The sequence below is a fragment of the Ursus americanus genome, chromosome 26, assembly GCF_024610735.1.
Source record: "Ursus americanus isolate L20-20 chromosome 26, mUrsAme1.1.p, whole genome shotgun sequence".
Lineage (NCBI taxonomy): Eukaryota > Metazoa > Chordata > Mammalia > Carnivora > Ursidae > Ursus > Ursus americanus.
Genome location: NC_142152.1, coordinates 5,683,573 through 5,755,661, shown reverse-complemented (window position 1 = coordinate 5,755,661; position 72,089 = coordinate 5,683,573). Strand labels below are relative to the sequence as shown.

Here is a 72,089-nt window from a genome sequence, read left to right as displayed (position 1 = left end):
GAGCGCTGGCCTGGGAAAGGGGTCTGGGCAGCAGCCATGATCTATTCTGTTTGAGATTCAGCCTTGCTGTTTGTGTAGCTGCAATCCATACACTTTCATTGACAAATAGCATTCTATTGTGTGACTATATCATATGCTATCAGCGAACATTGGGTTGTTTCCAGATTTACCTATTACAAATCGTGCCGCTTTGACTATTATCATGTATTGTGTTGGGCATATTGTGTTGGCATATACCTAGGAGTGGAATGGCAGTGTTACAGGGAATGTGCATCTTTGATTTTACTATATTATAAAAATTGTTTTCCAGTTTACACCACACAGCAGCATCGTTTGGTAGCTCCCACTGCTCTACGTGTATTTTCAGACTTTATAGGTGTTAGCCATTCTGGTCAGTTTGAAATGGTATCTCATTAAGGATTTAATGTGTTTTCCTTCTTGATAATAATGATGTTACACACATTTCCATACCTTTATTGGCTCTTTGGAAGTTCTTTTTATAAAGTTTTTGTTTATAAAATTTTTTTATAGAATGTCTATCTTCTCATTGATTTGAAGATGTCTGACCTACTGATACTTTGTCAGTTCTATGTGTTACAAAAATCTTCTTCCATTCTGTAATCCCTCTTTTCAATACCGTTATGGTGACTTTTAATGAATAGAAGTTTTCATTTCATGCAAATCTAGTATAGATCTCACAACCCTGTGATCAGGACTTGAGCCAAAATCCAGTTTTGGACGCTTAACCATTGAGCTATGCAGGTGCCATTTTACTTTTAGGTTTTAATCCAACTGTAATTTATTTTGCGTATGGTATGATGTAGATAACTAATTTTGTAGGTTTACCATATAAATAACCAGTTGTCTCCAACTGAACTTTTTACTGGAAAGTTCTTTCTTTCCCCATTGATATTAAATGTCATATTTCAGTCTCATAGCAAGTTTCTAGATTTGTTTGTCCATTTCTAGTCTCTCTGTACTATTCCATTGACCTGTTGTCTTAGTTACTATAGTTTTATAATACCTGGCACATTCAGTCCTCCCATCTTGTTCTTTTTGAAGCAGGCCCTGCTTTGTGTTTCCATATAAATTTTTAAATAAGCTTGCCAAGTTCCACCAAAACCAACAAACCAAACAAACAAAAAAACAAAAACCTGTTTTTTTTTTTAATTTAGATTATACTGGATCTATTGATCAATTTGGTTTACCTCCCAATTTACTTTGGTCTTCTTCAGTGTCTCTTTTTAAGGTTTTAGCTTTTGTTAAAATATAATATACATATAGAAAAGTATGCAGATTATAAGTAGATGATGGAATGAATTTTCACAAAGTAAACACACCTGAGTAACCACTCAGACCAAGGAACAGAATACTATCAGAATCCCAGACCCTTGTTGTATGTAAGTGTTGGATCACTAAATTGTACACCTGAAACTAATATTACACTGTAGGTTAACTAACTGGAATTTAAATTAAAACCAAAAAAAAAAAAAAGAGAGAGAGAGAGAGCGAGAGAAAGAAAGAACTACAAATTTGGGAGTCCCCTCCCAGAATGACTGAATTGGAACTCATGGTGGTAGATTCCAGGAACCTGTATTATAACAATCTCTCCAGGAATTCTTTTGTTGTTGTTGTTGTTTTAATTTGAGTATACTTGACACACAATGTTACATTAGTCTCAGTGTGCGGCTGTGTTTTAACTTCCCTACCCCTTATGCTGTGCTCACCACAAGGGTAGCTGCCACCTGTCACCATACAGCGCTCTTACAATGCCATTGATTATATTTCCTATACTGTGCTTTTTATTCCTGTGACAGGAATGCATACTAAAGTTTGAGAAGCTTTGCTTTTATTCTTCACTTGGGAAGGCGGGATGTCCACGAAAGGTAGTCAGTGCTGTATCTGGAGTGGCACTTGTAGGAAGGCAGTGGCGCTTTCTGAGAGGATGCACTATAAGTTGGTTATATTTACAAAGGAGACCAGCATGAAGCATGGTTTCCTTAATGATTGGGTGTGGGCCTCAACCACACAGTGCTGGCCAAGGGAGCCTGGGGAGTCCCAATTTCCTACAGGGCCCTCCATCTTCAGAGCTGTTGTCGTAACATTTTATACCATGGGTAGAGAGTAATACTCTTCCTCTTATTCGAGTAATGAGCAGTTTGGATTCTTTGATTTCAATAGATCCATAAAGATGAAAGGAAACTTACTTAGGATACATAAAAGAGTATAGTGAAATGGTATAGTTAATACTTTAGATTCCGGGATGTGTTAAAGCCTGAGATGATGGGCCCAAAATATAAGGGTTTCCAAAAATCTCCTCAAATAAGGGATAACCAAACTGTATATCATTGTATTATTTATGCCCACAAGTTGTAGAAATAAGTAATAAAATTAACTCAGCATTTGCAGACAAAAAAAAAAAAAAAGCAAAAGAAAAGTTAGACCCTCAAAACTCCTTTTTTAGCTACTAACATCACCCATAAAAGTTAACCACTTTCTTGACTTCTGATATCATATATTAACTTTCTCTGCTTTTGAACTTCATATAAATAGGCTCACAGAGTATATACTTGGCATTTTTCACTCAACATTATGCTTATGAAATCCACCCATGCTGTTCAGATAGTTTTGTTCATCTCATCCCTGAAGTGTACAGTATGTCACAGTATGAATTTACTACAATAGATTAATTCATTCTGTTGTAGATGGACATTTGAGTTATTTCTAACTGGGCTGTTACAAATGGTAATAAACATTCTGGTACACATCTTTGAGGAGCACATGCATGCATTTCTACTAAGGATATAACTGTGAAGTAATGGCTAGGTCATAAGGTTTTGTCCTTATGGACAAAGGCCAAGCAGTCTTCCAAAATGGATTGTATCAATTTATACTTCTATTGCAGTATTTGAAAGTTCTAGTCCATTCACATGCTCGTCAGGACTTCATATTGTCTATTTCACTTTAGCCATTCTGTGACCATACACTAGTATCACGTTGCAGTTTTAATTTGCAAATTCCTGATAGGCATGCTTTCATATGTTTATTGGCCTTTGGCTATCCCTCCATAAAGGATCTGTGCAAGTCTTTTCCCATTTTGTAAGAGGTTATCCGCCTTTTGCTTATTGATTTATGAGAGTTTCATTATCTGAATCTACTAAGTTCTTGAGTTTTGCACTTTGGATGGAGTGTGGTGAAATTTTGTACAGTGTGGAAATTCTAGTAAATCCAAATGTGTTTGGTTCCTAGAATTCAAAATGAGAATTTCGATAATGAAGGATATCTGAAACCTTTGCAGGTGCGTTTCTGTTGATCCTAGCTTCTGGTTCCTCATTTCCTGGTGAGCTTGATAATTATGCCAACTGCTTATATTTCTGAGATTCTCTGATTCTCTGGCGTTTTCCTCCAGAGAAGAACTGCATTTGCCAAGTGCCTATGGTCAGTCCAGGACTACTTTAAACCAATTCGGGGCATAAGGTTTTTATGGACAATCAGATGAGGTGAATTGGGGTTACCAACTCACAATCACTGCCAGCATGTGGTTGTAACTTCCTGAGGATAGGGTTTTCTTTTCTTTACTCCCTCTGCACTGTTCAGCATCAAAGGATTTTATTTTTCTTACGGTCTCCTGGGGGTGGGGATTAGAGAGGGAAAGACAAGGTTTACTTCTGGTTCATTCTTTTTGTTTGTTTGTTTATTTTTTATGTAAAGTTTGGTGATTCATTAGTTGCATATAACACCCAGTGCACCATGCAATACGTGCCCTCCTTACTACCCATCACCAGCCTATCCCATTCCCCCACCCCCCTCCCTTCTGAAGTCCTCAGTTTGTTTCTCAGAGTCCATAGTCTCTCATGCTTCATTCCCCCTTCTGATTATCCCCCCTTTCTTTATCCCTTTCTTCTACTGATCTTCCTAGTTCTTATGTTCCATAGATGAGAGAAACCATATAATTATCTTTCTCTGCTTGACTTATTTCACTTAGCATTATCTCCCCCAGTGCCGTCCATGTTGCAGCAAATGTTGAGAAATTGTTCTTTTTGATAGCGGAGTAATATTCCATTATATATATGGACCACAACTTCTTAATCCAGTCATCTGTTGAAGGGCATCTCAGCTCCTTCCATGATTTAGCTATTGTGGACAATGCTGCTATGAACATTGGGGTGCATATGGCCCTTCTCTTCACTACGTCTGTATCTTTGGGGTAAATACCCAGTAGTGCAATGGCTGGATCATAGGGTAGCTCAATTTTTAACTTTTTAAGGAACCTCCACACTCTTTTCCAGAGTGGCTGTACCAACTCGCATTCCCACCAACAGTGTAGGAGGGATCCCCTTTCTCTACATCCTCTCCAACAATTGTTTCTTGCCTTGTCAATTTTTGCCATTCTAACTGGAGTAACGTGGGATCTTAGTGTGGTTTTGATTTTAATTTCTCTGATGGCTAATGATTTTGAATATTTTTTCATGTGTCTGTTAGCCATTTGTATGTCTTCATTGGAAAAGTGTCTGTTCATATCTTCTGCCCATTTTATGATTTGTTTATTTGTTTCTCGCGTATTGAGTTTGAGAAGTTCTTTGTAGATCTTGGATACCAGTCTTTTATCTGTAGTATCATTTACAAATATCTTCTCCCATTCTGTGGGCTGCCTCTTAGTTTTTTTGACTGTTTCCTTGGCTGCGCAGAAGCTTTTTATCTTGATGAAGTCCCACGAGTTCATTTTATCTTTTGTTTCTCTTGCCTTTGGAGATGTGTCATGAAAAAGGTTGCTGTGGCCGATGTCGTAGAGGTTGCTGCCTATGTTCTCCTCTAGGATTTTGATGGATTCCTGTCTCACATCGAGGTCTTTCATCCATTTACAGTTTATCTTTGTGTATGGTGTGAGAGAGTGGTCAAGTTTCATTCTTTTGCATGTAGCTGTCCAATTTTCCCAGCACCATTTATTGAAGAGACTCTTTTTTTCCACCGGATGTTTTTTCCTGCTTTATCAAAGATTAGTTGCCCAAAGAGCCGAGGGTCCATTTCTGGGTTCTCTATTCTGTTCCATTGGTCTATGTGTCTGTTTTTGTGCCAGTACCATGCTGTCTTTGTGATGAGGCCAATATTACCTTGATCCCCAAACCAGGAAAAGACCCCATCAAAAAGGAGAATTACAGACCAATTTCCCTAATGAAAATGGATGCCAAAATTCTTAACAAGATCCTTGCTAATAGAATCCAACAGTACATTAAAAGGATTTTCCATCATGACCAAGTGGGATTCATGCCTGGGATGCAAGAGTCGTTCAACATTCACAATCAGTGTCATAGATTTTATCAACAAGCATAAAGCCAAAAATCATAGGATTCTCTCAATAGATGCAGAAAAAGCATTTGACAAAATACAGCATCCTTTCCTGATTAAAACCCTTCAGAGTGTAGGGATAGAGGGTACATTCCTCAATCTCATAAAAACCATCTATGAAAAGCCTACAGCAAATATCACTCTCAATGGGGAAAAGCTGGGAGCCTTTCCCTTAAGATCAGGAACACGACAAGGATGCCCACTCTCGCCACTATTATTCAACATAGTACTAGAAGTCCTTGCAACAGCAATCAGGCAACAAAAAGGGATAAAAGGTATCCAAATTGGCAAAGAAGAAGTCAAACTGTCTCCCTTCGCAGATGACATGATACTCTATATGGAAAACCCAAAAGAATCCACTCCAAACCTATTAGAAGTTATAGAGCAATTCAGTAACGTGGCGGGATACAAAATCAATGCTCAGAAATCATTGCATTTCTATACACGAATAATGAGACTGAAGAAAGAGAAATTAGGGAATCCATCCCATTTACAATAGCACCAAAAACCATACGTTACCTTGGAATTAACTTAACCAGAGACGTAAAGGACCTATATTCTAGAAACTACAAATCACTCTTGAAAGACATTGAAGAAGACACAAAAAGATGGAAAAATATTCCATGCTCATGGATTGGAAGAATTAACATAGTTAAAATGTCCATGCTACCCAGAGCAATCTATACTTTCAATGCCATCCCGATCAAAATACCAATGACATTTTTCGAAGAACTGGAACAAACAGCCCTTAAATTTGTGTGGAATCAGAAAAGGCCCCAAATCACCAAGGAATTGTTGAAAAGGAAAAACAAAGCCGGGGGTTATCACAATGCCGGATTTCAAGCTGTACTACTTCTGGTTCATTCTTAATCTGAGGAGATAGCCCTTTGGGATCCTAGCCTTATGGGGAAAGGTTTCCTATTACACTCTCCATCTTTGCCAGAATTTAGACTTGAATTTCTGAACTTGTGGGCCCTGAGAGGACATAAAAAATAAAAACCAAGTTTTTTTAGTTGGCAGATGTTCTCAGAGGCCAAAGCAACATCCGTGTTCTGCTTTGCCCTCTAAATTTCCATTTTCATTTAGATTTTGGCCTGATAAATAAAGTCTTCCTATCTTACCGTCTTTTTCATGCTCTTCAGACTTTTGAAATCCTTGCACATTTTTTAGTTGTTTCCAACTGGAGGATTAGTCTGAATAGCCTAGCTTGCTACATTACCCAAAATAAGACTTCTTTTAAGTTTTCAGGCTATCAAACAACTATGGGAACAGGAAGGGAATCTCTTAAATGAGATCACTAAAAGAGTTAATAAATAATTAAAACAAGATCAGGTAATATAAAAACATGTGTAGGATGTAGTCAATTCTGCATGTTAGAGGTTAATCTGTAGCAATATATATATATATATATATTTTTTTAAAGATTTTATTTATTTAACAGAGAGAGACACAGCGAGAGAGGGAACACAGGCAGGGGGAGTGGGAGAGGGAGAAGCAGGCTTCCCGTTGAGTAGGGAGCCCGATGCGGGGCTCGATCCCAGGACTCTGGGATCATGACCTGAGCGGAAGGCAGATGCTTAATGACTGAGCCACCCAGGCACCCCAACAAATCTTTTTAATATTCAAAAAAAAGGGAAAGCAATTGTATTATTTACAATTTTAGAAAAAAACCGGATCTTAAGCAAAATGGGATTTAAAAATAATAAAGATGAATAAAAGATTAAAAAAATATATGTAAATAAACTAAAAGCTGATTCTTTGGCAGTGGGGAAAGAGGTAAGATAGAGGAAGTTAACTAACTGGGAGAACAACACAAAACAAAATTAAAGATAAAGGAGATAGGACACTGATACAAATTTGCAATTGTAGGCAGCTACTAGGCAGCTGTCATTTTCAAGGTCCCCTCCTATTCCCCCACTTTCCTGGCCCAGAGTCCCTGGGCAGTAGGCACTTGAGAGGAGTGGCAGGAGATGAAGGCAGGGGGGTCCAAACCTTTCTCCTCTGAAGGCAGGCAGAGCAGGTCTGTTTATATTGACAAAAGTTGACACAACCAGATGCGTGACGAACACACCGCACCGAAGAGGTAAGCATTACAAATTGTATCGGGGGGCCTCCAAGACCACCCTCAGTGTTGAGAATACTCTACAAGGCTCACAAGACTCAACACAGGTTGTGCTCATGGCTATGATTTATTACAGTGAAAAGATAAAGAGCAAAATCAACAATGGGAGAAAGCATATGGAGTGAAGTCCAGAGATGAGCAGGCACGAGCTTCCTGGAGTCCTCTCCAGTCCTAGATTACACAGACGTGCTTCAGGGCTCCAGACTATACTGGTGAAGTGTTGTCCTCCAGGGATGCCCATTATGGACTCAGTGTCCAAGCATTTTACTGGGGGTTGCTCACATAGGCAGCCTCTGCCTGGTACATACCAAAATTTCAGACTCCTAGAGGGAAAGCAGGTGTTCAGCATAAACCAATATTGCTTGTACAAACAGTATAGGCACAGTAAATGACCTTTATCACTCAGGGAACAGTGGGAACCCTCCTCAAATCCAAGTTCCCAGAAGCCAACCACAGGCCAACCTTGCAAGCAGGCCTTTCCAAAACAGCTATCTCAGACCTGTTATGTTAATTCTTTCCTACACAAAATTTTATAAGAAAGAAATGCATCATTCTTCACTAATATTATTTGTTTCTAGAAAATATAAAAGGGGGGCGCCTGGGTGACTTAGCCAGTTAGGTGTCTGCCTTTGGCTCAGGTCAGGATCCCAGGGTCTTGGAATCAACCCCACATCTGGCTCCCTACTCAGCAAGGAGTCTGCTTCTCCCTTCCCCTGCCTCTTCCCCGGCTTGTGTGCACGTGCTCTCTCTCTCTCTCTATCAAATAAATAAAATCTTAAAAAATATATATACAAGAATCATCTGACAAACTATTAAAATGAGTAAGAGTTTATAAATATGGCTTAATATAAAATATATAAAAATCAATAACATTTTTCTATACTAGCAGCAACCTGTATGAAAACAAACAAAATAGGTCCTGTTTGCCATGGCAATTAAAACACATATAATGCCTGGGAATAATATTAACAAGGTATGTAGTGATCTGTGAAGAAGAAAATACAAATTATATTAAAAATATAAAATAAAGGGGCACCTGGGTGGCTCAGTCAGTTCAATGTCTGCCTTCAGCTCAGGTCATGGTCTTGGTGTCCCAGGATCGAGCCTCACATAGGGCTCCCTACTCAGCAGGAAGTCTGCTTCTCCCTCTTCCTCTGTCCCTCCCCTCGCTCCTGTTCTCTCTTGTTCACTCTATCTCAAATAAATAAATAAAATCTTAAATATATAATATATGTATGTATATGTATATATATGTGTGTATATGTATACGTATATATAAAATAAGACTTGGAAAGTTGCCAGATATTTATTCCTGGTTAGGAAGACTGGATATGAAAATAACTATGTCTGAATTTGTGGGTTTAATGTAACCCAATCAAAATATCTATTGCTTTGTGTTCCTTCTTTAAAAGAAAAATATTTTTTTACCTACATTGACAAAATGATCCAAAAGTTTACTTGGAAAATAAAAAGGGAAAAAAAATTCTGGAAAAAAAAAGTTGTGGGAGGATTAGTTCTGTTCTGTTTTAATCGTCTTACAAAGATAAGGTAATTAAAACAACATGGTATTTGTACAAAAGATAACTAGATCAACAAAACAGGTCCAAATATAGATCTTACTCTCTGAATGACAATGCATCATAAACCAATGAGGAAAAGAAAGATCAGTCAATATATGGTAGGCAAATAACTGTTTAACAATTTGAAACTAGACCCTAATTTGTCTTTGGAGAAATACAAGCATGCCCTATCTTTTTTTCACTTTAAACGGCCATTCTGTACTACCTAATTAAAGCCCAGATAGGTTTGGCTTTGAAAAGGTTTTACGGTTTACAGTATTAGATGCTACTTCTGTATGTCCAAACAGTAATTAAAATAAAAGTGCTGACAAGCCTAGGGAAAGTATTGCAAAGGGTTAATATCTTCATTAGAAAATTAAGATCTATCTTTATATGAGGCAGAAGCCGTAGTAGACAATAACCTGTCCAAGGTCATGTGGCCTTGAGTAAGCTATTTAGCTCTTCTGAGACTCAATTTCCTTCTTCCTTGCATGGTGTGACAAGGATTAAAAATATATGTAAAGCTATGAGCACAATGTTTAACATATTACGGCTGCTCAACAAGTGAGAGCTAGTTAGTAGAGGCGCGAGTAATGGTCATTAACAGTAAGAGCTCGCGGAGTAAGAAAATGTTGTCTCCAAAAGACAAATGTTTAAGAATGTGAACAGACATTCTCAAAAGAGGAAATAAAACTCTTAATCTGGGAAAAATGCTCGACGTCACCAAAAGTCAAAGCAATGCAAATTGAAACAATAAGGTAACATTTGAAAACATCCTAATAACATTAAATAAATAAAACGTTTCATACCCGGGGCTGGGACAGTTCCTGGAATTGGTATTTTCATACATTACTGATAATATACGAATTGGTAGAACCCTCTTAGGAAGTGATGTGGAAGTATGTACTGTCATTTCGAAAAAGATCATATTCTTCGAGTCAGTGATTTCACTTCTAACATTCAATACTAGAACAGAATCCCAAACGTGGAAAGGCAACATGCAAAAAAGATGTTACATGTAGTTGCTTTCAAATAATGGAAACAACCAGCAATGGGAGGAGTGAATGGGATTCACGCAGAGGAATGATGATTACAGTGGTACTACATACAGAATACAGTAAGAGAAAAAAACAGGATGCAACATTTTCTGTGTATTATATAGTAGACAAAACTAGAAGGATATATTTCAAATTGGAAACAGGAATCACATTAAAGTGGTATGATTATGGAAAATCATTACCTTTATAATTTAAAAATTATAGTTAATTGAAACTAAGTTTTCCTATTTCCAAATGGGTTCTTTCTCTTTTCAATGACACCAGAGGGGTAGCTGGGTGGCTCAGTCAGTTAAGCCTCTACCTTTGGCTCAGGTCATAATCCCAGAGTCCAGAGACGTAGCCCTGAGTCAGGCTCCCTCATCAGCAGGGAGTCAGCTTCTCCCTCTGCCCCTCCCCCCTCCCTCTCTCTCAAATAAATAAATAAATAAATAAATAAATAAATAAATAAATAAAATCTTTAAAAAAATAATGGCACCAGAACTTACTGTCAAAACTCTTGACAAAAGCTGATAGACTGATTTTTCTATATTGTTCCTCTAGATGGAGCACAAGTACTTAAAATACATTATGACCATACTCGTGGTCCAGAATTTAGAGCTCACAGGACTGCAAAGATAATCTTGTGTGTTTTCTTTAATGTTAGGGATATACAGAAGGCACTCCCTAGCTACAAAACATTTGTTTTCTCTTATTAGTGTTGCTTTTACATGACCTAGATTTTCTCACATTGAGTATATAATCTTGTTGAGTGGAGATTTCCCAATGGAGAGGAAGATAGTAACGGGGAAAAAATCAAGGATGCAAACTTTTCTGAAAGCCCTAATATTACTGACACAGAATTATAACTATCCCCTGAAATTCAAAAGGAAAATTTTGTCAGCTCATTTAGTGGTCTTGCATTTTGTTTTTGTTTTTGTTATCCTAGTAAGGCTGGGCTCCACAGAAGAAAAGGAGAGAATTTGTGACTTTGATGTGTGGTTAATTTGACTAGGGGTCTATCTGGACAGGGCAAGTCTGATCAAGGGTCCACCTTGGGGCCTGAAATGCCTCTGGTGGTGCCAATTGCAACAGGAGCTGGCATTTGGCTTTGGACAGTCCTTGGGTTCCATCTGGCTCTCTAGCTCTGAGTTCACTCTAAACATTCTCAACTGTTTGTAGGATTTAAATTTTAAAACTCTAATTAAGATGCATAATCTCTTTCTTATAACCCAGTTTTGCCACAAAATGTCTCATGTCTCAGCTCGAGTCACCATAAACCACAAGCCGGGCTGGTTGATAATCGGTCTTCTCTTGGGCAGCCTGAAAAAATCTGGAACCTATGCCTGGACAGGCAAAAACTCGAAAAGTGGTAACAGGCCGGAAAGGGCTTTGGAGCAGTGCTCAGACATGATCCAGGAGATTTGGGTGCACACCCAAGCCCGTGGCTGCTCTCGGTTTTCGAAGCACAAAGGGCAGTGGCACTCCCGGGCCCCTGGTACTACCTCTGAGAGAGTTGCTGTGGGCCCGCAGCGGGGGAGGCTGTGATTTTTCAGTGGTGCATGCAGAAGTGGAGACTGTGCTGGAGGGTTTATTAAAGGTCAGACTGCGAATTTTCTGCTCTGAGCCAGAGGTTTGGCTATGGCCATTTTTGTTCTGATCCTCTGAAGAGGAGCGGAAAGCCCCCAGAGAAAAAAAGTCACACAAAAGACCAGTTTCCACTGAGCCCATCCCCCTGACAGGGGGTGGGGCAACTCCACACAGGCAGGGTTAGTGGAGAAACAGCCCAGCAGGACCCTCCCCAAGAAGACAGGCTGGAGAAGAGGTGGAAGAGAATCCTATGGATGCCATAAGACTAACATTCCAACGCCAGGGGAAAATTATAAATTGAGCTCCAGGTGTGGCCTCATGACTTTATCTTTCAGATAGATTTCTCCTTTTCTTTTTCTCTTTTCTTTTTCTTATGCTTTCTCTGTTTTTTTTTTTCTTTTTACCTTCTCATTTCAACTAGATGTTTATTATATCAACTTATATTTCATAGTAGCTTTTTAACTTATATTTTTTCACACCTTTTTTTTTTATAGATATATGCTATATTGTGGTCGTTTTTTCACTATTCAATTTCACCTTTTATATATACAATTTTTAATTTCCTTATAATTCTGGGATGTAGTGTCCTTTAACACACAGATCAAAATACACCCAGGAACAACTGAAACACCCTGTTTTGTCCACGCAGAGATTATAGTTCCACTACCCCAATCCCCACTTTTTAAAAATTAAAAAAAATTATAATTTAAAAATTTTATTCTTGTGTTTCATTTTGGCTTTGTTTTTTTTTGGTGGCGGCTTCATATCACTCTGGATTTTGCTAGGGTCCATCTTGCTTGGGTTGTGGTTGATATTTTGTACTCTGCTCATTCACTCAACATAATCATTCACCAGAATGATTAGGAGGATGAACTCTCAACAAAGAAAAGAAACAGAGACACTATTCTCTGCCACTAACAGATAAGGATATAAGAAAGATATAAGAGATAGAATTCAGGATAGCAATCATAAGGTCAATAGCTAGGCTTGAAAAAAGCATTAGTGACAATAGAGAATCACTAAGAGTGAAATGAGATCTAATCAGGTCGAACTAAAAAATGCTATGAATGATATGCAGTCTAAACTGGATACTCTAACAGGCAGGGTAAATGAGGCAGAAGAGAGAATTAGTGATCTAGATGATACACTGGTGGAAAGGAAGGAAGCTGAATAAAAGAGATAGGCTGCTCCTAGCACATGGGAAAAGGACTAGAGAGATTAATGATACCATGAAACATTCCAATATCAGAATTATTGGGATCTCCAAGGGGGTGGAGAGAGAGAGAGGGCTAGAAGGTATATTTCAGCAAATCGTAGTTGAGAACTTCCCTAATCTGGGAAAGGAAACAAGCATTCATGTCCAAGAGGCAGAGGGGACCCCTCCCAAAATCAATAAAAATAGATCAACACCCTGACATATAATAGTGAAACTTGCAAATTTTATAGCCAAGGAAACAATACTGAGAACAGTCAGACAGAGGAAGTTCCTTATGTATGAAGTGGGAAACATCAGAATAATAGCAGAACTATCCACAGAAACCTGGCAAGCCAGAAAGGGCTGGCAAGACATATTCAGGGTACTAAATGAAAAGAACATGCAGCCAATAATACTTATATCCAGCAAGGTTGTCATTCAGAATGGATGGAGAGATAAAGAGCTTTCAGGACAAGCAGAAACTGAAAGAATATGTGATCACCAAGCTAGCCCTGCAAGAAATATTAGGGGGGATTCTGTAAGTAAAGAGAGACCCCCAAGAGTCACATAGACCAGAAAGAAACAGAGAAGATCTATAGAAACAGGGACTTTACAGACAATACAATGGCACTAAATTCATATCTTTTAATAGTTACTCTGAATGTAAATGGGCTGAATGCTCCCATGAAAAGACATTCAGATTGGATAAAAAAGCAGGACCCATCCATATGCTGCCTACAAAAGACTCATTTTGAACCTAAAGACACTTCCATATTGAAAGTGAGGGGATGGAGAACCATTTATCATGCCAACAGACCTCGAAAGAGCTGGGGTAGCAATCCTTATATCAGACAAATTAGATTTTAAACCAAAGACCATAGTAAGAGATGTTGAGGGACACTATATCATACTTAAAGGGTCTATCCAACAAGGAGATCTAACATTGTAAATATGTATGCCCCCAACACGGGAACAACCAATTATATAAGCCAATTAATAACCATAATAAAGAAACATATTAATTGTAATACATTAATAGTAGGAGACCTCAACATTCCACTCACAGCAATGGACAGATCATCCAAGTGAAGATCAACAAAGAAACAAGAGCTTTGAATGATGCACTGGACCAGATGGACTTCGTAGACATACACAGAACATTCCACCCTAAAACAACAGAATACTCCTTCTTCTCGAGCGCACATGGAACTTTCTCCAGAATAGACCACATACTGGGTCACAAATCAGGACTCCACCAATACCAAAAGATTGAGATTATTTCCTGCATATTTTCAGAGCACAATGCTTTGAAACTGGAACTCAAACACAAGAAGAAATTTGGAAGGAATTCAAACACTTGAACGTTAACACCCTGCTAAAGAATGTTTGGGTCAACCAGCTAATTAAAGAACTTAAACAATTCATTGAAACTAATGAGAATGAAAACACATTGGTCCAAAACCTATGGGATACTGCAAAGGCAGTCCTTAAAGGGAAATACATAGCCATCCAAGCCTCTCTCAAAAAATTAGAAAAAATCCCAATGCACAAGCTAACTTTATACCTGAAGGATCTGGAGAAAGAATAGCAGATAAAGACTAAACCAAGCAGGTGAAGAGAAATAATAAAGATTAGAGCAGTAATCAATGAAATAGAAACTAGAAGAACTGTAGAAGAGATCAACAAAACTAGAAGCTGGTTCTTCGAAAGAATAAGACCGATAAACCTCTGGCCAGACTTATCCAACAGAAAAGAGAAAGGACCCACGGGGCGCCTGGGTAGCGCAGTCGTTAAAGCGTCTGCCTTCGGCTCAGGGCGTGATCCTGGCGTACCGGGATCGAGTCCCACATCAGGCTCCTCCGCTGGGAGCCTGCTTCTTCCTCTCCCACTCCCCCTGCTGTGTTCCCTCTCTCACTGGCTGTCTCTCTGTCACATAAATAAATAAAATCTTTAAAAAAAAAAAAAAAAAAAGAGAAAGGACCCAAATCAATAAAATCATGAATGAAAGGGGAGAAATCATGACAATTGCTAAGGAAATAGAGACGGTTATTAGAACTTATTACCAGCAGCTATATGCCAACAAACTAGGCAATCTGAAAGAAATGGATGCATTCCTGGACACTTATAAACTACCAAGACTGAAACAGGAAGAAATAGATAATCTGAACAGACCAATAGCCAGCAAGGAAATTGAAACAGTAATCAAAACCCTCTCCCCCCCAAAATGGTTCAGGGCCAAATGACTTCCCAAGGGAATTCTACCAAACATTTAAAGAAGAAATCATACCTATTCTACTGAAGTTTTTCCAAAAAAATAGAAATGGAAGGAAAACTTCCAAACTTGTTCTATGAGGCCAGCATTACCCTGATCCCCAAATCAGGCAAAGACCCTATCAAAAAGGAGAATTACAGAGCAATACCCCTGATGAACATGGATGCCAAAATACTCAACAGGATTCTGGCCAATAGAATCCAACAGTACATTAAAAGGATTATTCACCACGATCAGGAAGAGTTTATTCCTGGGATGCAAGGGTGGTTCAAAATTTGCAAATCAATCAGTGTGACAGATCACATTAACAAAAGAAGAGACAAGAACCACATGATCCTCTCAATTGACGCAGAAAAAGCATTTGACAAAATACAGCATATTTTCCTGATTAAAACTCATCAAAATATAGGGATAGAGGGAACATACCTCAGTATCATAAAAGCCATCTATGAAAAGTCCACAGCAAATATCATGCACTACAGGGATGCCCACTCTCACCACATTTTTTAATATAGTAGTAGAAGTCCTAGCCTCAGCAATCACACAACAAAAAGAAATAAATGGCATTTGAATTGGCAAAGAAGTCAAACTCTCTCTCCTCACAGATGACATGATACTTTATGTGGAAAACCCAAAAGTCTCCACCCCCAAGTTACTAGAACTCATTCAGCAATTCAGCAATGTGGGAGGATACAAAATCAAAGCACAGAAATCAGTTGCATTTATATACACTAACAATGTAACTGAAGAAAGAAAATTAAGGAATTGATTCCATTTCCGTTAGTACCAAAACCCATAAGATACCTAGGAATAAACCTAACCAAAGAGGTAAAGGATCTATACTCTAGAAAGTACAGAACACTTATGAAAGAATTTGAGGAAGACACAAAGAGATGAAAAAACATTCCATACTCATGTATTGAAAGAATAAACATTGTGAAAATGTCTATGCTGCCCAGTGCAATCCCTATAAAAAAACCATTGACATTTTTCACAGAGCGGAACAAACAATCTAAAATTTGTATGGTACCAGAAAAGACCCTGAATCGCCAGAGGACTGTTGGAAAAGAAAACCAAAGCTGGGGGCATCACGATGCTTCAAGCTATATTACAAAGCTGTGGTCAAGACAGCATGGTATTGGCACAAAAACAGACACATAGATCAATGGAACAGAATAGAGACCCCAGAAATGGACCCTCAACTCTATGTTCAACTAATCTTCAACAAATCAGGAAAGAATGTTCAATGGAAAAAAGACAACCTCTTCAACAAATGGCGCTGAGAAAACTGGATGGCTACATGCAGAAGAATGAAACTGGACCATTCTCTTACACCATACACAAAGATAAATTCAAAATGGGTGAAAGACCTCAATGTGAGAAAGGAATCCATCAAAATCCTAGAGGAGAACATAGGCAATAACCTCTCCGACACTAGCCACAGTGACTTCTTTCAAGACACGTCTCTAAAGGAAGGCAAGGGAAACAAAACCAAAAATGAACTTTTGGAACTTCATCAAGATAAAAAGATTCTGCACAGCAAAGGAAACAGTCAACAAAACTAAGAGCCAACTCACAGAATTGGAGAAGATATTTGCAAATGACATTACAGATAAAGGGCTGGTATCCAAGATCTATAAAGAACTTCTTAAACTCAACATCCAAAAAACAATAATCCAGTCAAGAAATGGGCAGAAGACATGAACAGACACTTTTCCATAGAAGACATACAAATGGCTAACAGACACGTGAAAAAAACGGTCAACATCATTAGCCATCAGAGAAATACAAATCAAACCCAGAATGAGATACCACCTTACACCAGTTAGAATGGCAAAAATTAACAAGACAGGAAACAACAAATGTTGAAGATGTGGAGAAAGGGGAACCCTCTTACGCTATTGGTGGGAATGCAAGCTGGTATAGCTACTCTTGAAAACAGTATGGAGGTTCCTCAAGACATTAAAAATTGAACTATCCTATGACCCAGCAATTGCACTACTAGGTATTTACCCCAAAGATACAGATGTAGTGAAAAGAAGGGGCACCTGCACCCCAATGTTCATAGCAGCAATGTCTACAATATCCAAACTGTGGAAGGAGTTGAGATGTCCTTGAATGGACAAAGATGTGGTTAATATATACAATGGAATATTACTCAGGTATCAGGAAGGAGTTGAGATGTCCTTGAATGGACAAAGATGTGGTTAATATATACAATGGAATATTACTCAGGTATCAGAAAGGATGAATACCTACCATTTGCATCAACATGCTAAGTTGCTAAGTTATGCTAAGTTATGCTAAGTGAAATAAGTCAAGCAGACAAAGACAATTATCATATGGTTTCACTCATATGTGGAATATAAGGAATAGCACAGAGGACCACAGGGGAAGGGAGAGAAATCCGAATGGGAAGAAATCAGAGAGGGAGACAACTGTGAGAGACTCTGGACTCTGGGAAACAAACTGAAGGTTACAGAAGGGAGAGGGGTGGGGAGGTGATGGGTATTAAGGAGGGCATGAGTTGTGATGAGCACTGGGTGTTATATACAACTAATGAATCGTTGAACACTACATCAAAAACTAATGATGTACTATAAGTTGGCTAACTGAATATAATAAAAAAATTTTAAAGAAAAGGGGGCATGTAATGTGATGAGCACTGGGTATAAGACTGACGAATCACTGAACTTTACCTCTGAAATTAATAATACACTATATGTTAATTAATGAATTTAAATTAAAAATAAAATAAAACGTAAAAAGCCAAGATCCTGGGCTTCCATCCCAGTTGTGGACCCTTTGCCAAAATGGAGTGCTGTGCCTCTCCACCCACCCAAACGCATTCCCTCACCCATCTTTGGCCTTTCTTCCTCCTCCTCCTTCTAAAAAAAAAAAAAATAATAATAATAATGTTATTATATAAAAAGATGTTTACATTATAGAAAGTTACCACCCCCAAAACTAGAAGCAAAACTAAAATAACACCATATTCCTACCACCAAGAAATTACCATTATTAACACCTTAGTGTATGTCCTTCCAAATATTTGTGTGTATGTGTCTGTTACCAAAATGAGACTGTTATCTGCTGTTTTGTTATCTGCTTATTTTACTTACAGTTTTCCAACTTGCCACATCAATACATTTTCATCTTGTCTCACATTTACCCCAGATTATTCTACGATTTGTTCCCAAAATGACCTTTATAGTTCAATTGTCCAAATGACAATCCAATCCAGGGCCGTGCTTTGCATCTGGTCATTATGTCCCTTAAGTGTCTGGATCTAGCGCAGTCCCTCTTTTTTCTTTTAATGACTTTTACTTGTTAAAGAGACCCAGTCAGTTGTCCCCTTTCTGAGTTTGCCTGCTTGCCACCTTGTCATGCCATTCAGCTTGTTCTTCAAGCCCTGAAATTGAAATCTGAGAGTTAAAACCAAAGAGTTGATGAATTTAAGTTTTTATTTTAGCTAGGATATATAACAGATGATATTGTACTTCATGTTGCATTTTCAACCTGTCAGAGAAATACATTATTAATATACATTATTACATACAAACATATTCCATATTTTACACACGATACATTATTATAATATATTAACTGAATGCTGCCCTAATCCCTGGGTTAGGATAAGAGTCTGAGTCTTTTATTGAACAATTAATACCCTTTGTACCCCTTGCAACAATAAAATGATCTCTGTGGTATTAGTTTTGTTCTTAATATGTTTAGTTCCTAGCAATCATATACTTAAATGTATTCAGAGCAGCTGAACATCCTTGTTCAAATCAATAACTTTAATAGAGGGGACAGACTGATGATTTTCTGATTTTATCATTCTTTCTACATTCTGAGACTAGCATTCTTCTGTGAAATAGAATTTTCCCTCATATTCCGTTACTCTAAGATATATTTATTACAAGAAAAGTTGGATAAATATTTAATTATCTTTAGTTACCCATTATCAAAGTAATAAGTCAATTCATAGGCCATCTCAAATGATGACTTATGAGTTCTCTTTTGACTTTCTCTTTTTTATCTTTATATATAGGCATGTGGATTTTATCAGGTTCACTAGATAATTTTTTTTTGGATGTTCTGATTGTTGTAACTTTGGGCAGTGGCTGGACTCCCCATTTTGACATATTTTTTAACTTAAATTTTACAGATAAAATTTCTTCCTCCAGGCTCTATCCTAGTCCTCAATGTATGCTTAATATTTTTTTGCCAATGTTCTTCTCTGTCATTAATTTAGGTAACACTGTTTCTTATATATCTGGGTTTTGTTGCATGTAAACAATTTTCTACCTTTTAATTGTCACCTCAACAATTCATGATCATATAAAGTATTTACCTCTGGCCTGCCACATCAGTAGTTTTTTGTCCATTATCTTTACAGTTTTAAAAATTGTATTGCTATTGTTTCTTCTATTATCTTTGTCTTCACAGGGAAGTAGGCAGGACCAGGGCAGGATGGATTCCATATACTAAGTTGAAGAATTAGCCTTTATCCTGAGGCAGTGAGAAGACACTGACCAGACATAGGCAGGGGAGTATAAGGCTCAGATCTCCTTTTTGGAATGACCACTCAGGCTGTAATACGGAGAATTGAACCAAGGTGAACAGGACTAGAGCCTGGAAAGCCAGTTAGGAAGACTCCTAACCTGCAGTCTAACCAGGTAACCAGATCTAAGAACGTGGAAGTGCAGAGAGAAAGAAAGTAGACAGATCAGAAAAGTGTCCAAACAGGTTTTGGTGATTATTTACACGTAGATGTCATGGGAGAGGCAAGAGCCAAGGATGACCCCAGGTTTTTGGCTTGAGCAACTGCATGAGCAATGATGCATATTCATTGAGATGGAGAAAAATGGGTGCAAATCCAGCTTGAGGGGGAGTATAGAAGGATGCCTTTACAAATGCCGACTTTCACCACAGCTCATTCTAATATAAGCAACCACCTTCCCAACAAATGCACTTTCCTACTCCAGGAGGTAATTACATATTCTTTCTACTTGAAATTGCTAACACTTCCTCAACCTTCTCTTTTTGGACAACTTCCTCATCCTCCCGGCTGATTCTACCAACCTACCTGTCCACACACACTGAATTCCATTCAGCTTCAGTGGAGGAAATGTGCCTGCTCCCCTTTATGACTTGCCTCTACTTGTGCCCTAAATCCTTCTTCTCCCCAAATTCTTTTTTTTTTTAAGATTTTTTATTTATTTATTTGACAGAGATAGAGATAGCCAGCAAGAGAGGGAACACAAGCAGCGGGAGTGGGAGAGGAAGAAGCAGACTCATAGCGGAAGAGCCTGATGTGGGGCTCGATCCCATAACGCCGGGATCACGCCCTGAGCCGAAGGCAGACGCTTAACCGCTGTGCCACCCAGGCGCCCCCTTCTCCCCAAATTCTTAAGCGGTTTGCACTGGCAAGTACTGATTTTCTCTTTTGTATCATATTTTTCTCCCTCTCTACATGTGATTTCCATCTACAAGCTACCACCCATTTTTAAAGAAAAACTCTTGACCCCACAACCCCTCCAGCCAACATTGAATTTCTCAGCGCCCCGCATAGCTCTCCAGACTCATTGTCTGCACTGCTCTTTCCTTTCTCATCTTCAGTTCTCTCCCCATTCTCTCCCCTAGTTCCTCTCATGTCAAGTTTTTTTCCCCCACCACTCCACCAAAAGTGTTCTTAGCAGGTCACCAGTGAAGTACTTCCTATAAAAGTCAGTGGCTGCTTCTCTACACTCATTGTTTTAGACTTCTCAGTAGCACCGGTCCAGCCTGCCAGGCCCTTTTTATTCATTCAACACATATTTATTGAGTGCTTACTATATGCCAGGCACAGTTCTAATCTTTGGGACACACCAATGAAGTAAAGAGACAAAGATCCCTACCCTCTAGGAATTGATATTCTACCAGAAGGAGGCACTTAACAAGCAAAAACCAGTGGATAACAAAGTTGTGTGATATATTATAGTCAATAAGGGCTATGGAAAAGAGAAAACAGAAATCAGCAGTGATCTTGCAAAATTTCCTTTAACGCACAATTATCACTAAAACACACCCTATGTGACAAAAGTATTTATTTTTTAAAGATTTTATTTACCTATTTATTTGTTTGTTTGTTTGTTTATTTATTAGAGAGAGAGAGAGAGCTAGTGAAAGAGAGAACACAAGCAGGGGGACGGGGTAGAGGAAGAAGCATACTCCCTGCTGAGCAGGGAGCCTGACGTGGGACTCAATCCTAGGTTCCTGGGATCATGACCTGAGCTGAAGGCAGATGCTTAACTGACTGAGCCACCTAGGCACCCCGTGACAACATTATTTAATGTCAAATCATAGGCTATGTCTATATGTCCCCACATAATAAAAATGAATCACATTTTCATCTGCTATCCTACTTGAGTCCATATTTTTCTCCCTCCTACTTCTCTTGGATTTGATGTGAGGACACTGCAGGAAAGAAAAGGTAGAAACTCAGGAGAAGGGATAGTGAAGAGTTGATATTTCATGGCTTGTGATACTACGTATTGGGTTTTGGGCACAGGTAACAGAAATAGAAGTGACCAGACCTCTAGGGCATAAGCTAACTCATTTTTTCACTTCTTTTTAAAACTATGTCAAGTAACACTATTTTCTGGCAGTGGCAGGACTCAAAGAATGATAGCATGATCAAGGAGTAGAATTTTCTATGGGTAATTCTTTTTGTTTTAATCTTAAAGAAAATAGGAGGTGTTAAGATGGTGGAGGAGTAGGGGGACCCTAAGCTTGCTTCATCCCTCGAACATAGCTAGATAAATATCAAATCATTCTGAACACCAAACAAATCAATCTGAGGACTGAGAGAATAAAACTGCAAGCCTATAAGTACAATCATGGAAAGTAGGAGCTATGGAGAATTAATTTGGGGGAGATAAGAGCTGGAGGGGCTGCGGTGTGGAGGGAGCCTGCTTATGGAGACTACCATAAGGTATCCTAAGCAGCGGAATATAAAATCTGAAGTTTTAGAAGTCCATCGCTCCTAGGTTGTGCCTGGATTAGTGATGCTCTTATGGGGAAGGAGGGTAGAGACCCAGGAGCAGACAGTGTGGTCTGAGGATCCCCTGGTTCCCATGGGGAGAAATGGTTCCCCTGCTTGGAGTGCATTTGGGAGCAGTGACAAGGCCTGTCTGGGGACAAAAAGAATGGATGACACCAACATGCTGCACTATTCCCAGTCATAGTAGTGAGGATGCTGGCTGAGGGCAGTGAATCTTGGTGCTGCCTTTCTGCTCTGCTTTGCCATAACCTCTGAACCACTGGGAGGTTGTGCAACCACTTTCCTGGGACAGGCCAGCAAATGGCAAGAGTGCGGTAAGACCCTACCCCAGAGGATCAGCACATGACCTCACCACATGAGTCCCTAAAATTTGGAGCTTAGAAACCCAGCCAAGCACCTGAGATAAAACACAGGAGTACTGTGCTGCCTGGCAGGCTGACAGCTCAGACCCAGGGTGAAGGTGGGAACCTGATGGAAGCCAGAGACATAAGAGGGGAGATTGTTTGCTCTTCTGTGAGGGCTTCCTGAAGAGTGGAAGATGCCAGTTTTCTTCTCAGAGAAGTTGGAGTGACACCATTTTGCCCCCTGCCCATCAGCACTGACGTACTTCAGTGAGCTAAACAGCACCACCAAGTGCAGACCAGAACCACTTACACCAAGCCCCTCACTTAGAGCAAGTCTACTGATCATAGAGTGCTGCAAAGCTTCAGCTCTAGGGGAAATAGGATCTAGCTTCCTTTTTATTTTTATTTTTATTTTTTAATTTTTAAAATTTAATTTTTATTTTTTTAACATATACATATCTATCTATCTATCTATCTATCTTTACTTTTATTTTTTGGATCTAGCTTCTTTTAACAAGCAGACCAACACACTTAGGATCTGGCACCTTTTTTTTTTTTTTTCCTTTTTTTTTTCTGGACAAAATAACGAGATGGAGGAATTCACCCCAAAAGAAAGAATAGGAAGCAGAAGTAATGGCCAGGGATTTAATCAACACAGATATAAGTAAGATATCTGAACTGGAATTTAAAACAACAATTATAAGGATACTGGCTGGGCTTGAAAAATGCATAGAAGACATTAGAGAATACTGTACTACAGATATAGAAGAACTAAAATCTAGTCAGGCTGAAATGAAAAATGCTGTAACCAAGATGCAAACCTGAATGGATGCCATAACAATGAAGATGGATGAAGAAGAGGAACAAATCAGTGATACAGAAAATAAAAATTATGGAGACTAACAGCTGGAAAGAGGAAAGAAAGAAAGGTATTGGATCACAAAGGTGGACTTAGGGAACTCGGAAACTTCTTAAAATGTGATAACATTTATACCATAGGAATCCCAGAAGATGAAGAGAGAGAAAGGGGGGCAGAAGGCTTATTTGAGCAAATTATAGCTGAAAAGTTCCCTAATCTGGAGAAGGACACAGAGCTCGAACTCCAAGAAGCACAGAGACCTCCCATTAAATTCAACAAAAGCTGGTGACCACCAGGACATATCGTAGTCAAATTCACAAACTACGTAAACAAGGAAAGAATCCTGAGAGCAGCAAGGGGTAAAGAAAAAAAGTCCTTAGCCTACAAGGGAAGACAGATCAGGTTTGCAGCGGATCTGTACACAGAAACTTTGCAGGCCAGAAGAGAACATTGAGATATATTCAAAGTGCTGAATGGGAAAAATATGCACCCAAGAATACTTTATCCAGCAACACTGTCATTCAGAATAAAAGGAGACATAAAGCGTTTCCCAGACAAACAAAAACTGAACAAGCCCTGCAAGAAATATTAAAGGAAACTCTTTGAATGGAGAAAAAAAGACCAAAAGCAACAAAGACTACAAAGGAACAGAGAACATCACCAGAACCACCAACTTTACAGGTAACACAGTGACACTAAATTCGTATCTATCAATAATCACCCTGAATGTAAATGGACTAAATGGTCCAATCAAAAGACATAGGGTGGGGCACCTGGGTGACTCAGTCAGTTAAGCATCCAAATCTTGATTTTGGCTTAGGTTTTGACCTCAAGGTCATGGGATCAAGCCCCCCATTGGGCTCTGCACTCAGTGCAGCAGCTGCTTATCTCTCTCCCTCCCCCTCTGTTCCTCCCTCTGCGCGTGCTCTCTCTCTCTCTCTCTCTCTCTCTCTCTCTCTCACACACACACTTAAATAAATAAATAAATAAATAAATAAATAAATAAATAAATATCTTTTAAAAAAAGAGAAAGGCATACTTTCCTTAAAAATGGAAGATTTTCATTTAAAAAAAGACATAAGGTATCAGTTGGATAAAAAGAGACCCATCTATGTGCTGCTTACAAGAGACTCATATTAGACCTAATGACACCTGCAGAATGAAAGTGAAGGGATGGAGAGCCATCTATCATGCTAATGGACATCCCAAGAAATCCAGAGTAGCCACACTTATATCAGACAATCTAGATTTTATAACAAGGACTGTAACAAGAGATGAGGAAGGGCATTATATCATAGTAAAGGGGTCTATCCATCAAGGAGATCTAACAATTGTAAATATTTATGCCCCCTACTTGGGAGCACCCAAATATATAAAACTATAACATAAAGAAACTCATTGATAATAATACAGTCATAGTAGGGGACTTTAACACCCCACTTACAACAGTGGACGGATCATCTAAGCAGAAAATCAATAAGGAAACAATGCCTTTGAATGATACACTGACCAGATGGACTTAATGGATATATTCAGAACATTTCATCCTAAAGCAGCAGGATACACATTCTTTTTGAGTGCACATGGGACATTCTCCAGAATAGATCACATACTAGGTCACAAATCAGGCCTCAACAAGAACAAAAAGATAGAGATCATACCATGCATATTTTCAGACCACAAGATTGAAACTTGAAGTCAACCACAAGAAAAAGGTGGAAAGAACTCAAATACATGTAGGTTAAAAAACATCCTACTAAAGAATGAATAGGTTAATCCGGAAATTAAAGAAGAACTAAAGAAGTACATGGAAACAAGTAAAATGAAAACACAATGGTCCAAAACCTTCAGGATACAGCAGAGGCAGTCCTAAGAGGGAAGTGTATTACAATACTGGCCTACCTCAAGAAGCAAGAAAAGTCTCAAATACAAAACCTAACCTTATACCTAAAGGAGAGAAGGAATGGCAAATGAAGCCTGAAGCCAGCAGCAGAAGAAAAATAATAAAGAGTAAAGCATAAATAAACGATATAGGAACAAATAAACAAACAAAAAAAAGCCAGAACAGATTAAGGAAGTGAAGAGTTGGTTCTTTGAAAGAATAAAATTTATAAACCCCTAGCCAGACTTATCACAAAGGAAAGTGAAAGGACCAAAATAAATAAAATCATGAATGAAAGAGGAGAGATCATAACCAACACCACAGAAAATTACAAATAACCATGAGAATATTATGAAAAAATATATGCCAACAAAATGGGCAATCTGGAAGAAATGGACAAATTCATAGAAACATACAAACTACCAAAAACTGAAACTGGAAGAAATAGAAAATTTGATCAGACCCATAACCAGCAAAGAAATTGAGTTAGTAAGCAGAAATCTCTCAACAAACAAAAGTCCAGGGCCAGATGGCTTCCCAGGGGAATTCTATCAGACATTTAAAGAGGAGTTAATACCTATTCTTCTCAAATTGTTTCCAAAAAATAGAAATGGGAGGATAGTTTCCAAACTCCTCTATGAGGCTAGCATTACCTTAATTCCAAAACCAAACAAAGACCCCACTAAAAAGGAGAATTATAGGCCAATATCTCTGATGAACATGAATGTAAATATTCTCAACAAGATACTAGAAAATTTAATCCAGCAGTACATTTAAAGAATTATTCATCATGATCAAGTGGGATTTATTCCTGGGCTGCAGGGGTGGTTCAGTATTCACAAATCAATTAATGTGATACATCACATCAATAAAAGAAAGGATAAGAACTTTATGATCCATTCAATTGATGCAGAAAAGCATTTGACAAAATACAGCATCAAGTCTTGCTAAAAAAAAAAAACACAATAAAGAAGGGATAGATAGAACATATCGCAATATTATAAGGTCATATACAAAAGACCCACAGCTAATATCATCCTCAGTGGGGAAAAACAGAGCTTTTCCTTTATGGTCAGGAACAAGACGGGGATGTCCACTTCATTATTACTATTTAACATAACACTAGAATTCTTCCCTCAGCAATTAGACAGCAAAAAGAAATAAAAGGCATCCAAACTGGCAAGGAAGAAGTTAAACTTTCATTATTTGCAGATAACATGATACTCCATGTAGAAAACCCAAAAGACTCCACCAAAAACTTACTAGAAGGAATATATGAATTCAAAAAGTTGCAAGATATAAAATCAATGTACAAAAATCTGTTGCATTTCTATATACCAATAATGAAGCAATAGAAAAAGAAATCAAGGAATTCATCCCATTCACAATTGTACCAAAAACTGTAAGACACCTAGAAATAAACCTAACCAGAGAGGTAAAAGATCTGTACTCTGAAAACTATAGAATACTCATGAAGGAAATTTAAGAGGACACAAAGAAATGGTAAAACATTCCAGCTCATGTATTTGAAGAACAAATATTGTTAAAATGACTACACTATCCAAAGCAATCTACACATTTAATACAATCCCTATCAAAGTACCACCAGCATTTATCACAGAGCTAAAACAAACAAACCTAAAATGTGTATGGAACCACAAAAGACCCCAAATAGCCAAAGCAATCCTGAAAAAGAAAAACAATGCTGGAGGCATCACAATTCCAGACATCAAGCTATATGACAAAGCTGTTGTCATCAGGACAGTATGGTACTGGCACAAAAACAGACACATCAATCAATGGAACAGAATAGAAAACCCAAAAATGGACCCATAACTTTTTGGTCAACTAATCTTTGACAAAGCAGGAAAGAATATCTAATGGGAAAAAAACACAACAACAACAACAACAACAACAACAACAACAGTCTCTTCAACAAATGGTGTTGGGGAAACTGGACAACAACATGCAGAAGAATGAAACTGGGTCACTTTCTTATACCACAAAAATAAATTCAAAATGGACAAAAGACCTAAATGTAAGTCAGAAAACCATCAAAATCCTAGAGGAGAACACAGGCACTAACATCTTTGGCATCAGCCATAGCAACTTCCTACTAGATAAGTCTCCCGAGGCAAGGGAAAGAAAAGCAAAAATGAACTATTGGGACTTCATCAAGATAAAAAGTTTCTGCACAACCATGGAAACAATCAACAAAACTAAAAGGCAGCCTTTGGAATGGGAGAAGATATTTGCAAATGACATATCTGATAAAGGGTTAGGATCCAAAATCTACAAAGAACTTAACAAATTCAACACCCAAAAAACAAATAATCCAGTTAAGAAATAGGCAGAAGACGTGAATAAATATTTTTCCAAAGAAGACATCCAGATGGCGGACAGACACATGAAAAGATGCTCAACATCACTCACCATCAGGGGAATACAAATTCAAACTAGAGTGAGATATCACCTCCCACATGTCAGATTGGCTAAAATTAACTACACAGGAAACAACAGGTGTTGGCGAGGATGTGGAGAAAGGGTACCCCTCTTGCACTGTTGGTGGGAATGCAAACTGGTGCAGCCATTCTGGAAAACAGTATGATATTCCTCAAAAATTTAAAAATAAAATTACCCTATGGACCAGCAATTGCACTACTAGGTACTTATCCAAAAAATACAAAAATACTAATTCAAAGGAATACATGCACCCTATGTTTATAGAAGCATTATCTACAATGGTCAAACTATGGAAAGAGCCCCGATGTCCATCGATTAATGAACGGATAATGAAGAGGTGGTGTACATACGCACATACAAACACACACACACACACAGGAATATTATTCAGCCATAAAAAAGAATGAAATGTTTAAAAAAGAATAAAATCTTGCTATTTGCAGTGATGACACGAATAGATCTAGACGGTATAATGATAAGTGAAGTTAGACAAAGACAAATACCATATGATTTCATGCATATGTGGAATTTAAGAAACAAACAAGCAGAGAGGGGGTAGAGAGAGACAAACCAAGAAACAAAACTCTTAACTGCGGAGAGCAAACTGATGGTCACAGCGGGGGAGGGGTGAAATAGGTGATGGGCCTCGAGGAGGGCACTCTCTGTGATGAGAACCGCATGACATATGGAAGATGTCGAATCACTATAGTGCACCTGAAACTAATATAACACCGTATGTTAACTAACTGGAATTTAAATAAAAACTTAAAAAAAACAAAGCAATCTGACTCTAGAACCCTTGCTCTTCGAACTATACTCTGCTGCCTCAGTAAATATATGCCTTAAATTGTTGGGTGAATAAATAAATGGACTACAGATTTCTAGAAGTACAATTTCTGGATCTCAGAGCATGAACATTTTTAGGCCTTTAATGCATATTGCAATATAAGCTATTCAATATGCTTTTAAGTTTTTTAAAAAACAGTATAGAAAAATTTACAAATAATATAACAACAGTGAAAACAAAAAAATGCATAGAAGAAAAATTGAAAGAAACACATCAAGATGTTACGAGTGGTCATTTTTTATGGACACACATTCATGGGTGGCTTTTTTCTTCTAATTTTGGAAAAATTTCTTTTTTTTTTTAAGATTTTATTTATTTATTTGACAGAGAGAGACAGCCAGCAAGAGAGGGAACACAAGCAAGGGGAGTGGGAGAGGAAGAAGCAGGCTCCCAGCAGAGGAGCCTGATGTGGGATTCGATCCCAGAACCCTGGGATCACGCCCTGAGCCGAAGGCAGACGCTTAATAACTGTGCCACCCAGGCGCCCCTGGAAAAATTTCTGTAATGAGTTGTTACTTTATACAAACACTTGAATAAATATAGCCTGATTTTTGTGTTATATGTACTTTTCGGCCCTATAGTTGGTCTTGTCCTTGGAAGCAAACCTTTCTAAGTAAAGAGAATTTTCATGACTATATTGGATTCTTTGTTCTGTATCAATCTTAAAAAGGAAATTAGAATCATAGACAATTGGCCTTCCTGACATTATTGGAGTAACTCATTTGATCTAACTCCTGGTGCTAATAAGCGGTTCTGATATTTGCCGTCTAAGGACAAGAGAACTATTGTACTCCTATATCCGTTTGTAAAGCACTTTTTATTGACTCAGGTTTTGCAAAGACTTTATCAAATTGTTTCTCAAACAATCCTATGAGGTTGTAATAAGTCCCATCAAGCCTTGGATATACACACACCTACGTGAAGGCAAACGTTATAATTTGACATATTAACCTACGTATTTTGTTGCCCAGTGCTTGCTGATAGTCCAGCCTTTTCCCTAGTTTTAGCAGCAGCTGGGGTGTGCTGTTGACTGCCTCAGGGAAAAGACAACGGAACAGAACACAGGTGTCAATGTTTGGCATAGGACTTTTGAAAGACTAGGCATAGAGGAGACCTAGGTCCGAAGAGACGAGAAAGAGCAAAGTTGTCCCACTTCTTCCCCAGCTGGGTCCACAGGCTGTAAAGTAGGGAAGGTGAAGTTCAAGAGAACAAGAGAGCTTAAATGTTAACACAGGAGTTTCCTAGGTAATGTGGGCTCTGCACCCCAGATCTCAGAGAGGTTTGAGGGATCTGAGAGAACAGAAAACCCATGCTTCACTTCTTGGGTAAAAACAGAGCAAGACTCACATGATGTGGGAAGAGTGAGAATATTTCCAATGAGCACAAAAGTAATGATGACAAGGAAAGAAAGGTGACCAGATGTGATTAGTCCTTAAGTTCACTCTTTGTTCTGCCAACTCCAAGCTGCTATAAATTTTAGTTCTAGAATTTTCATTCAGTTCTTTTTTATAATTTCTATTTCTCTACTAAGATTCTGTACCTACCCACTCACAATTATCCTTAATTTTTTTAACCTGTCTCAAAATTGGCTTTTATTGACTGCATTTTGGGTTTTTTTTTTTTTCTTTAATTTTGTTTCCACCTTTATGAGAGAGAGACTTCCTGGCAATGGTAGTATCAGAATTGGGTTAAGGGATTGACAAAAATCAAATGTCAAAAGCAGTCACTTGACGTAGGGCAGGGCATCATCTCATTAGACATGGTGCAAAATACATGATGATTTCCAATCTTCAAATAAGGACAGTTGCAGAACCCTTAGGGAAATATAAGGATATCTCCAATCTTCTTCAGTCTCAAACAACTGGCCCACTTGCTAAACGGTAGAACTGGAAAGGATTTAAAACATTAGCATCTAACTCCCTGCTTTCTGACAAGCAGAAAAGACAGTCTCCTCCAATGATTAACCGTTTTTTCTAAACAAAAAGCAGCTTCCTTGAATTTCCTAATGCAAAGGTAATACATATTTATAGAAAAATCAGCCAAAACAGACAGCCATAAAGAAGAAAGTACTACCCAGAGAAATTACTACTCACATTTTGCTGACCATCCTTCTAGATACTGCTCTAAGCAAATATTTATGCATACAATTTTATATGAATGAAACAACATACATGCTTTTAACTCAATATGTGGTAAAGATTATTATCAAGAAATACAGTTACATGTCATCCTTTTTAATGACTCTATATTCCCTTACATGGGTGTACCAAAACTTATTAAACCAGTCCTCTATGGAAGGACATTTAGTTCTAGATTCTTGCAATAATGAACATTCTTCCTGCTGTGTGTGTGTACCTGACAACTTTGTGTATTTGTCAGATTATGTCCCCTTGAGGCAGTACATTTCTATAACATTATTTCTGGGCTGAAGCATATTCAGAATTTGTGATAATTAATAAACCATTCTTACCAGGAAAGTTGTACCCACACTCACACTTGCCCCTTTCTCTCTCTCTTTGGTCATATTGGATACGCATAATCTTTTCAAACTTTATCAATACGTCAGGCAAAAAGTAACATCCAAATTATGTTGAGTGATTTGTCAGTGAGCTCTAATGCAGTATCAAGGATGGGTATTGTGCCAAGTGCTCCTTTTTGCCTTTAAATGGACAGTGTGTGCAATATGCAGAGATCTGTAATGTAAATGAGATGGTCTAGCTTCCATACTGCTAGCTTTGCACTAAATTTGTATATCCTTGGGTAAGATACTCAACTTTTCTGTGCGTCAGTTTCATCAACCTGCGAATGAAGGACTTGGAATGGGTGTTCTTGCACTTCGTTTCTGGCTGTAAGAACGGGGTCGTGGCAAACCCACTGTGCAGATCTGCAGCAGACACTGTCGGCTCACCAACCCAGTGCCACTCCCAGCCCCTTCTCCCGGCCTGCCTCTGCTCTGGAAGAAGCCGGAAATGTTCAATAGCCCCCCTTTCTCAGCCTCCTTTGGTGCTAGGGAGTGGCCATTTTACCAAATTCTGGCAAATGAGACATGAAGGGAGGGCTATCGGGGTACTTCTGGAAAACCAGCTTTTCTGATGAAAGAAACAGGCACAAGAGAGAGCAAGCTCACAGAGGCTGCCTCTTTCTCACCCTCTGCTTTCAGTGCAGACTTAATGCCTGGACTGTGGGGCAGTGTGGTAACTTTATACTGAATCGACCCAGCTGAGCAGTATCTGTTCTTCAGAATCCTGCATGGTTTCAAGGTTAACATTAGCCACAAGAGAAGTGTTGCATGAGATAGAGAAGGCAACAATGAAGCAGCAGCCATGGTCTTCATGCTCTGAAGGACAATGCAGGGCTCCAGGCATGGTGATAACTCTAGTACATTGTCACCGATCTGCCAGCTTGCCTCACTGGTATGAGGCAGGGCAGCACACAGAATCCAGCGGCCATCAGATCTCCTCCTTCAGCTTCTCTGCATCCTAAGCCAAGGGCATGTGTAGCCCCATGAAGGGTGGCAGCTTCTCCCACAGTATACCTGCATTATCAAGGTCAGAGGTAGTAAGAGACATATACAAATCCAGCCTGTCTTTGAAGATTCTAGTTGTTCATGAATTCCAGTTTATCCCTGTAGGTTCCAAGCCTGTACTTGCTTTTATCCACAACCAGCTTTCTACCCTGACCACCATTCTGTCTGACCTATGGTGACTTCAGGTTCAGTCAACACTAGAACCAAAGACAGCAAACAGCTTTGCATGGACTTCTCCAGGAGCTCCCACAATCATGTAGGGTCTAATGAATCACTTTCCAATAGAACTTCTGTGATGATCGAAGTGTTTTGTATATGAACTGCCCAATATGAAAGCCACTAATCATATGCATATGGCTACTGAGCACTTGAAATGTACCTAGTGCAACTGAGAAACTACATTGCTAATTTTAACTCATTTAAATTTAAATTGCCACATGTGGCTAGTGGCTACCATATTGAACAGCACAGGTCTCGTGCCTAATAATAAATCTCTCATTCTTCATCACAACGGTTCTATTTCTCTGGTTGCATCCTGACTGATCTAGGGAGCGACTGGTGACTACATGGGGAAGAACATGTAGACAGAAAGCCAGCATGCTAGGGATGAAGGGCTAGAGAACAGAAAGAGACTGGGTCCTGGGAGACTCACCTCTCTATGACTGCTGAACTTCTTATTTGAGAAAAATAGACTCCCTTTGAACTTGCCCTGTTGAGGGCCCCATCTCCATTCCAATCCCCAGGCCAGAGCTAAAATATTCATGGAGAGCAAGCAGGTTGTTGTAAGATATGTTCTTAAGCAGCTAATTTTTTCTTTGTTTCACCATGATGGCTTTTACCCCTTGCCTGTTTCCTGTGCAGGTCCTTCCATCTCCCAGTCCTTCCTCCTTCCCAAGTGAATATGACCTTCCTTACAGAATATAATTACCCCCCTTTGTCTGTCAAACTGGATTTTGTTTGTTTAAACAGTTTTAAACACCGGCCCATTTTCAGGAGTCTGCAATTGTGACAAGGGATGTTGTAGACAACCACTTTTGTCAGTTGTAGTTTCTAAAACTGGCCACTTACTAATAAGCTTTACCAGGAATGGGTCTTTCCAGATGTGCTCTGCACCGTTAACGTGAAAAAATTAATCCTGAAGCAGGTTTTCTTTCAAGGCTGTGCTTGACTAGAGAACAATGTGCAATGATTTCAAGCTGTGTTCACAAACAATTTTACACACAAGGAACATTTCTTTCTTTTCTTGCTTGCTTAAACAAGTGGTTATCCGTTATGGTGTTGACATAGGAAAAGGCGAAATGCTGGCCACCGAATCAAAGCAACAGTGCAACAGGCAGCTCGGCGGGGCGCGCGGTTTGGTTCCTCGGACAACCAGCGAGCTTTTCACTTCCTCCTAATTTTGGTCCCGCCCTCTTAGTTTATCTTCCTGAGAATGCAAAAGAATAAGAAAAAGAACAGATTGGTCCTACTGCAAGCGGTCTTTGGTGCCTGTTGTTCCCATCTTGCACACATCTCCCGGGACTGGGTCCTTCCAACTTTATTGTTCGGTGAGTCCCTTTGCTTTCCCGTTGTTGCCTGCTGTGAATTCTGCGCACACCCACAAGTGCCCGCACTCTCTCCCGGCCCTCTGCGGAGCGAAACGCCTCCTGGCCAAGGTCAGCGGCCGTGCGGCTCCCAGCACCCAACCCCGAGGGAACGGAGCCCGGGACGCCGCTCCCGCCCAGCGCCGCGCGGGGCTGACGCTGCGGCCCCCTCTGCTCGCCCTCCCGGCTGAGGGACTCGCGGTGCCCCCACGGGTGTGACGCGCGTTCCACGTCTTGGCAGCTGGCGGGCGCTAGCCCCGGGCGCCGTGACACGGCGTCTGCGGCCGTCCCCAGGCGGGTGCGGAAGCGGCGGCGGCTGCCCCCCGGGTGCGGGCTCCCGGCTGAGGCGGGTGCGGACCCGCCGAGGAGCCTCGCGCGCCGCCCGGATGCGGCGGCATAGTGGTGGCCTCTCCGAGAGCAACGCGAGCCCTGGGGCCGAGCCTGCCCTGGGCGCGCTGGGGGCCGGAAGGGGGCTCTGGACTTGGGTCCCTCCCCCTTTCCTTCAGCTTCTCGGAGCCCTCCTGCTCTCAGACCCTCCTCCTCCTAGGGCCCAGCCGGGAGAGGAGGGCGCCTCTCTCCTCCCCGCACTCCACCATGGGCAATACCTCCAGCGATTCCTCGTCGGAGAACTGCACGCTCTCGCAGTGGCTCCCCTCCGGGGAAAGCCCGGCCATCAGCTCGGTGATGTTCTCGGCCGGGGTAGTGGGGAACCTCATCGCGCTGGCGCTGCTGGCGCGCCGCTGGCGGGCGGACGCGGCACGCAGCGCAGGACGCGGGAACGCTATCTCCCTGTTCCACGTGCTGGTGACAGAGCTGGTGTTCACCGACCTGCTCGGGACCTGCCTCATCAGCCCGGTGGTGCTGGCTTCGTACGCTCGGAACCAGACCCTGGTGGCACTGGCGCCCGAGGGCCGTGTGTGCACCTACTTCGCCTTCGCCATGACCTTCTTCAGCCTGGCCACGATGCTCATGCTCTTCGCCATGGCCCTGGAGCGCTACCTAGCCATCGGGCACCCCTACTTCTACCAGCGCTGGGTCACGCGCCGAGGCGGCTTGGCCGTGCTGCCCACCATCTACACGGTCTCTCTGCTCTTTTGCTCCCTGCCGTTGCGAGACCCCAGGCAGTACGCCCAGTACTGCCCCGGGACGTGGTGCTTCATCAAGCATGACAAGACCACGTACCTGCGGCTGTACGCCACCGTGCTGCTCTTCCTCATCCTCGCGGTGCTCGCCTGCAACCTCAGTGTCATCCTCAACCTCATCCGCATGCACCGTCGGAGCAGGAGAAGTCGCTGCGGACCGTCACTGGGTAGCTGCCGGGACGGCCCTGGGGTCCGCAGGAGAGGGGAAAGGGTGTCCATGGCGGAGGAAACGGACCACCTCATTCTCCTGGCTATTATGACCATCACCTTTGCGGTCTGCTCCTTGCCTTTCACGGTAAGTTAACTCACTTCGTTTCCACAGCCCCGCTCTGAGCAGCCTTCTCTTTCCCCTCTCCCTCCTACCCTTTCCATCACCATACCTTTGCAATTTGTAAAAATAGGTTCTGATTCTTGAGGTCTAGAGCCTTCTCCTCTCGCTTCTCACCTTTACCCCACTTCCTTCCTCCCCTAACCCTGGCGTTCCGTGGCTCTGTGCTAGCGTTTCTCACACCTAATACAGTCCCCCTGAAAGGGATTCTTGGTCCCCCGCTAAGCCGGCCCAGACCCCCAGCCTAGAGTTAAAAGAGGGGATATGTCCCCATCCGCCTCTGCTAACCTGGTTTCATGCCTGAGGAGGACGCAGCCCCTTCCACCTGTGGATGGGTATTAGCTGCAACCTGACTTCCCAGAGCTGCAGTTCGCCTCTAGGTATTTCCCACCCATTGGTGCAAGTTCTCCATGTTTGCCTTCTGTTTCTCCCAGCACAAAATGTGGTACCCAACATATGGCATTGCAGCTGCCACTGAGAATGGTCCCAGGTGAGAAGGGTCCCTGTTGATAAGTTCAGAGCATTAATTATGTGTCCTTAAATTTCAACTATTACAGAGTTTACAAGTTTCCCAATTTACATATTAGGAGCATAACTCTTTGTGGCCATGAAAAAAATCTGGACATTATATTATGTCCATAATGATAATTAAAGGAAAAGATGGTTGCTTAGGAAAACCCCTTGCTAAACTCTTGCAATTCCTCTAAAGGAGGCATTTGTACCTTCTTACAAAATATCCTCTTCATATCATTATCAGAAATATCTACAGGTGTTCTTCAGCTTATAGTCATGCATTTGTTGAGCACAAAGCCACACACAGGATTGGCTGGTGCATCTCAGGGATGGGAGAGTTAGGTACGTCCAGCAGGTGCAGTGACCTAGCAGGCCAGAGGCTGCCCCAGGGAACTGAAGACAGGAACCCAGGTTTGGGAATGGCTGCTGTCCTAGTTTGGGGCAAGATTAGCAGTTAGTTCTGTGACGCTGTGAGTTCGAGCTGCCCCAGGTGTAACACAGGTAGCAGAGCCTGGGATGTGTCTGAGCAGGGTCTCTTACTGGAAGCTGGGGACGAGGAGTTTTGGTAGCCCCACTTCCCACTCTTCAGAAGAACAAGACTGACCCCACAGGGAGTGAGCAGTTGGCAGTGACTCCCTCCTGCCACGGTCTTGGAGAAAAGAAAGAGACAGTGCCTACCATGAGTAGGTCTGAGCTGTAGAAACTAAAGAAGTAACTTTCTCTTACTTCCCACCTCCATCACTGCTGTTAGATTATCTTCACATGCTCACCCTCCTGGGAAAGGACAGCCGCCCTCCTAAATGAACCGATTCACAGCTATGTTCTCTTCTCCCTGGTCCCCATTGTCCTCACACTCTTGTTCTCTGTCAGGGCAGAAGCTGGTCTAAATCCGTAAGTGACAGGAAGGTACCCCCTAATGAAACGAGGTAGCACTGTGGGACCCTGCCTCTTCCATTCCACCCTGAACCAGGGAGTTTGTGCACAAGAAGGCTGTGATGTGGAAACCGTCATGGCTTCTATGCCCTTCTTTTGTTTTACGAGTAGAAAATTTAATGTCATATTAGAAGTTAAATCAACTTTTTGGGGTCAGGACAGAGATGCAGAACACATATCTATGAGAAAAAGCATTTCCAGTTCCACTAAACAACTTAGAATCCAACTTAGAGGCCATAAACCCTTTCTGAGTTGGGCAGTGCTGGTCTTGGCCTGGTGAGAATTGGGAGGTCAGTTCTTGGAGTCTCATCTGTGATTTTCGAGTGTATATTTAAAAATACCCCTTACCCCCAGCCACTTAAATAGCTTGGGAATGGGCTCCAAGGGCACCACATGCTTGTGAACAGGATTATTATTCCCTAAGCCCTTTAGAGGAAGAGAACAGGAGGAAAAGGTCTCTCCTTTGATCGTGACTAACCCATTGCATAAATATATTATAAAACGTAAAGACGGTAATTTTCAAGAGGTTTCCCTGTTTTCAAGTAAACTTGCCTTTTATCATGAGAACTCAGTCATTGCTGTTGATTTTCAAGTCTCCCTGTGTATACATACACACACGCACACACACAAACACACACATATATTTATGAATATTTATTTCCCCCTTTATTTACTATTAAGCCAGGGGCAGCTCCAGAGTTGCCACATGGAAGGGGCTTAGAGCTAGAAGTCCGGTTAGAAGGAATGGGGAGTAGGAGGCTTGCTCTGAAGCTGTGTTTTTAGTTAGATTGCCCGTCTATGGCTTGAGGATGCCAGATGAAGATTACGAGGGCCCTTTATGATAGTGGCATTGACACTATCACTAGATATTATCCGGGTTTGCTTCTGCATGTATGCATGGCAAAGATTCCCAAAGAGTAGGGGAGAAACCTAGAGTGAACATAGTTAGAAAGCCAGACATGCTGATCCTTGCCTTGGGGCCAACATGACATGTTATCTAGATGAAGAATGGGTAGCTCACTAGGCCCCGAATAGATATTTGAACTGTACCTTGAATGGAAAGTATCAAGTTGTCTTTTAAGTAAGGAAATTTACATTGACTGTTAACTAATTTTACTTTGTCAATAGATTATTGGTACTTGTTAGAACCTTTCATTTACATAGCACTTTAAACCTTACGAAATGCTGTAGTATCCTGATTTTGGTTATCTCGGGAAGGGCTTATCTGATGATTCGAAAGTCACAGTTACTGTTTGGTGCATACATCCTGATATTTCAGAATGCTTGCCATGGGCCCTGGCGGGGGGGGGGGCACTTTCCCCTCATGTCCTTTTAGTCTACTTGGCCCACACTAAAATTGTGGTCAGAAATGGCCTCCACCACTCTCCCACACAAGGCAGGAATCCTTTCCACACATCCTAACTGGAACACCGTTAGACAAGGCAAAGACTTGTGGTTGCCTTCGGAAATTCTGCTGTTCCTCCAACAGAACAGATGCAGTCCAGTAGAAGTACTGTTGAGCCACACATGGAATTTTAAATGTTCTGTTAGCCAAATGACAAAAAGTAAAAAGAAACAATAAAAATTAATCAATATGTTTTATTTAACCCGATATATCCAAAATATTATCACTTCAAAATGTAATGTAAAGTGACTATTAATGAGCTATTCCAACTAATTGATTTCCTTGTTCCCAGAAAGTACTAGCAATCTACTCTATGTCTGTCTGTTTCTTCCTCAGGAAAACAGAGCTGTTTTCTATGTCCCTCAAAAGTAGGCCACACCACTGGCCCAGTAAAGAGGAGATTTCACAGCTGTGTACCCAGTGGGGCACCAGCCTTTTCCAGCGCTCCTGGAGTGAGGGAAGGAGGAGAGTGGGGAATTTAAGAAACCCGAAACTATTCATGTCGGTGTTGTCCCAGGGTGGGGGCAGGTTAGAATTACTGCTTCCTCCAAGAACACCAGTCTAGGACTTCCAATGTTTGGAAGAGAAAACTATCAAAATGTAAAATACCCAGCACCCTGTAATGAAGCCAAGTTCAACTTTCAAATACCATTATTATCAGCCTCAAAATGGCTAACATTTTGAGTGCTAATTTTTACATATACTAACCCATTACCTTCACAACAACCTGTAAAGTAGATAGTATTATTGTTCCTGTTTTACAGATGAGGCAAGTAACACCCTGGGTCCCCCAGCTAGTAAACACTGGGATTCACAGCCAGACAGTTTAAAAATGCACAGAGCCTATCCTCTTAACCACAGTACTATCAGAGAAAAAGTACTTCTTTCAGGGGTAACATGTGAAAAGATGAATCCAAGATTTCATAAAGGAAGAAAGGGGGGGTAATCAGAAGGGGGAATGAAACATGAGAGACTATGGACTATGAGAAACAAACTGAGGGCTACAGAGGGGAGGGGGGTGGGGGAATGGGATAGACCGGTGATGGGTAGTAAGGAGGGCACATATTGCATGGTGCACTGGGTGTTATACACAACTAATGAATCATCGAGCCTTACATCGAAAACCGGGGATGTACTGTATGGTGACTAACATAATATAATAAAAAATCATTATTAAATAAAAAAAAAAAAAAACCAAAAAAAAAAAAAAACCAAGATTTCATAAAGGAATGGTGAGGATGTTATAAATATCTGGATCACTTTGTCTCAATTCAAACTTGTTAGCTTTTTTAAAAAAATTTATTTGAGAGGGAGAGAGAGAGAGCACGCACACCCCAGTGGGCAGGGGGAGGGAAGCAGAGGGGGAAAGAATCCCAAGCAGACTTGGGATTGAGCACGGAGCCCGAGGGTTGGCGGGGCGGGGGGCAGTGTGATCCCACAACCCTGAGATCATGACCTGAGCCAAAACCAAGAGTCAACGCTCAACTGACTGAGTCACCCAGGTGCCCCCCAACTTGTTCACTTTACAAATAAAATGACAAAGACCTTTCTTTCCATGCCGATCAAGGGGCCTGAGCTGGAACCAAGCGTGTGATTCCTTTTTTCTTCTCCAGTCCTAGGAATTGAAAGGCTGAGACCGAGATTTAAGGAGATTGGCTAATATAAATGCTGGTCTAAATTAAGAAATAGTCAGATTACCCCTCACATAAAATCTTCTGTTGGTATACTAAAACATTTCTTAAGCGATAAAAAAAAAAAAAACAAAAAACCACTATGTTGTGGTTAGGAAATGGCATTACTTTGGCTGCCCAATATGAAATCATGCATGGGACCAACAACATATTCCAAACTGTTTATGTACTAACGGGATAGTGTATAAATTAATGAATTCCTCCTTATGTTGATCAGCTGTTGCCATCATTTCACAGAGATAAATAGAAACTTTCTTCCTGAAATGGAACAGAACACAGAAAATATATCAGACCTCCATTCTTGCCTCAGATATTATTTGTGTTTTAATTTCCAACACACGACAAGTTACTTGGTCACTACTTTGCCAATCGCTGTGGACAGCTGCTGGTCATTTTAAACTGCTTTCTACTTGCCATTAGAACATTTTATTCAGTTCTAAAATTTCAAAAGTGAACAATTGGCTCATTCTAAAATTGTCTTCATCTTAAGAAATTCTTCAGTGCTGTAATTTCTAGGCAAACCTGATTAGTGGAAATATGATCTTCAAAATACAGAACAAACTCAAGTAAACAGTACTGGAGTTTCCTGTTCATTCCTGGAACTCTTCATGTAAAATGTAACATGAATGGGGGTTGTAACACTCATACGAAATGTGTTGATTAGGTACATGCAATATACGACAGTTCTAGTAGGGATAAAAGAGAAATTCAGAACCCTTCATGCATAACCACAGTGAACTTGCTTGTGTTAAGTTATATCCATGTACTACTGGAAATCCCTTTATCATGTCTGCATCGCCAGTTATATGCTTGGGATTGATGAAATCATTTTAATGCATGTGACCTTTTATGAGAATGTTCCACCAAATGAGTGTTTTCATTTGACACCTTTTCCTTTGCCATTACAAAATTGTGGCTGTGCATAAAGACACAATTACACTCAGTTTTTAAAATTTAGATAGCAAGAACCATAGTTCTTTTCCCAAAAGAGAAGCTATGCATTATGTCTACACCATCGGTCAAATTGTTCTTCACTGCTATTTCAGATGATGAAGGCCAGGTCCTCAGTTTAAAGAAAAACAGCTTTTAGGGATGGTGTATTTCTTTTTTTGACCTGTCAAGAGCCCATCACAGTATTAAGTTAAAACTAAAGGGGGCGCCTGGGTGGCTGAGTCGGTTAAGAGTCTGCCTTTGTGGATCCCTCCTACATTGTTGGTGGGAATGCAAGTTGGTACAGCCACTCTGGAAAACAGTGTGGAGGTCCCTTAAAAAGTTAAAAATTGAGCTACCCTGTGACCCAGCCATTGCACTACTGGGTGTTTACCCCAAAGATACAGACGTAGTGAAGAGAAGGGCCATATGCACCCCAATGTTCATAGCAGCATTGTCCACAATAGCTAAATCGTGGAAGGAGCTGAGATGCCCTTCAACAGATGACTGGATTAAGTTGTGGTCCATATATACAATGGAATATTACTCAGCTATCAGAACGAATTCTCAACATTTGCTACAACATGGACGGCACTGGAGGAGATAATGCTAAGTGAAATAAGTCAAGCAGAGAAAGACAATTATCATATGATTTCTCTCATCTATGGAACATAAGAAATAGGATGATCGGTAGGGGAAGAAAGGGATAAAGAAAGGGGGGGGTAATCAGAAGGGGGAATGAAACATGAGAGACTATGGACTATGAGAAACAAACTGAGGGCCTCAGAGGGGAGGGGGTGGGGGAATGGGATAGACTGGTGATGGGTAGTAAGGAGGGCATGTATTGCATGGTGCACTGGGTGTTATACGCAACTAATGAATCATCAAACTTTATATCGGAAACCAGGGATGTACTGTATGGTGACTAACATAATATAATTAAAAATCATTAAAAAGAAAAAAAAGAGTCTGCCTTTGGCTCAGGTCATGATCTTGGGGTCCTGGGATCGAGTCCTGCATCAGGTTCCCTGCTCACCAGGGAGTCTGCGTCCCTCTCCCTCTGCCCCTCTCCTGCTCATGCTCACTCCTCGCTCTCTCTCCCATAAATAAATAAAATCTTTTTTTCAAAAAAAGAATGGAATGGAATAAGATAGGATAGGATGAGATAGAATAGGATCAATAGGATAGAATAGAAATAGCGAGGAACTGATCTCCAGAGACATGGTGTTTAGGAAGACAAGTCTCTTTCCACCTAAAGGTTGAAGACCCAGTTAATCTGCAACTTGGTCTGGTTTCCATTGGCTTCTCCTGTCCTCCATTTTGTAGCTTCTGACCACCAAACTCCATCCTTATCTTGAGCTCACATCCACTGTGCCTCAGTTTATATGACCAAGATACCAAGCTTCATTTTTCTCAGAATAATTTGCTGCCTAAAATTGCCCCCCCAACAGAACACTAGACTGAAGTCTTCTGCAGCTAGGACATATGCACGATGGGAAGGGCCAGGAATAGTGCATTTGGGGAAGGCCAAAATTTCCCGTGGACCAAGGTTCTTCCTACACTCCATGGACAGCAGTTGGATCACTTTGAAATCATTTGTAAAATCTTGTGCTCTGGGGAGTTTCCATAGTGCACATCATTTTTTCAAAGAATTAAGAGCTATCACCCTGGAATATACAGGCCCAGAGCTCTAAACTTTAGCATTAACTCTCTTTGTGTCCAGCCCTGGGATCACCTGAAGCACAAGGCAGGGAATGTTCTTTAATACTGGAGCCATAGCTATGTCCCAGTCTTTCCTTCCCAAGGGACAGAGGCTCCTGTCCCCTCCATAAACCACCTGGGATTTGGGGGAAGAGATTTCTTTAAAACATCATATACCTGGAAAATACTGTCCCCCCAAAAGTTTTGTGTTTAAAAAAATTTTTTTTGAAGTTAGTTGACACCAAACATTTTTTTAAAGGGATTATTTAGGGGCGATGCCTGGTTAGCTCAGTTGGTTAAGCGTCTGCCTTCGGCTCAGGTGGGATTGAGCCCCGCATCAGGCTCCTTGCTCAGCAGGAAGCCTACTTCTCCATCACCCTCTGTTCCTTCCCCTGCTTGTGCTCTCTCTCTCTGTCAAATAAATAAATAAAACTTAAAAAAAAAGGAGTGGCTTATATAAAGCCATAGCCAGGACACCCGAATGTCTTTCACAAGGCAGGTAAACATAATAATCACTGCCTGCAATTTAACTGTGCAAAGTGTGAAGGAAAGAGGGGGTGCCTGGGTGGTTCAGTCCATTGAGCGTCAGACTCTTAACGCTGATAAATCACTGACCTCTACCTCTGAAGCTAATAATATACGTTAATTAATTGAATTTAAATAAAAATACTAGTGAAAATATTTTTTAAATAAAATATTTTAGTAAACATCTATTTATACATATGTATAAATTATACATATGTAACACTATGCAGACATATCATGTAGATTACAAAAAAAAAGAAAGTGTGAAGGAAAGAAAAGCCCCAAAGAAAGACAAGTAGATATAGACATGGTTTTTAAATCGATAAACAGGAACAGTCATACCCACAAACCTTTGTGACACCTTTGCAAACAAGGCTCTTACGAAACCATAATCAGTTAGTGGTGAACTTCACGTGAGACTTTTCATCACAGGCCTTTTTTTTTTTTTTTAAGATTTTATTTATTTATTATTTGAGAGAGAGAGAGAGCACAAGCAAGGGGAACAGCAGAGGAAGAAGGAGAAGCAGACTCCTCACTGAGCAGCGAGCCCAGACAAAGGGCATGATCCCAGGACAGCTCAATCCCAGCACTCCAGGATCATGACCTGAGCTGAAGGCAGACGCTTAACCGACTGAGCCACCCAGGTCCCCCACATCACAGGCTTTTTATGTAGAAGGTGGCAGAGTATGTAGTGGCTAAAAGGAAAGTTGTGGTCCCACTGCTTGAGTGTGGCTCCGTGGCTTCCCTACTTACCTGGAGTGTGATTTGGGGCATGGTAACTAATCTTCTAGGCCCTGATTTCCTCCTTACTAAAACAGGAATAATAACATTTTGCAAGTTGGTGTAAGGATTAAACAGAATAAGACTTACAGGGGCGCCTGGGTGGCACAGCGGTTAAGCGTCTGCCTTCGGCTCAGGGCGTGATCCCGGCGTTATGGGATCGAGTCCCACATCAGGCTCCTCCGCTAGGAGCCTGCTTCTTCCTCTCCCACTCCCTGCTGTGTTCCCTCTCTCGCTGGCTGTCTCTCTCTCTCTCTGTCAAATAAATAAATAAAATCTTTAAAAAAAAAAAAAAGAATAAGACTTACAAATGCTTAGCCCTGTGCCTGGCACACATAGGTCTTCAGTAAATATTAACTGCTATCTCCCTAGGGTTCAACTTCCACAGGAAAATCATATTGCATGTTAACGATCAGACACTGCATTCTGGAAGCTCACAATCATTTGTTTGACCAGGCCTAAGCGGATCTTGTGTTTTTAAGTGTGATAAGTGAATAATTTTAAACTCTTTCAGGTGGGTGAAGGTTCTAAAACAGAGGTTCTCAACCTTGGTTGCAGGTTAGAATCACCCAAGTTGGTTTAAAACCCTTGATACCCATGTTACAGCCCCGATTAATTAAATCAGAGTCTGGGGGGGGGGGGGTGGGAGCAAGCCATCAGCGAGTCTCAACTTCCTCAGGTGATTTCACTGAACAACCAAATAGAGTTCTCATTTGCTCTAACATTCTGAACCAAGACGGAGTTGCATTCACAGCGGGGAAGTAGTTCAGAAGAACAGTCGCTGTCAGTGCCAAGATGGAGTTCTCCACGGGACGCTGAAAGGGTTCTTTCTATAGAAGGTGAATCTAAAGAACACTGATTTTCATCTGTACCCCTTTGTAGGTATCAAAACAAGCTATATTCTTGGCAAAGCCCCGTAGAGAGAGCCTATCCTCTCTTGTTTAGATTTTTCTCATAGCAAATTGATTCGTAGCGTATGCAAAAACATGTGTAGATTCTATCAGCCTGGGAAGCTGAATTCCAGAATATCACTGAAACGTTATTAACTTTTTGACCTACCAATTGTGTCAGCCTTGATTTTAAATGTAGGATTAGCAGGAGCTGGAGGGAAATGCGGAGTTATAGTTTAACGGGTACAGGGTTTCGGTTTGGGGTGATGAGAAAAAGGTTCTGGAGATGGATGGTGGTGATGTCGTCGGTGTTCTTTACCTGACGGCCAGTCAGGGGCAGCCACGAGAGGAGCACGGGGAGGCTCAGGAAAATGAAGTTTAGCATACTCACAGGTCCTAGAGCAGGAAACACTGCACAACACCAGGGCCACAAAGGAAATTAGTAGTGTCGGTCAGGAGGCAGAAGGAGCAGGAGCTGGACGACAGCCTGGGCCTCTGCAGAAGAATATTGCCTCCTGGGACATAGGGCCAGATGGAGGGGCCAGGGCTTGGTCGCTTTGCATATCAAAGGACTGCTTCCAGTGAGCCCTTGGCAGTCTCTTAAGAATGTAGCCCTGGGGGTGGGGAGGGGCAGTCTCTTCCCCGCCAGAAAGCTTTAAGATGTCAAAACATCTTGATACACAGAAAATAAAAAACGTATACAGTTGCACAATAGAAATGTACTTAACGCCACTGACGATACACTTGAAAATGGCTAAAATGGTGGATTTCATGCTCTGTATATTTTACTACTGAAAACAAACCCAGACGGGCACCTGGGTGGCTCAGTCGGGGAAGTGCCCGCCCTCAGCTCAGGTCGTGATCCCCGGGTCCTGGGATCGAGAGCCCTGCATCGGGCTCCCTGCTCGGCGGGGAGCCTGCTTCTCCCTCTGCCTGCAGCTCCCTCTGCTTGTGCGTGCGAGCTCTCTCTGTGAAATAAATAAATAAAATCTTTAAAAATAAATAAATAAAAATAAAAACAAACCCAGGATCCACAATATCAAAAGCAGTGAATTCTAGGCAAAAAACAAGAACCAAAGGAAAAAAATGGGGAGGTAGGAGAAGACAAAACTTACATCAGGAACTTCAAGGGTCACTTTTCCCAGCATCAAAGAAGAAGTTGTCTTCTACAAAATCTTGGCCACCTTCTGAAATGCAAATTTTTAGCATTTCTAAAAATTACCCAGCATAGTAGATGAAAAGGAAAGGAAACAAATAGTACAGAATTGCTTCATCCTCTAAAACCATTTTTCACTTCTCATTGCTCTGTCACACTCTAACGAGATCAGGAACTGTGATACCGTACAGGTCATTTGCCACTGAAAACCTGACTCATGTCCCTGTGTGACACTAGAGCGCTGAGCCCTGCTACCCCGGAGCCCAGGATGGCTGATAAATAGAGTGTCATCATCTCCTTTAGCGAAGCTCGATCATAAACTCCGCTACAGACGTCTTCTCCAGCGAGTGTCAGCTGTGTGTGTAGTAACTAATATACTTGAATCTACCAGACTTCTGTATGCTCTTATCCCGAATTTCTAAACTCCCAAATTGCTCCTTAGATACACCGTCTAAGTACTGTATATTTCTCAGCCAAAATAGTTTGGCTGACAAGAAAATGATTGCTCCATTGTCCCACCTAACTTTCTTCTTCTCTGTGTAATGAGGAAAATCCACCATCACTTCTTTTTCCTTGCTCATGTGCCAAGCCTTTCCTCCATTCCGTAGTCCAAGATTCTCTGGCATAAACACCTATGGCTGCCAAACCTTCCTGCTCTGTCCTAACATAAGCAACCCAAAGATGACTACTCTTCTCCTTCCCTGCAATTTGCTTTGCATAGCCAGTTGCCAGATACCTGCAGAATAAGTGCCAGGGGAAAAGGAAATAAGCCATTCCTTTTTCTGGCAAAGGAGTGTGGAGGAATGAAGTTGTATATAGCTCTCTAACTCACAGGTTCCCACTGGTAAGAAAGTCCCTAGAACATTATAAAGAACCAGTTTCCAAGACTGGGTATGAGGGGGGCCTGGGTGGCTCAGTCGGTTAAGCATCTGCCTTTGGCTCAGGTCATGATCTCGGGGTCCTGGGATCAAGCCCCGTGTCAGGCTCCCTGCTCAGTGAGGAGCCTGCTTCTCCGTCTCTCCCGACTCCCACTCCTGGTCTTTCTCTCTCTCTCTCTCTCTCTCTCTCTCTCTCTCAAATAAACCTTTAATAAAAAAAAAAAAAGGCTGGGTGTGATTTCCATTTGTTTCCTCTTTTCTGTAAGCTATGTGAAGTGTTTGATCTTTACTGAGCATGTACTATTTTATTCCTTTCAATCCGACCAAAACGTTGCATTGATCCCAAAATATATAAGGAATCGGAATAGAACTGGTATACCCATTTGAAAACATCAGTCAGGGTGAAAGATGTGTCAGGTTTCCATTACTTAGGACGTTGTTCTAAAGGCCTTTATTCTAATATAGGCTATCTGAATGTTGCCCATGGTTGAGCTCTTTAAGCTCAAAGAAGTTGGAATTTATGTCAAAGAAGTTGGAATTTATGTCCTAACTTTGCCAACTAAGCAGCCCTGGGAGCTTGGGCAAGTCACCTGACTTCTCTGCATGTCGGGGTCCTCACTGGTGATCTGGAGATATGGACAACATTGTGGGGTATTTACTGACCAAGCACTGTTCTAAACAGCATACACATACTACTTCCTGTCATCCTCCCAACAAACCTAAGAAGTAGTATTGCTATCATTATCACCCATTTTAAAGATGTAGAAACTGAGGCACAAAGAGGTTAGTTTTTTTTCCTGTGGTTCCAAAGCCGCTTAATATACATGGAGCCAGGAGTGAAACCCAGGCAGTCGTGTGTCTGGAACCCAGGCTCTAGATATCTTTTCTCACTCAATTGTGATAATTACGTCAGATTTAATATTTGGATGTAAATGTGTTAACATATTGTTTTTACCTCTCCTGAAGTTCACTTCCTCATCTGTCAAAAGGAGACAACACTTACATTTCAGAGTGTTTGTCAGGAATAAACTTATGGAAGAAGACTGAGATTTCACTACCCATCTATCACCACCCCTGGCATGCAAAAAAAAAAAAAAAAAACCACATTTTGCTCTTAAATCTTAAGAAATTGCACCTGCTGTCCACTGCTACAATATACAACTGATGTCATTTTTCCTTTTTGCTTCTCACAGATTTTTGCATATATGAATGAAACCTCTTCCCGAAGAGAAAATTGGGACCTCCAAGCTCTTAGATTTTTATCAATCAATTCAATAATTGACCCTTGGATCTTTGCCATCCTTAGGCCTCCTGTTCTGAGACTAATACGTTCAGTCCTCTGTTGTCGGGTTTCATTAAGAACACAAGATGCAGCACAGACTTCCTGTTCTATACAGTCAAATGCCAGTAAATAGATTGACCTTTGTCGACAGTAGTTAAGAAGTGCTTCGTTAGCCAGCGTCTGAAAGATCATTTTGAAATGGCTCCTTGGAGAAATGAAAAAGTAAGTTTACAGACCCAATGATGCTACCCTAAAACAGAGTGTACAAACATTTCAGCAGTGGTTGGGGCTACAGAGGTGCTGACAAGGCACTTCATGGAAGGTGGCGGAAGGATCTATAAAACCTACCCTCAATGTGCAAGTCAATGAGGTTGGTCTTTGGAGGAAAAACCAACTGCTTTTAGGATCCAGTTGCCTTTTGATTGAAGCTTTCCTGTTGAGTGAGAAAGCATGTGGTTTTGTAATTTGTTTAAAACCCTGAATAGTTAGCTGTGTTTTTTATTTCAATCTTCTGTGCTACTGCCTCATAAACACGCAGTGTGCAGTCAGACCGGATGAAACTTCGCGTGTCTCCTCTAGGAAGGCGCTGTGTGGAAGCGACTAGCACTGGGATCTTGTGATTGCTTAACAAACCCTTTGTTTGGCCAATGAATTTGGAAATCACAGGCACTTTGTCCCGTCCTATTTGTGTGTGTGCGAGGTCTCTCCGGTCACCATGGTATCATGCATGGAAGAGGAGACTCAGCTGGTTAACGTCACCTTTCCACTAGCCCTGTAGAAGCTGTGTGTCAAAGTATTAGGTTATTTATTTTATAACGTCCATTGTGCTAAGAGTAATCAAGAACCCTTTCGGAATTTTCCTCTCAACAAGAAATAATAGGCTATTAAGAGAGTTTTTAATTCTGATTAATACTCTTCATTCGATTTCCAGGGAGGGGAACTGTGGCTATGTCTGAGGCCAAATATTAGAATTAAAAACTGAAAAATCTAGTCAATTCTCAATAAACCCTGAAGCTCTTCTATGGCTCATGTGGAGGCTGTGACTAACATCTACTTGATAAGATGACTGTGTTGTAGCAAAACTCATGCATCTACATTTTTATCCAGGAAACGTGGTTTGACTCATACTATATAGGAAATCAGGCAACAGTGAGTCATAACTTAATATGTTTCTAAATCTAAACTTTTGCCATGGTATGAACCCAGGATCAAAATATTTCAGCGAATTTGCACCGTTTAATCATCTTAGCTACTGCGTATACTCATCTGAGATGCTATGAAGATAAACTATGAAACAAAAATTTGAAAATGGAATAGTATTCGATGAATTCCCCCAAATAACAGTTTCTAGAGTAGGCATAATATTTTTAATAATATAAAAGTGCAAAAATTATATTTATTTTTGCAGGCAGGTTTTTAAAGTGTGGTTGCATTATAATTTAGATATTAAAATAGTATAGTTCTTGGTATTGGAGGATTTTTTTCCTTACAGCATGATCTTCAGAATAGTACAACCACCTTATTTATTTATTTATTTTGTAGTGAGTGTTATTACAGGATAGCTATTATAAAAAATGAGAAAGGGATGTTAGTTTTTTCCAAAGTCTCATTGAATTGCTTACGTAAAACCATTTCCTATAAGTAGTTATCAAACTAGGTAATCACTTAAAGTGATTCCAAACCAATCCAGCATCAGACACAATCTATGTCAAATCAGCTCTTATTTTTAAAAGAATAAATAAATGGTTTGCTTTTCTACTAATTTAAACAAACCAGGCAAAATTTAACTGAAATCTGAACATGTAAATAAATCTTCCCTGCACACAAGCATTCTAAAGTTAAGAAATTGTTCTAAATAGGACTAATTACACTCAAGGGTAATCCCTAAACATAAAATTCTGAAGTTACTTTGAATCTAGAAGATTGATTTCTTTTATCAGATGACTGTTTTTTCCTCTAAATGAAAATGTTAACTACAATCCTTCACTCCATCTCACCACCCCCCAAAATTCTGGAATAATGCCTGAGATCTTTTAAAAAAAGAAAAGGCACACTTGGACATACTATCACTAGTGGGAACACAATGATTCACTCTGGGGGCTCAATATAGAAGAGTTTAAGCCATTTATGTAAGAACTGGTAGATTCCTAGAGCTTTGTTTCCCAATTTACGCCTGTCCTTGCGCTGCGTTAGATGGCTAAACCCTGTTTTCTCATCTGCGTATACATAGAAGGAACTGAATGTAAAAATCCTATGTGATAGTCAATCACCTATTATTAATGGCAATTTAAAGGTAACAGAAAAAATTACTTAGAATAGGTATGTAAATATTTCCTTTCTAAAAATCCCTTCACATCAGACATACCTGTTTACACTTACTCATTTTCAAATTAAATAAAAACAGAAAGCTTAACCTGGTATGTTAGAGAACTGAACTGTGATAAAAGAAGACACCAATTTTATTAATTGTCCCCGACAGTGGGATAAAAAGGGAGAAACTATAGTGGATTTTCACCTCAGACTGCCAGCCCTAAGTTTAGGTGTCCAGGAATTGGATGGGCCAGAGTAGTCAGCCCTGAGCCAAATTGTTCCCAGTTCCCTCTGGCCTCAGGTCATCCAAGAGGGAACTGGGAAATTCTGGTACTAAAGTGTGGCCTTGAATCTCCAAAGATCTGATAGACGCTATAGAAAGCCTCCAAGAGACCTGAATCTCAGAGTGGTTTGGATCCATGTCAACCCAGAGCCAAAGTTCTAGAAACAGCGCCAACCCAAAACCACCATTTTGGCAGAGGCTGTGAGCCCCTCGCAGCGGGCAGGGAAAATCCAGTCTGAATCACTACATCCTCAGTGTAATTCAGTTACATTTTTTCATCCCTGTCTGCTCATGCCAGTGCACTTTGAAGGGGTTGTCCTAATGTTCATGTGATGTCAGCTCTGATTAGAATCAAGAAAAAAACCTATATACTCAGGCTTAAAATTTGATGACATTGAAAGACGGGAAGACAATTAGCTTGCACTCATGTAAAGGTTTATTTCATTTAGCCAAAACTCATGGTTGTCTGAATTTAGGAAGAGCCCCCACTTGAGCCATTTACAGACAGAGAAGCAGTCTTCTCTGCAAATGAGTAGTTTTTTTTTTTTTTAAGATTTTATTTATTTATTTGAGAGAGAGAGAGACACAGCCAGCGAGAGAGGGAGCACAAGCAGGGGGAGTGGGAGAGGAAGAAGCAGGCTCCCAGCGGAGGAGCCTGATGTGGGGCTCGATCCCAGAACGCAGGGATCACGCCCTGAGCCAAAGGCAGACGCTTAACGACTGAGCCACCCAGGTGCCCCGCAAATGAGTAGTTTCTATGTGTGGGCGGACAACACCTACTCATGCAGGTGGTGTTGCAACTTAAGTGTTTGATGATGATCTTCCGCCCCTTCGCACACTTAACTTCATTGGATTTCCTCCCTGAGGACACATTTATAACATACCTCCAATCACCTTATAGCGTTATAATTGATTTCTTTAATTCACAAAGCATTTTTATTATCATAAATGCACACTATGGAAATAAATATTATTTTAGCAAGTCACAAAAGCTCTAGTCTATACCAGGGACCAAGGACATGTACTGGGCATTAATTTTTATTTCAGAAAGTTACTTTTGGGGGGGTAGCTTTTACAATTCTTTTAATTGTTAAGTAGATTTTCTTGGATTATATTTTTTTATTCCCTATAAAATGAATGTACTATTAAAGTCCAGTTCAGGTGGTTTAATTCTGAACCGAGTGTTTCATTTTTACAATCTGCCACGAGTCAAATCAGTGATGTTTCCAGCAAAAAAGAGATGGCGTGCTCCAAGGGATAACTGAGGACTGTTGAATGAGAGGAATATTTCAGAGTTAAGGGAATCAACAAGGGATGGTGAGACATCCCTCACAAGCTCTTCCCCTCCTTGCCTGAAGGGACAAAAAAGGAGCGGTCACCCAACTGGAACTGTAGCCTTAAGTAGGGAAGTAAGCACAACTGTCACAAAACCACAGGGAGGGAACAAGGGGACTACTTTCCTGGAAGATCTCTCCTCCTACTTTCTACTCTTCTGCCTGTTTCTCCCATTGGTGAAACCCAACTGTAATCCACAGAGTCAGGGGAGCCTGGGTAAAGCAGTCCATGAAGGCCTTACTACAGGGGAAGAGTAGATTTAGAGAGGAAGTGGAGAATATCCAGCACCAACACAAACATTGAAACCACAAAGTGATCAGCCTCTCCTCCTGCCTTCTACTCCAAATATCCTCTAACAAGCTCGGGGAATAGGAATCAGCCCCATCTGTGGGAAAGGAGGTAAAATACTATAGATTCCTTCATCAAAATATTGGTCCTAATCCCTGCTTTCCTGTGGCTTGGCATTTACTTTTATCTAACTTTGGAAGCATATGATTTTATATAATTGGAGAAAGAGAAGGGGAATCAGACCAAAACATCTTTGTTTCCCCCGCGCATAGCAGTATAGCTCTCTCTAGGCAGAACAAAGAGAGAGAACCATGTATGCTGGTCTAGAAATGAAATGGAGCCTCGTTTTTAAGAAGGACCACTAGAATGAGAAAAATCTAGAAAAAACTCACTTAGGGGCACCTGGGTGCCTCAGTCTGTTAGGCACCCAACTCTTGGTTTTGGCTCAGGTCATGATCTCATGGGTTGTCGGATCAAGCCCCTTGTCAGGCTCCATGCTCAGTGGGGTGTCTGCTTGAGGATTCTCTCCCTCTGCCCCTCCACCCACTTGTGCTGTCTCTCTCTTATAAATAAATAAATCTTAAAAAAAAAAAAGAGAGAGAGAGAAAAGAAAAACCTCACTTAACAATGCAGGGCAGGTCGTTCCCAAATTTAACATAGCAGGGATGGGTCTACACAGCCATAGTAAAGAGAAAGTATATGTAGCAATTCAGCAATTCTGCATAATTTTAAATGCCGACACAAGTACAAGGAAAAAGCAAATTTTAACAAAATGGAAAAAGAAAAAAATTTGACTCCCAAGCTATCTGTCAAAGTTACCCTTTCTGCTACCACAGGATCTGTCTCTACTCCCCTCCTTCCATCCCCTTCCACAGCACACCTTTCCTAGCACAAACTGTCCCCTCTCTGGCCACCAATGGGTCCTGTGTTATCTCTGCTGCATACACTCAACCTTTGTCCTTTCAGCAAACTAGCTTTATTCAGGGGCTCTTAAAGATTTGCCGGACTGCTGAGGCTTTTTCAGGCAAGTTGTTTAACCTCTCTGACTCTTACTTTCCTTATCTGTAATAGAAGGATAATAAAATTACCTACCTCTTCAATTATTTTGAAGCTCAAATGAGGAAGTACATGCAGGACATTCAGCACAGTGCCTGGACATGGTAAATGCAAATAAGGCTAAGGATTAGTATCATCCTAAAAGTCCTGTTCAGGGGCCCCTCTGACCTCGTCACACACATCTGGCTCGGAGGGCTCATTCCTGGCAGGGGTCATGGTGCTAGGGGTCATGGTATCTATTTGTTGACTCTGGGTAACTGTCAAGAATAATGATGATAATAAGCGTGTCAGACAAGTTTGTGTTTCAGAGAATGCAGTGTAGGTTGGCACATATGGGACAGTGTAGAGGAATGTGTAAGCATAAAAGAGAGGAGAGCAAGAGACACAGAAGGACAACAGGACACATAGCATGGCTCCTGTCCCCTCAACAGAGCCAAGTAGGGCAGCTTGGAGGGGACAGTACCTGAAACATTATTCGAACAGGATATGTTATGTATATCGAACAGGATATACATTGAAACTGAGGGACACCTGGGTGGCTCAGTTGGTTAAGGGTCTGACTCTTGATTTCAGCTCAGGTCGCGATCTCAGGGTCATCATTCAGATCAAGCCCGTGTCAAGCCCTGCATGGGCCTCTGAGCTCAGCAGGGAGTCTGCTTGGGATTCTCTCTCTTCCTCTCTCTTTGCCCTTCCCCCTGCTCATACACGCTCTCTCTCTCTCTCTCAAATAAATAACTGAAACTAAGCAGATTTCATTTACACATCATCTTCTAAAGCTCCCCAGACTAAATCCAACCCATGTGCCACTGACGACCTTTCATATTCCTGAGAACAGTTCCCAGGACTTGCCCAGGCAAATATTTCTGATTACTTCAGCTGTCATTTATGTGGCCCCTCGCCATTTTGGCGTCTCCCCAGATCTTATCCAAGTTATCCATGTCCACCTTAATATGCTGGGTCAGAATCAAACACGAACACAAAATTCCAAACCAGTCTTATCAGCACTGAGGGCTGTCACATCAGTTGCTGACTTGATCTGAACATTATCTTCTCATTAATGAACATGAGTATTACGAGTCTTACTAACAACTAGGTCACACCTTTATAACCTTCAACAAGTAAAAGCAGGTCAGCGCTCCACTTTGCATAGAGGAAAACAGTGCAGGGGTGAAGGGAGTTGTTTACTGAGGACACTCTCCTGAGATCCCCCTTATGATTATAGTGCCAATCTTGCCACCTGACATCACACAGTCATTTGGTTTCTCATTACTCACTTGCCTATAAATTCTTGGATTGGTTCTGTAGACTAGGAGTCACGAGCTTTGAACTTATCAGCTGAAACTTGTCTTTTGTGTTAAAAACTTGGTCCTTGAGCTGATGTGGAATTAGATGCCTGCACTGGGGCCCAGAGAATAATCTCTTTCCTTGAAAATGGAACTCACTACTTTTAGTCATCAAATGATAGTTTTGCCAGAATTAACTGACCAATACTCATCTCAGTCCTAAGAGTATGCATGATACGTCATAAATTAAACACTTCAAAATTCAACAGCTGCACAATGAAACCTTTGAAGACACAGTTGAGACTCTCTTTCAGCTTGTAGAAAGTTTCTTAACATATCTGCATTGTGAAGAGCCCAGAGGAACAAGCCAAAAAGCCTTAGGCTTTTGAAAATTCAACATTAACTTTTCATGTTTTTAAAAATACCTGACCTCGTGTTACTTGTAAAATGAAAGACACAATAACCACATCTCAGTGGGCTGCACACTTCTTTGACCTGTAAAAATAAATACTTCTGGTGTAAGGATGCATTCCAATAAAAGAAGAGCCCTTAACTATAAACTAGAGATCTTTATTCTCTTTACTACCTATTATGGTGACCGGGAAGTCAGACGCCCACTTCTAAGACGAAACAGATGTTCACATCTGTCCATGAAATGCTAGTTTGGAAAACTAAGGAAGGTGGAGAGTCAGAGTCCTGTCCTCCTTCTGCGAATTTCTTCTGTGTTCTCAATTAAGTTATAGTGAACCACAATGGTTGCAAAGATATATTAAGTGAGGAAACACAATTATTCTTCATTATCAGTGTTGATAGTTTTTTAAATGCCTTGTCTTTAGTTGACCTACCTGACCAAGTTAAAATACTCCTTTTTGGAATCCTTTATAATACGAATTTGGGATTAAGAGATAAATCACATGGAAAAAAAAAAAAACCCCTGATAGCTTTAGTAAACCAACAGTCAGAGTGGTAAAGCTGGGATTGGAATGCAGACATCAGATTGGTGACATGATGTGTCCCCATTCCCTAGGCCCTCTCTCCCTCCTCTCTCCCCTACTCCTGACTCTGGCCCCCAGCCCAACGTGCTATGCCTGGTGCACACCAGCAAGTTCCCATCTCAGGTCACTTCCCTGGCTGCTGTCTCTACCTGGAATAAATGCTCTTCTCCCAGACAGCTCACTTCTTCACTTCCTCATCTTCAAAATTTTACTCCAGTGACAGCTTCTCAGTGAGGCCTTCACTAACTACCCTTCCTAAAATTACACACACACACACACACACCCATTCCTAATTCCCTTTACCCTAGTCCGTCCTTTTCCAATATGAGTGACCTTAAACATACCTCGAGGTTGACATATTTATAACATTCATGGTCTGTCTCCTTGCACTAGATTGTGAGTTCCGGGAGGGAGAGACTGTTGTTTCTTTTGTTTTGATGCCCAATGTTTTAGTATCTTCCAGTCCACTGAGAGGGGCAGCCTTGCATGGGTTATCAGAGCCCAAGAGGAATGAGGAGACTACCTACACAGGAGGTGAACTGGTGTAAGGTCTCAGAACCTGCGTGGGAGAGTAGGGCATCCTTGCAAGGGATGTTGCAAGCCCTGCAACAGGGTTTAGGAGCCTGATCAGGATGAGAAAGGCATGCATTTGTCGGGGTGGGCATCTGGTATGGGCTATCAGAACCCAAGCAGAGTGAGAATAGGTGTCCAAGTAGGGGAGTCAGGGGCTCAGACCTGGGGCAGATTGAACAGAAAGACGGAGATGTGGGGAAAAGGCTCATGGTGGGCATGGGAGACTAGTTACAAATGGATTTACCAAAAAAGCAAATATATTAAGGATAATGGAAACCAGGTCTGTCACTGTTAGAGAAATATAAAAAGGGAGAAAAGTAGAATGAATGCTGTAGTATTGGATTGGAATTGAGGGTATTGGTATTCACTCCTACTTTTCAACTTATACAGATAAATACAGAAATAAACACATATATAAGTATGTGTGTGTTTTCTGGTTTTGTCTGCTGAGACTGAGATTAGCAACTGCGGGCCCAGCCAATAGCAGTAAGCACATCTACCACACAGATCCTGAGCTCTAAATGCCATTTTCCTCTAAAAGGAGCCAGGGCTCCTTGGAGAAATATTTGACCCCAGGCCAAGGGCAGAAAAAGTATAAGACAAACCAGGAACATCTGATTGTGCAAGAAAATTAGTGTTCAAGGAAAGGGAGCCATAAACAGGATATTTATATGGTCTCAGAGTGCTCCTGACAAAATAACTATTAATTACTAGAGGGAAAGAGTAACTTTACAGTGAGAAATGCTGACAGACCCTAATTTAACCAGGGGATCCGAGTAAATAAACATCCTTAGTAATGGACCCATTTGCACTGTGAACTGAAAGATGGGACGCAGGAAGAACACGGTGTCACTTCTGTGGTATTTCTCCCTGTCAAAACTTCGTAACCTGAATCTAATCATGAGGAAACACCAGACTAACCCAAATTGAAGAATATTCTACAAAATGCCTGGCCTGTTAATCTTCAAAAAGAGTCAAGGTCATGCAAATGAAGAGAAGAGTTGAGGAACCGTTCCAGACTGAAGGAAACCAAACGGATAGGACAACTAATGGCAGGGCATGGTTTTGAACTAGACCCCATCGCTATGAAGGACCCTGGTGCGACTAGCACAATTTACATGGGTTTTGAAGAACCGATGGTAGGAGACAGCAGTGTTAACTTCTCGATTTGGGTATTATATCGTGTCATGCACCAGAATGTCTTTGGAGATACTCCGATGCATTCCTGGATAAGGATGCATCACGTCGGAAACCTTATCACAAATAATTCAAGGAAAAAAGTTACAAAGTTCCCATGAGTTTATGATGATTTCAACATTAAAAAATTTTTTTTTAGTCCCTGAAAAAGAAACAAAAAATTTCGTGCTTTTTGTACATAGGGAGAAATTAACAAGGTAAATTAGAATCAGAATCTAATTTCTATCACTCTGATTGTTTTCCTCACATATTTTGGTTTTGAGCTGTGAATGAGTATCTATGAAATGAAAACCAAAACCAAATATTAATGATGGATATCTTATTGGCAGGAGAAGAGCTGTTATCTTAATCTTTCCAACCATTCACCACCAAGTCAGGCCAAGCATCAATATGATACTAATGGTTTGGCTTAAAGAATTTATACACCTATCATCACATTCCTATTACGGAAAAGGAGACCAAACACATTTATGACCATGAGCTGTCATTTGAATTTACATGAGTTATTTTTGGGGGAAATGCAGCTATCTCAGCATCCATTTAATCTTAGACATCGTAAGAGAAAATGATTCTGCCCAAAAGAAAACACAGCTTATCCACCAGAGGTCCAGCCCCACGCTATGATTATTTGAGTTTGGGGACTTCTGCAGCTTCAACAGAATCATCAGTTCATTCTTAACTATAAAATAGCCCTACTTCAACCTTCTTATTTCTCAGTTCGACCTGGACTGATACAATAAGGTTTTGAATCTTACGAATGAGGATTAATCTCAAATGAAAGTACTGCATCGTTCTGTTTAGCACTCACATCCTCCCCAGCCCATGCTTCACGCTGCTCTCGGCGGCATTACCCTTGGAAGCAGACCAGCGCTGTGGTTGGTATAAAGTTTGGACTCCGAAGTTGGACAGACCTCATATCAAACCTAACAGTTGGCATTTACTGTATAATCTTGAGCAAGTTAACTTAGACTTTCTAAGCCCCTTCTGTCACCTTATCATGAGGACAGTACTTGCCCTCCTCACGTGCTTTTAAAAAATGACAGTTGCTGTTATCATCATTGATTTTTTAAATGAAAATGTCATCATATTATTAAGATCCTATATTGCTAGCATATTGATTTCCAGCCCTCTGATGTTCCAAACTGTCTTATCATACAGCCACTACACCTAGACCACCAGCACCATCAGCACCACCAACACAGACATCATCATACTGGTGTCTATCTAATGACACGTTACCAACACATCTGAGGTTGACCGGGGACACTGAGGAGTCTGGTGAAGTCACAGATGATGCAACTGATCGAATCTGCATCTGTGTTCACAGCAAGGAGTCACCCAAGAAGTAGTGCCTTGAGCCACTGCCCCACCTATCTCCATGCCACACAGACAGTGGGAGGCATTCGTGCATGTCTTGTCCCCAGACAGTCTCATTGCTTGTCCTCTCATTTTGTTCTTGGCTCTGCTCAAATGTCACTTCCGCAGAGAAATCTTCCTTGACTAATATAAAGTGACTCTATAAAATGTCCCCGTCACTCTCTTTCCTTTTCCCCTCAGTCTGTTTATTTTTCTTTATAACCTTTATTACCCAGTTATACTGGCGTTATCATTGGGTGTGGGGAAGGGCATGTGGGTGCGCACCTGTGCAGAGGCTTATTGTCTTTCTCTTGGAGTGGAAGAAAAATCTCCATAATGGCAGGGTTTTTGCCTTTTTTGTTTGCCGTCAGAACAATATCTCATATGATAGGTGTTCAATAAATATTTATTAAGTAAATAAATGGATGAGTCTAATTGTCAGCTCACAGTTTGGAGAAAAACGAACCCAATTTTTAATTAGGGCCAAAGGCCTTTGGAAAAAAAAAATTCCCATGTTTGCTACAGGGAGATTTACAAGGAAAGAAGACAACTTCGGTACAATTCATGCAAAACAAAGCAGAGCAAGCAAGCAAAAAACCCAAAGTAGCCTTCACCCACAGAGCTTCTAAGACACATTTGTAAAAGCATATATTTTTGTATTATTTCTTTTCTGTTTGTTGTCATGGTTGGGGTTTTTCTTCTTATGGAATAAATTTCTAAAAATAGAACACCGCTCTGTAACATTGCACCTCTCGGACCTAGGAGTCTCACCTGTATCTCTTGCCCAGAACCCATTCATTTCTCAGTCATCCCTGGCTCCCTGTCATCCCCAGGGTAAGAGCCAAGCTCCTTAGCAGGCAAGCCAGGGTGGGCTGGGGCTGCCCACTCCCTGCTCTCAGCTGAGGTACCTATGGCGTCTGGTCTTAGGGCTAAAGTACTTGCAGTTTCACCCACCATTGACTCATGTTGCCCCTCAGCGTGCAGAGCCTCGGCCCTTCTGTCCTGTTACACACCTACCCACCTTTAAGTCTCCGAGGGAGCTATTCCTGACCTTTCTCCTACCATGACATCAATGAAAATCAAATTAATTCAACATTATGGTCAATAGTCTGTTTGTAACTCTTGGCTAAAACTGGTTAGAGCAACTAAAATTAATCCAGCCCCTGCTTTTTCTCTACATACTGTGTGTGTGTGTGTGTGTACACACACACACCCATATATATTTATATACACTATATGTACCTCTGAACACATATCTTTAAAATGTTTTCTTTTAATTTACAAAAAATCCATCCTATTCCATATAGAGTATAGCTTCTGAGTCCTAATTATGATAATATAATACGCACCAAAACAATACCTGTGGAATCGTACCACCATCTACATCTATAAAAGAAACTGAATTCAGGTAGAAAAACATACCCGAGACTAGTTTTTTATCCCCCTGCAAATAATCTTACAAATAGTACCCAATTTTTAAGAAAAATACAAAAAAAAAACAACACTGGTTCAGTCAGATGTGTCTCTGTGAACCTATTTATCATCTTAACAAGAACTTGGAATAAGGAAATCCAGTTTGTTCAGTCACAAAATGTCATATTCCAAGAAGACTTCCCGAGTATAAATTATAGCACAGAAATAATGGTGTTATACTTAGATACATTGTTCTACATGAAATTTTCTCAAGGCAAAACATAAAATAAAACTGGTTTCTGATAAGCATCTTTATTTCTTATGCCAAATAACAGTCCCCCAGGGGTTAAAACTAGAGGCTGTCGTTTGGGTTTCCTAAGGAATGAAAGATAAGATCTCAGAAGTGACGTAAATAATGAAGTAGACCAGATGCCATATACCAAAACTTTTTAGTAGGCTTCCACTTCAAATCTTTATCCAGAAGTTTTGTTCTGTATTCAGATGATTTATTTTGAGTCAAGAATTTTCACCCAAGACACAGGAGCAACAAGGACATCTAGCTTTGGCTGAAGAAGAAACACACAAAATTAGCAAATACACACATAAAAAGAGACCCCGCATTTTCACTGTAAAGAGATCATTATGACCTATATCTTGTTTCCAAACATCAGTAAACAAAAAGTGGTCTTTGAAATAAAAAATCATTAAAAAAAAAAAGTGGTCTTTGAGAGGATTCTTCTTCAGAAATGCAGGTGTTAGGAGGATTCTTCTTTGAACTTTTCTTTGGAGAGTTCTGTGAAAATCAAACATTCTCGAGACAATATTCTGTTTTTATTTTTTGTATCCCATGGCTTCCAGAAAGGATTTGAGGAAAGTTACAGTGGTAAATCACATATGCAACAAATAATCATGTATAATTTTATATATGTCTTTAAAAATTTTTTATATATGTCTTTAAAAAATTTTTAAATTTATACTATATATGTCTTTTTAAAAATTTTTGACCTGTCTTGATGTGGTAGAAATTTATTATCTAATCCAAATAAAGAAAAAGTCAACTGTCAACTTTGAGGGACTGTGGAAAAATATTGTGGACAATGTCCAATGTTGGAAGATAAGAAATATTTTTCAAATGAAGCCTTCACAGACTTTTATTAAAAATTTGAAAACTTGGCCCAGTGAAGGTATTTTGTATGCAGTCAACATGATGTGATATACATAAGATACTTTCTGACTAGCACAACAATTATGGTGGCTCTTTATTGTCAATGTAGTTAAGCTAAAACCATGTTTCTCAGAGTTTCCCTCTCTGCATGGTTCTGGGTTCAGCCTTGCTATAAGAGAAATTTTTTCCAGATTTGGAAAGCAGAAGTGAAGCCGCAGCCATATTTAAGCTTAGGATGTTGGTGTTAAGTCAGGCTCCACTGCAGCTCATACACATTGTTGTGGCTTTGCTGACTCATTGTGTTGGCCTGGGAAGGCTGGACCCTCAGTTTCCTACCTCCTCCCACAGCTCTGTAGGACAGCAGCTGAGCCCACCACACCTCCAACAGGGGTTGGGTTTATCTCCTTCAGTTTGTTCGAATATGGGACCAGACTCCTTTGTTGCTCCAAGAATATACCAGACCTTCTTCGGCAGGTTGTTCAGTCAAATCACAGAGAAGGTGGTGGGAGCCTGATAAAGAGTATTCTAGATATTTATCCTGAATATTCAAGACTGATAAAAGAGATCCTAGAAAAAGATAATATTGTTATTAAGATTTACTTGGCTTATTGCTCCCTTTGGGGATATTTTTAACTTTATACCATAAACAGGGTTTGTAAGAGTGACCTACCAACTTTCCAAAGAAGGCTGTCTTTTGGGCCAAGGAAAACAAATGGTACAAGGATGGAGGCTCATTCTAGAAAGATTTTTGTAAAACTGACAGCATAAAAGAGGTAGCTAGTCTCCATAGTTTGGACAGGCTGTCCACAGAACAGTACAAGTTGTTTCATTATTCAAAATAGGGAAAAAATATACATAACTACAAAGCCAGTCAACTAGAACAAGAAGGAGATACTATCACTGTTTTATTCTACTGATCTGGAAAACTAATCAATGCAGTTAGACAATAAACAGACACGAGAAGGATGAAGACTAGAAAGGGATATTTACATGGGGGGTCATGGGGACGTTATTTTGTCTACTACACCAAGGCAATTTTGAAGAAGTACCAGGAGAGGGAATTTGACATATTAGATACTAAGACTTACAACAAAGCTGTAATAATAAAAATTGAGTGACAAAGAGATATAAACAAACAGAACTGAGAACTTGGTATACAACAGAGGTAATATTAAAGATTAGGAAGGAAAGTCAATAAATACTGTTAAGATGATTAGTTATCCATGTAGGGGAAAAAAATAACGAGATCCCTACCTCATGATATACATAAAAATAAATTCTAGGTAAATTGTGTGGACCTAAAAAGGTAAGGAAAATATAAAAATACAAGGCAAGGAATTTTATGACCTCAGAAAGAGAAAGATTTCTTAAACAAACATCCCCCGCCAAAAAATAACATATTGTATACTAAAATGTAATACTCCTGGTTGACTCAGTCGGTTAACCCTCCGACTCTCAATTTTGGCTCAGGTCATGATCTCAGGGTCCTGGGATCAAGCCCCGTGTTGGGCTCCACGCTCAGTAGGGAGTCTTCTTGAGATTCGCTCCCTCTTCCTCTGCCCCTCCCCCCACTGTTGCTGTCTCTCTCTCTAAAATAAATAAATCTTTTAAAAAATATATAGTACACACAATAAAAAACCCTATGAATAAAGTAAAAAGACAAATCACAAATTCTAAAAGGTCTTTCCTGTCCATGTAACTAAGCATTAACACCGAGAATATAGGAAGAATATAAGTCATAAGAAAGTTCAATTATATAAAAATTAATTCAAAATAGATTAGAGACCTAACTCTAAGAGCTAAAATCATAAAAATCTTAGGAAAAAATAGGAGTAAATGTTCATGGCTTTGGATTTACCAATGGTTTCTTAACTATGACATCAAAAGCACAAGCAACAAAAGAAAAATATAGAAAAATTGGACTTCATCAAAATTAAAAACTTTGCACATCAAAGGACACTACCAAGAAAGTGAGAAGAACCTACAGAATGGGAGTAATATTTGCAAATCATATAACTGATAAGCATCTAGTAGCCAGAATATATAAAGAGCTATGACAACTCAATAACAAAAAGAGAACTCACTAAAAATGGGCAAAGAACTTGAATAGACATTTCTCCAAAGAAGCTATAAAAATAGCCAACAAGCAACATGAAAAGATGCTCAACGTCATTAGCCATTTGGGAAATGCAAGTCAAAACCACAATGAGGTAAAGCCCACACCCACTAGAATAGCTGTAATAATAGTAACTTTTAAAATGGAAAAAAACAAATGTTAATAAGGATGTGGAGAAATTGGAACTCTTGTATGTTGCTGGTAGGAATGTAAAATGGTGTAGCTATTGTGGAATGCAGTTTTGGGTGTTCCTCAGAAAGCTAAACATAGAAGTCCCATTATGACTCAGCAATTCCATTCCTAGAAATATACCCGAAAAATTGAAAACACGGCTTCAAACAGATACTTGTATGTTGATGTTCATAGCGGAACTATTCACAATAGCCAAAGGGTGAAAACAATCCAAATGTCCATTAACTGTTGAATGGATAAACATAATGTGGATTATCCACACCATTTGTATGTGGTACATACAAATCAGTATTATTCAGCCATAAAAAGGAATGAAGTACTGATACCTGCTACAACATGAATGAGGCTTGGAAACATGCTAAGGAAAAGAAGCCAGTCACAAAAGGCCACATATTTATATGGGGGGAGAATAGGGAGTGACTGCTTATCAGCTGTGGGGTGCCTTTTGGAAGGATGAAAATGTTCTGAAACTAGATGGTGATGATGGTTGAACATCATTGCGACTGTACTAAATGTCACTCATGGTCAATTTTATGCTATGTGTATTTCACCACAATAAAAAAAGCACCAATGATATATTATATACATTAGGATGCTATACTCCTATCTGGTAAAAGACACCATAAATAATGTGTAAGGACAATCCACAAATTCTAAAAGACTTTGCCACTCATGCAGCCAAAAAACATAATATCAGGAATATAAAAAAGTATTTCTATAAATCTATGAGAAAATACAAATAATAAAATGGGAAAATGAGCAAAGACACCATTAAGCAATTTAAAGAGGAGAGAACCTAAATGGCCAAAAAAAAGTATGACAAAATGTTTGGCCTCATTGGTAATCAGGAAAATAAAAATGTATTTTGTACCCCTAGGACAAGTAATACTTTGAAAGTCTGATAATGATAATACCTTGTATTAGTGCGGATATAAAGAAATGGAATTATAGAACATAATAGAATAGATAGAATGGAAATAGAATAGAAATAGAATTCAATTCTAATACGTGACCATCAGTATGCACACTGGAACAACTTTGGAGACCAATTCGGCAGTAGCTGATGAAGTTGAAAATCTGTGTATTGTACTGATCAGCAATCCCACTTTTAGAAATATACTCTAGAGAATAGTATGTTAGTACAAGGAGACATATACATATATGCCCACAATAGCATTGTTGGTTACTGCCAAAAGGGATGGCGGGAGTAAAGAGTTTTAAATAAATAGATAAATAAATTGTGGAATAGTCCTACATCAGTTAGAATGAATGGCTAAACTAGACCTAAATGCTTCCTTATGGATAGATCTCAAAAACAATACTGAGTATTAAAAAAAAAAAAAAGACAGGGGCGCCTGGGTGGCACAGCGGTTAAGCGTCTGCCTTCGGCTCAGGGCGTGATCCCGGCGTTGTGGGATGAGCCCCACATCAGGCTCCTCCATTATGAGCCTGCTTCTTCCTCTCCCACTCCCCCTGCTTGTGTTCCCTCTCTCGCTGGCTGTCTCTATCTCTGTCAAATAAATAAATAAAATCTTAAAAAAAAAAAAAAAGACAAGTTTCAGACTGATTTATAGAATAAACTGAACTTGCATAAAGTTTTAAAATACAAACATGAACCAAATGTTATCATCAACGCAGACACCTGTAGCAATGATAGAAATAGAATCTTAGAAGGAAAAGGTATCCAGCAACTTCTCGATGATGGTGCATCTGGGGAAAGAAGGAGGGGAATGAGGTGGCACAAAAGAGATATTGTCTCTCATTTTTATGTCTTGAAAAAGTCTGAAGCAAATAAAACACATTGTTAATATGTGTTAATTCTGAAGAGTGAGCACCCACGTTTTTGTTATATTACTTTTTATGCTTTCTCTGAGTCTAACATGTTTTGGAATAAAATACCCAAAAGTTTGTTAATGTTGGGAAATAAAGGAAGAAGCAACTCTGCAAAGACCAAGTACAGAAATGTGTACATTTTGCTAGGGTGACAAAATCAACTAAATCAGCTGTGTGTGTGTGTGTGTGTGTGTGAGAGAGAGAGAGAGAGAGAGAGAGAGAGAGAGAATGTTCCATGCCACAGAAACAGCCAAGTTGTGCTTCTTTGAAGAGAGATCTCATAACAACAACTTTGAGGACACACCCCAGTCAGAGATCCCCGGACAGCACTGTGCCCACACACTTGTGTGTTTGCCTAGGACAATGTGTGCTGCAGTCATCAGAGGGCACTTCCCGTAGCTCTTCCAGAGAAGGCAGCCAAAAAATAGCAGATCCAGAACACAAATTATCCCCGCTCCAGGCTGACTCAATATTTTTCATACCCTGGGTTCATTTATTTACTTATTGACTTAAATCTGATATGAGACCTAATGTTGTGGATTGAATCAAATGGTTTTTTTGATTACTTTGGCTATTATAAATGCAACTGGAAAAAAGTGATATCCAATGCATTTACCTTTGAGACGGTTTTCAGACACCAGCTCCTGTTTTCTGAAGGATAGCAAACGGAAAAGGTTCTCACCACTCCTGTAATCTGCTGTTGATTTTCTGGGCTGCATATGCTGAGTTAATATTCGAATGGCCATTCAGAAATGAAGGCTTCTTGACAAAGGGGCCAAGAGATTTCAGCAGCCCCACAGTTCAGATCTCTTCTTGGCGTGATGCGTCCAGATTGCCTGCCTGCTCAGCTTGCAGGAATTCTTCATTTACACGCTACTTTTGCAAACTAATAAACACTCCTTCCTCATGCAGGACTAGCTGGCAGAAGCCCTGACTTAGTGTTCTGGGTTTTTTGAACCCTACCACAGGAGATAAAGCAGGGAATTTCGTTCCTAAGAATCATCACAACGTATAAATATCGCGTGTCCATAAGTGCTACATTAAGATGGGGTTTCTGTTTGGTCAGATTGGTCAGACTATTATTTGCACAGCACGCTTTCTGAAATGAGGAGAACTTACTCCTGAAGCAGAGTCAACAATGAAATTCATAACCTTTTCCTGCATCTCTTTACTCAAAACTCTCTAGAACACAATCTTTCCTGTTAGAGTATAAACTTGGGGGCTGGAACATGGTCCTTCTTATCTAGCACAGGGCCTGGCACCTAGTCGGTAGCAGTTGAGAATAGTGCGAACATCAGATGATCACATGGACCATGGATTGTCTTATCTAACCACGACACAAGAAGCATGTTCTCTCCTCTAGTCTTGGAAGATTGAACAACAACAAAAAGAACTAAAAAGACTGGAATTCTAATCATCCTCAATCAAAAGCACCATCTTTTTACATATGAGGAAATCATAAGTACGGTGATTGTAATTTGGAAAAAAGACTATCTCACACCAAAATCTGTAATGATAAATAGCTCATGAACAATTACCCATTAATCTCTGAAGAACCATTCTTGATATTGAAGGACAAGACCAAGATACTGATTTTTACGTGTGTGCATATGCCCACTTACAAAACAGGAAACATTAACTCTCATCTATAAGATGAAGTTTCCAAACTCTAGGTGGATGGGCTGTGGTACCCAAGGGAGACTCCTTGCTGAGCAGCCAGATGCGTCTGGATGTGTAAATCTGCGTGTAAGCAAGATGGTAGAGCTGGATCGTTCTGGGTAACAACAGAGAGAGGACGTTGCAACCTGAAAGACTTTGGAATATAGGGCATAGCAGTAATACATTTGAAAAAGAGCCCAAAACACTGGTGTGCTGTGTAGAAGAAAGACCGGAGAGAGAAACCCCTATGAAGACATGGCCAAGGACCAGGAGGGGCCTTTGGGAAACAATTGTCTAATTAGGGTTTAAGCTGTTTGCTATGAGATTTACGACGTAAAATGCCTCTGCCATCTTCTAAACGAAAACTTCAGTTTACATAACTGTATGAGCAAACGCTATTTAAGGATCTAAGAGACAGGCTGAGTTCTGTTTCTGGGTTTACATGAGGCACAAAAGAGAGAAAGGACATACGGACAAGGCGGTAGAGGATGACCGTTCTACTGACAGCCTCTTGGATGTCTTTTAAGAATCTCAAAACTAACATGATCAAAACAGAACTCTATTCTGCTCCTTCCCCAGGCTTCCTCATGTTATTGAATGACACCACACTCACCAAGCTGCTCAAGCCCAAAACCTATATATCTGCTTTACTTCCTCACCTTCTCTTACTCCCTACCTGTAATCCATCAGCAAGTCCTGCCAACTCCACCCCACAAACATATCCCAAATCCATCCACTTGGCCACATCTGTCAGGAGCTACAACAACAGCCTCCTAACTGATCCCCTTACTTCTGCTTTTACCAACCACAACCACCCTGCACTGACTCATGGTCTCCTCTTCATTTGGCAACTATAGTGACCCTTAAAACTCAAGGCCATATCATGGCCCTCCCATGCTCAAAACTCTCCAATATTTGTCCATGCTACTGAGAATACTGTCTTCCTTCACCATGGCCTATAGATGTGACATGACCCACCCTTTGGGCCACATCTCACCCCTCTCTCCTGTTCCTCTTTTATCTCAGAGGTACTGCACGGCTTCTGTTTCTCAAATGCCTTGGCCACAAGATCATCCCCTTTTCCTGGAATGTTCTTCCTCCAGATTTTTGCATGACTAGCTCCTTTTTTAAATAAGATCTCAGCTCAAATGATACTTCCTCCAAAAATCGTTCCCTATTCTAATGCAGCCATACTTTCACTAGAAGCACTTCATCATATGACCCTGACTTTTTATCTTCATAGCACTTATCACTATGGGAAATCTTTTTCACCTCCATTTCTACCTTCCCTCATCAGAATGTATGATTCATAGAGGAGAAACTGTATCGTTTACTACCACATCTCAAGACAATGCCTGGCACACAGTAGAAATTCAGTAGACACTAGGTGAGAGGCAGTATAGCACAGTGGTTAAACATCTGAACTCTGGCAGCACTGCCATTTACTAGCTGTGCAATCTTAGGTTGCTAACTTAACCTCTCTGTTTCCTCATCTATAAAATGAGATGATGATAATAGCATTGGCCTCATAGAGTTTTTGTGTCGATTAAATGAGTTAACCTATTTTAAATGTTTAGAGAAATTCCTGGCATAATAAGGACTATACAGGTTAGCTATTTTTCACTTACTCGGATCAGCCCTTAATTTCTTCTGCATAGGCAGAAAAAATTCTGTATCTTCAGACTTTTAATTCATTCATAGCTAGCAATATACGCCAAATGATTTACATACTTTCCATTCCTCTTTAAAGCAGCCTAGGAAAGAATCAACAAAGGGGCATGGATGTTCCTGCTCTGTGACTAGGAGAATATGTGGCCAAGAGCACATGACCAGAGGCATTTGAGGTCACAGAACTTACAAAAATTTAAAGACTCAGGAGTGTGAGAGCAGAGCCTCAGCATCTTTCCCTTGTAAACCTTCAGAGAACACATGACCTCTTCTGCAGGTGTAACAATCAAGTTATTTTCAAATATATTATTATTAGGGTAGAATGAACTCTACCACACTTCCTCCATATCCCTCCCCCACCAACAAGTAAGTTTCATGTTGGTAGAGTTGCCAGATAAATTACAAGACACCAATTAATTTGAACTTGAGATAAATAAAGCATTTTTTAACTGAAATTCAAACTTCACTGAATGTCCTATATTTTTTATTTTGCTACACCTGCATGCCGGGTACTGGAAGACTCTGGGCCTGATATTGGAAGAGGCTTTGCAACAGACAGATCTGGGATCAAATCTGAATTCGTGGACATAATATGGAAGCAACTTTGAGCAAGTACTTAAATCTCACTGAACTTCAACACATCTGTAAACAAACCTACTTCACAGACTATCTATGGAGCTCTGCAAGGTAGGCTTTGGGAGAGAGCTTAGCATAGTGCCAGAGGGATGGATAAAGAGGAAATTTGCAAAAAAACATTGGCCTGCCTTCCATCCCTTCTAATGCTTCAGGTCTGATCTCTGGCTGAGATGCTGAAAGTCATTTTTGTCTAGGATAATTAGAATTAGCCTTAAAGGTGATTGAATTAAGGAAATAAAGTGATATTTGAACATCACATTCCCCCGTATCAATTATCTATTGTCACGATAATTCTGTGTAACCGACAACTGTGAAACCTCAGCGGCATTCAACAGTAACATCTATTCTCGTTCGTAAGTCCAGAGGTTAGCTCAGTGATTGTGCTGACATGAGCTGAACTAGTTAGGCTCATTTACACATCTGTGGTCAGCTCTTAGCCTGAGTGGTGACCAGCTGGTCTAGGATGACCTCAGCTGGGATGACTTGGTTCTGTGCTACCTGGTCTCTCAACCTCCAATAATCTTATTGCTCTTAAGACAAGGATAAGGGTCTGAGAGAAGAAGCAGAAATATGCAAGTGTTTTCGTAAGACCATCTGTCCTATTGGCTAAAGCAAAGCATGTGGCTAAGGTCAGATCAGGTCAGAAGGGCACTACCAAAAGGCATAAATATATAGAGGAATGAAACAACAGGACGATTAGTGTTATCAATCTACAACACCCCAATACATGGAGTTTGTAGAGTAAAATTTTAAATTTAAGAAATTGATAAATGGAGGCATGAACAATGTAGTAGACACCTGTTGAGAGGTTGAGAGGCCTGCCCTGCCTCTCAGCCCCGGGAGCTGCCCAGCCCTTCCACAGGAGTGGGTTCCTGGCAGCCTTGCTTATGCTGGTGATTCTATGACCTGGTTTTGGCTGGCCAGCCACAGGGGGAACCCCTGACCCAAGCTGACCCAGTCACTTTCTCTTTGGAATTTGGGAATGGAACCAAGAAAGTCGAGTTAGCATCTGTTTGGGATGGCACCTGCAACATGTAACCTTGGGCACCCTGGGGAGATGGTGTTTTGCCACATGAACTGACGGGCAGAAAGAACAGCCAGTCTCTTAGCCAATAGAGGAAGCCAAATGAAGTCGATGCTGTATTAGTTTCCTACTGACGTAATAAATTACCACGAACTTAGTGGCTTAAAACAATCCAATTTATTATTTTAGAATTCCAGAGGTCAGAAGTCTAAAGTGGGTTGTCAGGGCTGCATTCCTTCTGGAGCTCTACGGGAAATTCCCCTTCCTCACCTTTTCCATCTTCTGGAGGCGGCCTGCATACCTTGACTTATGGTTGCATCACGACAGCCTCTGCTCCCATTGTTCCATCTCGTCTTCTGACTGACTCTCCTATCTCCCTCTTTTAAGGCCCCTTGTGATTACACTGGGCTCACCTCGGTAAACCAGGATGATCTCCCCATCTCAAGACCTTTCACTTCATCCAACTGGCAAAATCCCTCTTGCCATGTAAAGTAGCGTTTTCACAGGTTCCGGGGAATAGGACATCCGAGGGGGCCATCATCCTGCCCACCACAAATGCTCATGAGGAACAGAGAAGAAAGGTAAAGAAAAGGCTTCAAGAGCCTTGTGCTTCTTGATCTGCTCAGGGCATTCCTCCACTCCTGCCCTTGGTGGCCATGACACACTCTCATAACATAAGAAGTCTTTTGGGTGTCAGCTGCTCGGAGCGCTCTGTTGAGAAAAGTTCAGAAGGCTTATTGGACTGAATAATCATTAACAACGTCCAATATGTCTGTGCCACAGACTAGCAAATTCATCACCCTTGCTCTTGATTAGAAAGAGTAGCATTAGCTTGGCTGAGGGGGGAGAATAATTTTTTCTTACCAAAATGGGCCTTAAACTATGAAAATTTAAATCTGGGTCAATGATAGCTCAGCCTGAATTAAGGGATCTCCCTTAGGAGATCGTCTGTCCCTATAGCAATATACCCCTTGGGGGCTCTGGGTGCGTTTTACCAAGTACCGGCTCTTAGAAGACCAAAAAAAAAAAGAAAAAAAAAGGAAAAATTCAACTTGGTGATTTTCTACCTTTCCCTTTGAACAAAACAGCTAGGGCCCCAATCACAAACCCACACAGAAAGCCTGCTCCTCAGTGTGGCCACGGCCCGGAGGCGGTCTGGGTCACTACTGAAAACATTTTTCCTTGTCAGAGCACTTTCTCACAAGAGAAGGTTGTTGGTTTCAGGAGCTCCAAGTTTTATTTCTGTCACTTTTGTTTAGTGCTGCGTGCCAGGAGCTCACTTATGCCCAGATCCCTGGATTGGCTTTTATAGGGAATTCTGCTGAGTCCACTGATCACACGCACCGGTCTCGGTGACTTGATGGTGCTAACGTTACGCTGTCAGTCACACCAGAAAGGAAGGAAGCTAAGAAGAGCCTTTCGTGCCCAGGGATTGATGAGCAACCAAACGGTGGGCTGGAGGGTACGTCTGTGTTTTTGAAGTGGCATCAAGAATTCAAACTCTCAGAGAGTCAGTAAGAACACTTACTAGGAGAGGAGACAGACCAAATACCCCCCAAAAAAAGAGACTCCTTCCTGTTAACGGCCCAGAAGTTCCCTTTGCATGAAGAATCTTTCCTCTCTGAAGATTTAAGTAGGTAAATGTGATTTAATCTCTCCCCCCATAGCTTTTAAACTCTGCAGAATGAGTGTTTACAAAGTAGGATCTTTTACTAGATATTGTAAAAGAGATTTCTGCACATATGTTTTGCCAAGAAATTAAAATCCAGTGTTTGCCAAGGAGCATAAATACACTTGGCAGAATCCAGAGACTCGGTAGCAGAGATGAAATTGTTCCCTTCAGCCAATTGCTCACACTTATTACAAAACATTTGTCTTCCCCT

The 72,089-nt window shown here is 40.6% G+C and overlaps 1 protein-coding gene and 1 long non-coding RNA gene across 2 annotated transcripts; one reads left to right on the top strand and one right to left on the bottom strand.

Annotated features, from left to right (window-relative positions):
* Nucleotides 1–18,009: 18,009 nt before the first annotated feature.
* LOC123800670 (uncharacterized) lies at nucleotides 18,010–34,936 on the bottom strand. The gene is made up of 3 exons (XR_006781974.2): nucleotides 34,853–34,936; nucleotides 32,740–33,513; nucleotides 18,010–32,096 (listed from the first exon to the last, which is right to left on the bottom strand). It is a non-coding gene; the product is annotated as an uncharacterized LOC123800670 (long non-coding RNA).
* On the top strand, nucleotides 33,510–65,448 carry PTGER2 (prostaglandin E receptor 2). The gene is given in 4 exon segments (XM_045810474.2): nucleotides 33,510–33,634; nucleotides 34,218–35,107; nucleotides 47,736–47,954; nucleotides 47,956–65,448. Coding segments are annotated over 4 exon segments (1,251 nt in total). The 5' UTR covers nucleotides 33,510–33,519; the 3' UTR covers nucleotides 47,983–65,448.
* The last annotated feature ends 6,641 nt before the right edge of the window (nucleotides 65,449–72,089 follow it).